Source organism: Danio rerio, chromosome 5 (assembly GCF_052040795.2).
Source record: "Danio rerio strain M-AB ecotype USA chromosome 5, GRCz13ab, whole genome shotgun sequence".
Classification (NCBI taxonomy): domain Eukaryota; kingdom Metazoa; phylum Chordata; class Actinopteri; order Cypriniformes; family Danionidae; genus Danio; species Danio rerio.
Genome location: NC_141025.1, coordinates 58417393 through 58489481, shown reverse-complemented (window position 1 = coordinate 58489481; position 72089 = coordinate 58417393).

Here is a 72089-nt window from a genome sequence, read left to right as displayed (position 1 = left end):
CTGAGTAAAGCTCATTTTCAACGTCCAATGCAGAATGTAATAAAACCAGATCCAGCTACTAAAATGCTTCATTCTTTTTGTTTTAGACAACATTTCATGCACTGTTAAACATGTTAAAGCAAGTTGCAAGTGAAAATCTATGTCTCTGACTGAGTTTGCATTACTGCTTATTTTGACCTCTGCTGGCTGAGAACAGCTCATTTTCAACGTTCAATTCAGAATGTGATAAAACCAGATCCAGTCACAAAAATGCATCATTCTTTTTTTTTAGACAACATTTCATGCACTGTTAAACATGTTAAAGCAAGTTGCAAGTGAAAATCTATGTCTCTGACGGAGTTTGCATTACTGCTTATTTTGACCTCTGCTGGCTCAAAAAAAAGCTAATTTTCAACGTCCAATTCAGAATGTGATAAAACCAGATCCAGCCACTAAAAAGCATTTTCTTTTTGTTTTAGACAACATTTCATGCACTGTTAAACATGTTAAAGCAAGTTGCAAGTGAAAATCTATGTCTCTGACTGAGTTTGCATTACTGCTTATTTTGACCTCTGCTGGCTGAGTAAAGCTCATTTTCAACGTCCAATGCAGAATGTGATAAAACCAGATCCAGCTACTAAAATGCATCATTCTTTTTGTTTTAGACAACATTTCATGCACTGTTAAACATGTTAAAGCAAGTTGCAAGTGAAAATCTATGTCTCTGACTGAGTTTGCATTACTGCTTATTTTGACCTCTGCTGGCTGAGAACAGCTCATTTTCAACGTTCAATTCAGAATGTGATAAAACCAGATCCAGCCACTAAAATGCATCATTCTTTTTGTTTTAGACAACATTTCATGCACTGTTAAACTTGTTAAAGCAAGTTGCAAGTGAAAATCTATGTCTATGACTGAGTTTGCATTACTGCTTATTTTGACCTCTGCTGGCTCTGAAAAGCTCATTTTCAACGTTCAATTCAGAATGTGATAAAACCAGATCCAGCCACTAAAAAGCATTTTCTTTTTGCTTTAGACAACATTTCATGCACTGTTAAACATGTTAAAGCAAGTTGCAAGTGAAAATCTATGTCTCTGACTGAGTTTGCATTACTGCTTATTTTGACCTCTGCTGGCTGAGAACAGCTCATTTTCAACGTTCAATTCAGAATGTGATAAAACCAGATCCAGCTACTAAAAAGCATTTTCTTTTTGTTTTAGACAACATTTCATGCACTGTTAAACATGTTAAAGCAAGTTGCAAGTGAAAATCTATGTCTCTGACTGAGTTTGCATTACTGCTTATTTTGACCTCTGCTGGCTGAGTAAAGCTCATTTTCAACGTCCAATGCAGAATGTGATAAAACCAGATCCAGCTACTAAAATGCATCATTCTTTTTGTTTTAGACAACATTTCATGCACTGTTAAACATGTTAAAGCAAGTTGCAAGTGAAAATCTATGTCTCTGACTGAGTTTGCATTACTGCTTATTTTGACCTCTGCTGGCTGAGAACAGCTCATTTTCAACGTTCAATTCAGAATGTGATAAAACCAGATCCAGCCACTAAAATGCATCATTCTTTTTGTTTTAGACAACATTTCATGCACTGTTAAACTTGTTAAAGCAAGTTGCAAGTGAAAATCTATGTCTATGACTGAGTTTGCATTACTGCTTATTTTGACCTCTGCTGGCTCTGAAAAGCTCATTTTCAACGTTCAATTCAGAATGTGATAAAACCAGATCCAGCCACTAAAAAGCATTTTCTTTTTGCTTTAGACAACATTTCATGCACTGTTAAACATGTTAAAGCAAGTTGCAAGTGAAAATCTATGTCTCTGACTGAGTTTGCATTACTGCTTATTTTGACCTCTGCTGGCTGAGAACAGCTCATTTTCAACGTTCAATTCAGAATGTGATAAAACCAGATCCAGCCACAAAAATGCATCATTCTTTTTGTTTTAGACAACATTTCATGCACTGTTAAATATGTTTAAGAAAGGTGCAAGTGAAAATCTATGTCTCTGACTGAGTTTGCATTACTGCTTATTTTGACCTCTGCTGGCTGAGTAAAGCTCATTTTCAACGTCCAATGCAGAATGTGATAAAACCAGATCCTGCTACTAAAATGCATCATTCTTTTTGTTTTAGACAACATTTCATGCACTGTTAAACATGTTAAAGCAAGTTGCAAGTGAAAATCTATGTCTCTGACTGAGTTTGCATTACTGCTTATTTTGACCTCTGCTGGCTGAGAACAGCTCATTTTCAACGTTCAATTCAGAATGTGATAAAACCAGATCCAGCCCCAAAAATGCATCATTCTTTTTGTTTTAGACAACATTTCATGCACTGTTAAACATGTTAAAGCAAGTTGGAAGTAAAAATCCATGTCTCTGACTGAGTTTGCAGTACTGTTTATTTTGACCTCTGCTGGCTGAGTAAAGCTCATTTTCAACGTCCAATGCAGAATGTGATAAAACCAAATCCAGCTACTAAAATGCATCATTCTTTTTGTTTTAGACAACATTTCATGCACTGTTAAACATGTTAAAGCAAGTTGCAAGTGAAAATCTATGTCTCTGACTGAGTTTGCATTACTGCTTATTTTGACATTTGCTGGCTGAGAACAGCTCATTTTCAACGTTCAATTCAGAATGTGATAAAACCAGATCCAGCCACAAAAATGCATCATTCTTTTTGTTTTAGACAACATTTCATGCACTGTTAAACATGTTAAAGCAAGTTGCAAGTGAAAATCTATGTCTCTGACTGAGTTTGCATTACTGCTTATTTTGACCTCTGCTAGCTCTGAAAAGCTCATTTTCAACGTTCAATTCAGAATGTGATAAAACCAGATCCAGCCACTAAAAAGCATTTTCTTTTTGTTTTAGACAACATTTCATTCACTGTTAAATATGTTTAAGAAAGTTGCAAGTGAAAATCTATGTCTCTGACGGAGTTTGCATTACTGCTTATTTTGACCTCTGCTGGCTGAGAACAGCTCATTTTCAACGTTCAATTCAGAATGTGATAAAACCAGATCCAGCCACAAAAATGCATCATTCTTTTTGTTTTAGACAACATTTCATGCACTGTTAAACATGTTAAAGCAAGTTGCAAGTGAAAATCTATGTCTCTGACTGAGTTTGCATTACTGCTTATTTTGACCTCTGCTGGCTGAGAAAAGCTCATTTTCAACGTTCAATTCAGAATGTGATAAAACCAGATCCAGCCACAAAAATGCATCATTCTTTTTGTTTTAGACAACATTTCATGCACTGTTAAACATGTTAAAGCAAGTTGCAAGTGAAAATCTATGTCTCTGACTGAGTTTGCATTACTGCTTATTTTGACCTCTGCTGGCTGAGAACAGCTCATTTTCAACGTTCAATTCAGAATGTGATAAAACCAGATCCAGTCACAAAAATGCATCATTCTTTTTTTTTAGACAACATTTCATGCACTGTTAAACATGTTAAAGCAAGTTGCAAGTGAAAATCTATGTCTCTGACGGAGTTTGCATTACTGCTTATTTTGACCTCTGCTGGCTCAAAAAAAAGCTAATTTTCAACGTCCAATTCAGAATGTGATAAAACCAGATCCAGCCACTAAAAAGCATTTTCTTTTTGTTTTAGACAACATTTCATGCACTGTTAAACATGTTAAAGCAAGTTGCAAGTGAAAATCTATGTCTCTGACTGAGTTTGCATTACTGCTTATTTTGACCTCTGCTGGCTGAGTAAAGCTCATTTTCAACGTCCAATGCAGAATGTGATAAAACCAGATCCAGCTACTAAAATGCATCATTCTTTTTGTTTTAGACAACATTTCATGCACTGTTAAACATGTTAAAGCAAGTTGCAAGTGAAAATCTATGTCTCTGACTGAGTTTGCATTACTGCTTATTTTGACCTCTGCTGGCTGAGAACAGCTCATTTTCAACGTTCAATTCAGAATGTGATAAAACCAGATCCAGCCCCTAAAATGCATCATTCTTTTTGTTTTAGACAACATTTCATGCACTGTTAAACTTGTTAAAGCAAGTTGCAAGTGAAAATCTATGTCTATGACTGAGTTTGCATTACTGCTTATTTTGACCTCTGCTGGCTCTGAAAAGCTCATTTTCAACGTTCAATTCAGAATGTGATAAAACCAGATCCAGCCACTAAAAAGCATTTTCTTTTTGCTTTGGACAACATTTCATGCACTGTTAAACATGTTAAAGCAAGTTGCAAGTGAAAATCTATGTCTCTGACTGAGTTTGCATTACTGCTTATTTTGACCTCTGCTGGCTGAGAACAGCTCATTTTCAACGTTCAATTCAGAATGTGATAAAACCAGATCCAGCCACTAAAAAGCATTTTCTTTTTGTTTTAGACAACATTTCATGCACTGTTAAACATGTTAAAGCAAGTTGCAAGTGAAAATCTATGTCTCTGACTGAGTTTGCATTACTGCTTATTTTGACCTCTGCTGGCTGAGTAAAGCTCATTTTCAACGTCCAATGCAGAATGTGATAAAACCAGATCCAGCTACTAAAATGCATCATTCTTTTTGTTTTAGACAACATTTCATGCACTGTTAAACATGTTAAAGCAAGTTGCAAGTGAAAATCTATGTCTCTGACTGAGTTTGCATTACTGCTTATTTTGACCTCTGCTGGCTGAGAACAGCTCATTTTCAACGTTCAATTCAGAATGTTATAAAACCAGATCCAGCCACTAAAATGCATCATTCTTTTTGTTTTAGACAACATTTCATGCACTGTTAAACTTGTTAAAGCAAGTTGCAAGTGAAAATCTATGTCTATGACTGAGTTTGCATTACTGCTTATTTTGACCTCTGCTGGCTCTGAAAAGCTCATTTTCAACGTTCAATTCAGAATGTGATAAAACCAGATCCAGCCACTAAAAAGCATTTTCTTTTTGCTTTAGACAACATTTCATGCACTGTTAAACATGTTAAAGCAAGTTGCAAGTGAAAATCTATGTCTCTGACTGAGTTTGCATTACTGCTTATTTTGACCTCTGCTGGCTGAGAACAGCTCATTTTCAACGTTCAATTCAGAATGTGATAAAACCAGATCCAGCCACAAAAATGCATCATTCTTTTTGTTTTAGACAACATTTCATGCACTGTTAAATATGTTTAAGAAAGGTGCAAGTGAAAATCTATGTCTCTGACTGAGTTTGCATTACTGCTTATTTTGACCTCTGCTGGCTGAGTAAAGCTCATTTTCAACGTCCAATGCAGAATGTGATAAAACCAGATCCAGCTACTAAAATGCATCATTCTTTTTGTTTTAGACAACATTTCATGCACTGTTAAACATGTTAAAGCAAGTTGCAAGTGAAAATCTATGTCTCTGACTGAGTTTGCATTACTGCTTATTTTGACCTCTGCTAGCTCTGAAAAGCTCATTTTCAACGTTCAATTCAGAATGTGATAAAACCAGATCCAGCCACTAAAAAGCATTTTCTTTTTGTTTTAGACAACATTTCATGCACTGTTAAATATGTTTAAGAAAGTTGCAAGTGAAAATCTATGTCTCTGACTGAGTTTGCATTACTGCTTATTTTGACTTCTGCTGGCTCTGAAAAACTCATTTTCAACGTCCAATGCAGAATGTGATAAAACCAGATCCAGCTACTAAAATGCATCATTCTTTTTGTTTTAGACAACATTTCATGCACTGTTAAACATGTTAAAGCAAGTTGCAAGTGAAAATCCATGTCTCTGACTGAGTTTGCATTACTGCTTATTTTGACCTCTACTGGCTGAGAACATCTCATTTTCAACGTTCAAATTCAGAATGTGATAAAACCAGATCCAGCCACTAAAAAGCATTTTCTTTTTGCTTTAGACAACATTTCATGCACTGTTAAATTTGTTTAAGAAAGTTGCAAGTGAAAATCTATGTCTCTGACTGAGTTTGCATTACTGCTTATTTTGACCTCTGCTGGCTCTGAAAAGCTCATTTTCAACGTTCAATTCAGAATGTGATAAAACCAGATCCAGCCACTAAAAAGCATTTTCTTTTTGTTTTAGACAACATTTCATGCACTGTTAAATATGTTTAAGAAAGGTGCAAGTGAAAATCTATGTCTCTGACTGAGTTTGCATTACAGCTTATTTTGACCTCTGCTGGCTGAGTAAAGCTCATTTTCAACGTCCAATGCAGAATGTGATAAAACCAGATCCAGCTACTAAAATGCATCATTCTTTTTGTTTTAGACAACATTTCATGCACTGTTAAACATGTTAAAGCAAGTTGCAAGTGAAAATCCATGTCTCTGACTAAGTTTTCATTACTGCTTATTTTGACCTCTACTGGCTGAGAACAGCTCATTTTCAACGTTCAATTCAGAATGTGATAAAACCAGATCCAGCCACAAAAATGTATCATACTTTTTGTTTTAGACAACATTTCATGCACTGTTAAATATGTTTAAGAAAGGTGCAAGTGAAAATCTATGTCTCTGACTGAGTTTGCATTACTGCTTATTTTGACCTCTGCCTGCTGAGTAAAGCTCATTTTCAACGTCCAATGCAGAATGTGATAAAACCAGATCCAGCTACTAAAATGCATCATTCTTTTTGTTTTAGACAACATTTCATGCACTGTTAAACATGTTAAAGCAAGTTGCAAGTGAAAATCTATGTCTCTGACTGAGTTTGCATTACTGCTTATTTTGACCTCTGCTGGCTGAGAACAGCTCATTTTCAACGTTCAATTCAGAATGTGATAAAACCAGATCCAGCCACAAAAATGCATCATTCTTTTTGTTTAAGACAACATTTCATGCACTGTTAAATATGTTTAAGAAAGGTGCAAGTGAAAATCTATGTCTCTGACTGAGTTTGCATTACTGCTTATTTTGACCTCTGCTGGCTGAGAACAGCTCATTTTCAACGTTCAATTCAGAATGTGATAAAACCAGATCCAGTCACAAAAATGCATCATTCTTTTTTTTTTAGACAACATTTCATGCACTGTTAAACATGTTAAAGCAAGTTGCAAGTGAAAATCTATGTCTCTGATGGAGTTTGCATTACTGCTTATTTTGACCTCTGCTGGCTCAAAAAAAAGCTAATTTTCAACGTCCAATTCAGAATGTGATAAAACCAGATCCAGCCACTAAAAAGCATTTTCTTTTTGTTTTAGACAACATTTCATGCACTGTTAAACATGTTAAAGCAAGTTGCAAGTGAAAATCTATGTCTCTGACTGAGTTTGCATTACTGCTTATTTTGACCTCTACTGGCTGAGAACAGCTCATTTTCAACGTTCAATTCAGAATGTGATAAAACCAGATCCAGCCACAAAAATGCATCATACTTTTTGTTTTAGACAACATTTCATGCACTGTTAAACATGTTAAAGCAAGTTGCAATTGAAAATCTATGTCCCTGACTGAGTTTGCATTACTGCTTATTTTGACCTCTGCTGGCTCTGAAAAGCTCATTTTCAACGTTTAATTCAGAATGTGATAAAACCAGATCCAGCCACTAAAAAGCATTTACTTTTTGTTTTAGACAACATTTCATGCACTGTTAAATTTGTTTAAGAAAGGTGCAAGTGAAAATCTATGTCTCTGACTGAGTTTGCAATACTGCTTATTTTGGCCTCTGCTGGCTGAGTAAAGCTCATTTTCAACGTCCAATGCAGAATGTAATAAAACCAGATCCAGCTACTAAAATGCTTCATTCTTTTTGTTTTAGACAACATTTCATGCACTGTTAAACATGTTAAAGCAAGTTGCAAGTGAAAATCTATGTCTCTGACTGAGTTTGCATTACTGCTTATTTTGACCTCTGCTGGCTGAGAACAGCTCATTTTCAACGTTCAATTCAGAATGTGATAAAACCAGATCCAGTCACAAAAATGCATCATTCTTTTTTTTTAGACAACATTTCATGCACTGTAAAACATGTTAAAGCAAGTTGCAAGTGAAAATCTATGTCTCTGACGGAGTTTGCATTACTGCTTATTTTGACCTCTGCTGGCTCAAAAAAAAGCTAATTTTCAACGTCCAATTCAGAATGTGATAAAACCAGATCCAGCCACTAAAAAGCATTTTCTTTTTGTTTTAGACAACATTTCATGCACTGTTAAACATGTTAAAGCAAGTTGCAAGTGAAAATCTATGTCTCTGACTGAGTTTGCATTACTGCTTATTTTGACCTCTGCTGGCTCTGAAAAGCTCATTTTCAACGTTCAATTCAGAATGTGATAAAACCAGATCCAGCCACTAAAAAGCATTTTCTTTTTGTTTTAGACAACATTTCATTCACTGTTAAATATGTTTAAGAAAGTTGCAAGTGAAAATCTATGTCTCTGACGGAGTTTGCATTACTGCTTATTTTGACCTCTGCTGGCTGAGAACAGCTCATTTTCAACGTTCAATTCAGAATGTGATAAAACCAGATCCAGCCACAAAAATGCATCATTCTTTTTGTTTTAGACAACATTTCATGCACTGTTAAACATGTTAAAGCAAGTTGCAAGTGAAAATCTATGTCTCTGACTGAGTTTGCATTACTGCTTATTTTGACCTCTGCTGGCTGAGAAAAGCTCATTTTCAACGTTCAATTCAGAATGTGATAAAACCAGATCCAGCCACAAAAATGCATCATTCTTTTTGTTTTAGACAACATTTCATGCACTGTTAAACATGTTAAAGCAAGTTGCAAGTGAAAATCTATGTCTCTGACTGAGTTTGCATTACTGCTTATTTTGACCTCTGCTGGCTGAGAACAGCTCATTTTCAACGTTCAATTCAGAATGTGATAAAACCAGATCCAGTCACAAAAATGCATCATTCTTTTTTTTTAGACAACATTTCATGCACTGTTAAACATGTTAAAGCAAGTTGCAAGTGAAAATCTATGTCTCTGACGGAGTTTGCATTACTGCTTATTTTGACCTCTGCTGGCTCAAAAAAAAGCTAATTTTCAACGTCCAATTCAGAATGTGATAAAACCAGATCCAGCCACTAAAAAGCATTTTCTTTTTGTTTTAGACAACATTTCATGCACTGTTAAACATGTTAAAGCAAGTTGCAAGTGAAAATCTATGTCTCTGACTGAGTTTGCATTACTGCTTATTTTGACCTCTGCTGGCTGAGTAAAGCTCATTTTCAACGTCCAATGCAGAATGTGATAAAACCAGATCCAGCTACTAAAATGCATCATTCTTTTTGTTTTAGACAACATTTCATGCACTGTTAAACATGTTAAAGCAAGTTGCAAGTGAAAATCTATGTCTCTGACTGAGTTTGCATTACTGCTTATTTTGACCTCTGCTGGCTGAGAACAGCTCATTTTCAACGTTCAATTCAGAATGTGATAAAACCAGATCCAGCCCCTAAAATGCATCATTCTTTTTGTTTTAGACAACATTTCATGCACTGTTAAACTTGTTAAAGCAAGTTGCAAGTGAAAATCTATGTCTATGACTGAGTTTGCATTACTGCTTATTTTGACCTCTGCTGGCTCTGAAAAGCTCATTTTCAACGTTCAATTCAGAATGTGATAAAACCAGATCCAGCCACTAAAAAGCATTTTCTTTTTGCTTTGGACAACATTTCATGCACTGTTAAACATGTTAAAGCAAGTTGCAAGTGAAAATCTATGTCTCTGACTGAGTTTGCATTACTGCTTATTTTGACCTCTGCTGGCTGAGAACAGCTCATTTTCAACGTTCAATTCAGAATGTGATAAAACCAGATCCAGCCACTAAAAAGCATTTTCTTTTTGTTTTAGACAACATTTCATGCACTGTTAAACATGTTAAAGCAAGTTGCAAGTGAAAATCTATGTCTCTGACTGAGTTTGCATTACTGCTTATTTTGACCTCTGCTGGCTGAGTAAAGCTCATTTTCAACGTCCAATGCAGAATGTGATAAAACCAGATCCAGCTACTAAAATGCATCATTCTTTTTGTTTTAGACAACATTTCATGCACTGTTAAACATGTTAAAGCAAGTTGCAAGTGAAAATCTATGTCTCTGACTGAGTTTGCATTACTGCTTATTTTGACCTCTGCTGGCTGAGAACAGCTCATTTTCAACGTTCAATTCAGAATGTTATAAAACCAGATCCAGCCACTAAAATGCATCATTCTTTTTGTTTTAGACAACATTTCATGCACTGTTAAACTTGTTAAAGCAAGTTGCAAGTGAAAATCTATGTCTATGACTGAGTTTGCATTACTGCTTATTTTGACCTCTGCTGGCTCTGAAAAGCTCATTTTCAACGTTCAATTCAGAATGTGATAAAACCAGATCCAGCCACTAAAAAGCATTTTCTTTTTGCTTTAGACAACATTTCATGCACTGTTAAACATGTTAAAGCAAGTTGCAAGTGAAAATCTATGTCTCTGACTGAGTTTGCATTACTGCTTATTTTGACCTCTGCTGGCTGAGAACAGCTCATTTTCAACGTTCAATTCAGAATGTGATAAAACCAGATCCAGCCACAAAAATGCATCATTCTTTTTGTTTTAGACAACATTTCATGCACTGTTAAATATGTTTAAGAAAGGTGCAAGTGAAAATCTATGTCTCTGACTGAGTTTGCATTACTGCTTATTTTGACCTCTGCTGGCTGAGTAAAGCTCATTTTCAACGTCCAATGCAGAATGTGATAAAACCAGATCCAGCTACTAAAATGCATCATTCTTTTTGTTTTAGACAACATTTCATGCACTGTTAAACATGTTAAAGCAAGTTGCAAGTGAAAATCTATGTCTCTGACTGAGTTTGCATTACTGCTTATTTTGACCTCTGCTAGCTCTGAAAAGCTCATTTTCAACGTTCAATTCAGAATGTGATAAAACCAGATCCAGCCACTAAAAAGCATTTTCTTTTTGTTTTAGACAACATTTCATGCACTGTTAAATATGTTTAAGAAAGTTGCAAGTGAAAATCTATGTCTCTGACTGAGTTTGCATTACTGCTTATTTTGACTTCTGCTGGCTCTGAAAAACTCATTTTCAACGTCCAATGCAGAATGTGATAAAACCAGATCCAGCTACTAAAATGCATCATTCTTTTTGTTTTAGACAACATTTCATGCACTGTTAAACATGTTAAAGCAAGTTGCAAGTGAAAATCCATGTCTCTGACTGAGTTTGCATTACTGCTTATTTTGACCTCTACTGGCTGAGAACATCTCATTTTCAACGTTCAAATTCAGAATGTGATAAAACCAGATCCAGCCACTAAAAAGCATTTTCTTTTTGCTTTAGACAACATTTCATGCACTGTTAAATTTGTTTAAGAAAGTTGCAAGTGAAAATCTATGTCTCTGACTGAGTTTGCATTACTGCTTATTTTGACCTCTGCTGGCTCTGAAAAGCTCATTTTCAACGTTCAATTCAGAATGTGATAAAACCAGATCCAGCCACTAAAAAGCATTTTCTTTTTGTTTTAGACAACATTTCATGCACTGTTAAATATGTTTAAGAAAGGTGCAAGTGAAAATCTATGTCTCTGACTGAGTTTGCATTACAGCTTATTTTGACCTCTGCTGGCTGAGTAAAGCTCATTTTCAACGTCCAATGCAGAATGTGATAAAACCAGATCCAGCTACTAAAATGCATCATTCTTTTTGTTTTAGACAACATTTCATGCACTGTTAAACATGTTAAAGCAAGTTGCAAGTGAAAATCCATGTCTCTGACTAAGTTTTCATTACTGCTTATTTTGACCTCTACTGGCTGAGAACAGCTCATTTTCAACGTTCAATTCAGAATGTGATAAAACCAGATCCAGCCACAAAAATGTATCATACTTTTTGTTTTAGACAACATTTCATGCACTGTTAAATATGTTTAAGAAAGGTGCAAGTGAAAATCTATGTCTCTGACTGAGTTTGCATTACTGCTTATTTTGACCTCTGCCTGCTGAGTAAAGCTCATTTTCAACGTCCAATGCAGAATGTGATAAAACCAGATCCAGCTACTAAAATGCATCATTCTTTTTGTTTTAGACAACATTTCATGCACTGTTAAACATGTTAAAGCAAGTTGCAAGTGAAAATCTATGTCTCTGACTGAGTTTGCATTACTGCTTATTTTGACCTCTGCTGGCTGAGAACAGCTCATTTTCAACGTTCAATTCAGAATGTGATAAAACCAGATCCAGCCACAAAAATGCATCATTCTTTTTGTTTAAGACAACATTTCATGCACTGTTAAATATGTTTAAGAAAGGTGCAAGTGAAAATCTATGTCTCTGACTGAGTTTGCATTACTGCTTATTTTGACCTCTGCTGGCTGAGAACAGCTCATTTTCAACGTTCAATTCAGAATGTGATAAAACCAGATCCAGTCACAAAAATGCATCATTCTTTTTTTTTTAGACAACATTTCATGCACTGTTAAACATGTTAAAGCAAGTTGCAAGTGAAAATCTATGTCTCTGATGGAGTTTGCATTACTGCTTATTTTGACCTCTGCTGGCTCAAAAAAAAGCTAATTTTCAACGTCCAATTCAGAATGTGATAAAACCAGATCCAGCCACTAAAAAGCATTTTCTTTTTGTTTTAGACAACATTTCATGCACTGTTAAACATGTTAAAGCAAGTTGCAAGTGAAAATCTATGTCTCTGACTGAGTTTGCATTACTGCTTATTTTGACCTCTACTGGCTGAGAACAGCTCATTTTCAACGTTCAATTCAGAATGTGATAAAACCAGATCCAGCCACAAAAATGCATCATACTTTTTGTTTTAGACAACATTTCATGCACTGTTAAACATGTTAAAGCAAGTTGCAATTGAAAATCTATGTCCCTGACTGAGTTTGCATTACTGCTTATTTTGACCTCTGCTGGCTCTGAAAAGCTCATTTTCAACGTTTAATTCAGAATGTGATAAAACCAGATCCAGCCACTAAAAAGCATTTACTTTTTGTTTTAGACAACATTTCATGCACTGTTAAATTTGTTTAAGAAAGGTGCAAGTGAAAATCTATGTCTCTGACTGAGTTTGCAATACTGCTTATTTTGGCCTCTGCTGGCTGAGTAAAGCTCATTTTCAACGTCCAATGCAGAATGTAATAAAACCAGATCCAGCTACTAAAATGCTTCATTCTTTTTGTTTTAGACAACATTTCATGCACTGTTAAACATGTTAAAGCAAGTTGCAAGTGAAAATCTATGTCTCTGACTGAGTTTGCATTACTGCTTATTTTGACCTCTGCTGGCTGAGAACAGCTCATTTTCAACGTTCAATTCAGAATGTGATAAAACCAGATCCAGTCACAAAAATGCATCATTCTTTTTTTTTAGACAACATTTCATGCACTGTAAAACATGTTAAAGCAAGTTGCAAGTGAAAATCTATGTCTCTGACGGAGTTTGCATTACTGCTTATTTTGACCTCTGCTGGCTCAAAAAAAAGCTAATTTTCAACGTCCAATTCAGAATGTGATAAAACCAGATCCAGCCACTAAAAAGCATTTTCTTTTTGTTTTAGACAACATTTCATGCACTGTTAAACATGTTAAAGCAAGTTGCAAGTGAAAATCTATGTCTCTGACTGAGTTTGCATTACTGCTTATTTTGACCTCTGCTGGCTCTGAAAAGCTCATTTTCAACGTTCAATTCAGAATGTGATAAAACCAGATCCAGCCACTAAAAAGCATTTTCTTTTTGTTTTAGACAACATTTCATTCACTGTTAAATATGTTTAAGAAAGTTGCAAGTGAAAATCTATGTCTCTGACGGAGTTTGCATTACTGCTTATTTTGACCTCTGCTGGCTGAGAACAGCTCATTTTCAACGTTCAATTCAGAATGTGATAAAACCAGATCCAGCCACAAAAATGCATCATTCTTTTTGTTTTAGACAACATTTCATGCACTGTTAAACATGTTAAAGCAAGTTGCAAGTGAAAATCTATGTCTCTGACTGAGTTTGCATTACTGCTTATTTTGACCTCTGCTGGCTGAGAAAAGCTCATTTTCAACGTTCAATTCAGAATGTGATAAAACCAGATCCAGCCACAAAAATGCATCATTCTTTTTGTTTTAGACAACATTTCATGCACTGTTAAACATGTTAAAGCAAGTTGCAAGTGAAAATCTATGTCTCTGACTGAGTTTGCATTACTGCTTATTTTGACCTCTGCTGGCTGAGAACAGCTCATTTTCAACGTTCAATTCAGAATGTGATAAAACCAGATCCAGCCACAAAAATGCATCATTCTTTTTGTTTTAGACAACATTTCATGCACTGTTAAATATGTTTAAGAAAGTTGCAAGTGAAAATCTATGTCTCTGACTGAATTTGCATTACTGCTTGTTTAGACCTCTGCTGGCTGAGTAAAGCTCATTTTCAAAGTCCAATTCAGAATGTGATAAAACCAGATCCAGCTACTAAAATGCATCATTCTTTTTGTTTTAGACAACATTTCATGCACTGTTAAACATGTTAAAGCAAGTTGCAAGGGAAAATCTATGTCTCTGACTGAGTTTGCATTACTGCTTATTTTGACCTCTGCTGGCTGAGAACAGCTCATTTTCAACGTTCAATTCAGAATGTGATAAAACCAGATCCAGCCACAAAAATGCATCATTCTTTTTGTTTTAGACAACATTTCATGCACTGTTAAACATGTTAAAGCAAGTTGCAAGTGAAAATCTATGTCTCTGACTGAGTTTGCATTACTGCTTATTTTGACCTCTGCTGGCTGAGAACAGCTCATTTTCAACGTTCAATTCAAAATGTGATAAAACCAGATCCAGCCACAAAAATGCATCATTCTTTTTGTTTTAGACAACATTTCATGCACTGTTAAACATGTTAAAGCAAGTTGCAAGTGAAAATCTATGTCTCTGACTGAGTTTGCATTACTGCTTATTTTGACCTCTGCTGGCTCAAAAAAAAGCTAATTTTCAACGTCCAATTCAGAATGTGATAAAACCAGATCCAGCCACTAAAAAGCATTTTCTTTTTGTTTTAGACAACATTTCATGCACTGTTAAACATGTTAAAGCAAGTTGCAAGTGAAAATCTATGTCTCTGACTGAGTTTGCATTACTGCTTATTTTGACCTCTGCTGGCTGAGTAAAGCTCATTTTCAACGTCCAATGCAGAATGTGATAAAACCAGATCCAGCTACTAAAATGCATCATTCTTTTTGTTTTAGACAACATTTCATGCACTGTTAAACATGTTAAAGCAAGTTGCAAGTGAAAATCTATGTCTCTGACTGAGTTTGCATTACTGCTTATTTTGACCTCTGCTGGCTGAGAACAGCTCATTTTCAACGTTCAATTCAGAATGTGATAAAACCAGATCCAGCCCCTAAAATGCATCATTCTTTTTGTTTTAGACAACATTTCATGCACTGTTAAACTTGTTAAAGCAAGTTGCAAGTGAAAATCTATGTCTATGACTGAGTTTGCATTACTGCTTATTTTGACCTCTGCTGGCTCTGAAAAGCTCATTTTCAACGTTCAATTCAGAATGTGATAAAACCAGATCCAGCCACTAAAAAGCATTTTCTTTTTGCTTTGGACAACATTTCATGCACTGTTAAACATGTTAAAGCAAGTTGCAAGTGAAAATCTATGTCTCTGACTGAGTTTGCATTACTGCTTATTTTGACCTCTGCTGGCTGAGAACAGCTCATTTTCAACGTTCAATTCAGAATGTGATAAAACCAGATCCAGCCACTAAAAAGCATTTTCTTTTTGTTTTAGACAACATTTCATGCACTGTTAAACATGTTAAAGCAAGTTGCAAGTGAAAATCTATGTCTCTGACTGAGTTTGCATTACTGCTTATTTTGACCTCTGCTGGCTGAGTAAAGCTCATTTTCAACGTCCAATGCAGAATGTGATAAAACCAAATCCAGCTACTAAAATGCATCATTCTTTTTGTTTTAGACAACATTTCATGCACTGTTAAACATGTTAAAGCAAGTTGCAAGTGAAAATCTATGTCTCTGACTGAGTTTGCATTACTGCTTATTTTGACCTCTGCTGGCTGAGAACAGCTCATTTTCAACGTTCAATTCAGAATGTGATAAAACCAGATCCAGCCACTAAAATGCATCATTCTTTTTGTTTTAGACAACATTTCATGCACTGTTAAACTTGTTAAAGCAAGTTGCAAGTGAAAATCTATGTCTATGACTGAGTTTGCATTACTGCTTATTTTGACCTCTGCTGGCTCTGAAAAGCTCATTTTCAACGTTCAATTCAGAATGTGATAAAACCAGATCCAGCCACTAAAAAGCATTTTCTTTTTGCTTTAGACAACATTTCATGCACTGTTAAACATGTTAAAGCAAGTTGCAAGTGAAAATCTATGTCTCTGACTGAGTTTGCATTACTGCTTATTTTGACCTCTGCTGGCTGAGAACAGCTCATTTTCAACGTTCAATTCAGAATGTGATAAAACCAGATCCAGCCACAAAAATGCATCATTCTTTTTGTTTTAGACAACATTTCATGCACTGTTAAATATGTTTAAGAAAGGTGCAAGTGAAAATCTATGTCTCTGACTGAGTTTGCATTACTGCTTATTTTGACCTCTGCTGGCTGAGTAAAGCTCATTTTCAACGTCCAATGCAGAATGTGATAAAACCAGATCCTGCTACTAAAATGCATCATTCTTTTTGTTTTAGACAACATTTCATGCACTGTTAAACATGTTAAAGCAAGTTGCAAGTGAAAATCTATGTCTCTGACTGAGTTTGCATTACTGCTTATTTTGACCTTTGCTGGCTGAGAACAGCTCATTTTCAACGTTCAATTCAGAATGTGATAAAACCAGATCCAGCCACAAAAATGCATCATTCTTTTTGTTTTAGACAACATTTCATGCACTGTTAAACATGTTAAAGCAAGTTGCAAGTGAAAATCTATGTCTCTGACTGAGTTTGCATTACTGCTTATTTTGACCTCTGCTAGCTCTGAAAAGCTCATTTTCAACGTTCAATTCAGAATGTGATAAAACCAGATCCAGCCACTAAAAAGCATTTTCTTTTTGTTTTAGACAACATTTCATGCACTGTTAAATATGTTTAAGAAAGTTGCAAGTGAAAATCTATGTCTCTGACTGAGTTTGCATTACTGCTTATTTTGACTTCTGCTGGCTCTGAAAAACTCATTTTCAACGTCCAATGCAGAATGTGATAAAACCAGATCCAGCTACTAAAATGCATCATTCTTTTTGTTTTAGACAACATTTCATGCACTGTTAAACATGTTAAAGCAAGTTGCAAGTGAAAATCCATGTCTCTGACTGAGTTTGCATTACTGCTTATTTTGACCTCTACTGGCTGAGAACATCTCATTTTCAACGTTCAAATTCAGAATGTGATAAAACCAGATCCAGCCACTAAAAAGCATTTTCTTTTTGCTTTAGACAACATTTCATGCACTGTTAAATTTGTTTAAGAAAGTTGCAAGTGAAAATCTATGTCTCTGACTGAGTTTGCATTACTGCTTATTTTGACCTCTGCTGGCTCTGAAAAGCTCATTTTCAACGTTCAATTCAGAATGTGATAAAACCAGATCCAGCCACTAAAAAGCATTTTCTTTTTGTTTTAGACAACATTTCATGCACTGTTAAATATGTTTAAGAAAGGTGCAAGTGAAAATCTATGTCTCTGACTGAGTTTGCATTACAGCTTATTTTGACCTCTGCTGGCTGAGTAAAGCTCATTTTCAACGTCCAATGCAGAATGTGATAAAACCAGATCCAGCTACTAAAATGCATCATTCTTTTTGTTTTAGACAACATTTCATGCACTGTTAAACATGTTAAAGCAAGTTGCAAGTGAAAATCCATGTCTCTGACTAAGTTTTCATTACTGCTTATTTTGACCTCTACTGGCTGAGAACAGCTCATTTTCAACGTTCAATTCAGAATGTGATAAAACCAGATCCAGCCACAAAAATGTATCATACTTTTTGTTTTAGACAACATTTCATGCACTGTTAAATATGTTTAAGAAAGGTGCAAGTGAAAATCTATGTCTCTGACTGAGTTTGCATTACTGCTTATTTTGACCTCTGCCTGCTGAGTAAAGCTCATTTTCAACGTCCAATGCAGAATGTGATAAAACCAGATCCAGCTACTAAAATGCATCATTCTTTTTGTTTTAGACAACATTTCATGCACTGTTAAACATGTTAAAGCAAGTTGCAAGTGAAAATCTATGTCTCTGACTGAGTTTGCATTACTGCTTATTTTGACCTCTGCTGGCTGAGAACAGCTCATTTTCAACGTTCAATTCAGAATGTGATAAAACCAGATCCAGCCACAAAAATGCATCATTCTTTTTGTTTAAGACAACATTTCATGCACTGTTAAATATGTTTAAGAAAGGTGCAAGTGAAAATCTATGTCTCTGACTGAGTTTGCATTACTGCTTATTTTGACCTCTGCTGGCTGAGAACAGCTCATTTTCAACGTTCAATTCAGAATGTGATAAAACCAGATCCAGTCACAAAAATGCATCATTCTTTTTTTTTAGACAACATTTCATGCACTGTTAAACATGTTAAAGCAAGTTGCAAGTGAAAATCTATGTCTCTGATGGAGTTTGCATTACTGCTTATTTTGACCTCTGCTGGCTCAAAAAAAAGCTAATTTTCAACGTCCAATTCAGAATGTGATAAAACCAGATCCAGCCACTAAAAAGCATTTTCTTTTTGTTTTAGACAACATTTCATGCACTGTTAAACATGTTAAAGCAAGTTGCAAGTGAAAATCTATGTCTCTGACTGAGTTTGCATTACTGCTTATTTTGACCTCTACTGGCTGAGAACAGCTCATTTTCAACGTTCAATTCAGAATGTGATAAAACCAGATCCAGCCACAAAAATGCATCATACTTTTTGTTTTAGACAACATTTCATGCACTGTTAAACATGTTAAAGCAAGTTGCAATTGAAAATCTATGTCCCTGACTGAGTTTGCATTACTGCTTATTTTGACCTCTGCTGGCTCTGAAAAGCTCATTTTCAACGTTTAATTCAGAATGTGATAAAACCAGATCCAGCCACTAAAAAGCATTTACTTTTTGTTTTAGACAACATTTCATGCACTGTTAAATTTGTTTAAGAAAGGTGCAAGTGAAAATCTATGTCTCTGACTGAGTTTGCAATACTGCTTATTTTGGCCTCTGCTGGCTGAGTAAAGCTCATTTTCAACGTCCAATGCAGAATGTAATAAAACCAGATCCAGCTACTAAAATGCTTCATTCTTTTTGTTTTAGACAACATTTCATGCACTGTTAAACATGTTAAAGCAAGTTGCAAGTGAAAATCTATGTCTCTGACTGAGTTTGCATTACTGCTTATTTTGACCTCTGCTGGCTGAGAACAGCTCATTTTCAACGTTCAATTCAGAATGTGATAAAACCAGATCCAGTCACAAAAATGCATCATTCTTTTTTTTTAGACAACATTTCATGCACTGTTAAACATGTTAAAGCAAGTTGCAAGTGAAAATCTATGTCTCTGACGGAGTTTGCATTACTGCTTATTTTGACCTCTGCTGGCTCAAAAAAAAGCTAATTTTCAACGTCCAATTCAGAATGTGATAAAACCAGATCCAGCCACTAAAAAGCATTTTCTTTTTGTTTTAGACAACATTTCATGCACTGTTAAACATGTTAAAGCAAGTTGCAAGTGAAAATCTATGTCTCTGACTGAGTTTGCATTACTGCTTATTTTGACCTCTGCTGGCTGAGTAAAGCTCATTTTCAACGTCCAATGCAGAATGTGATAAAACCAGATCCAGCTACTAAAATGCATCATTCTTTTTGTTTTAGACAACATTTCATGCACTGTTAAACATGTTAAAGCAAGTTGCAAGTGAAAATCTATGTCTCTGACTGAGTTTGCATTACTGCTTATTTTGACCTCTGCTGGCTGAGAACAGCTCATTTTCAACGTTCAATTCAGAATGTGATAAAACCAGATCCAGCCACTAAAATGCATCATTCTTTTTGTTTTAGACAACATTTCATGCACTGTTAAACTTGTTAAAGCAAGTTGCAAGTGAAAATCTATGTCTATGACTGAGTTTGCATTACTGCTTATTTTGACCTCTGCTGGCTCTGAAAAGCTCATTTTCAACGTTCAATTCAGAATGTGATAAAACCAGATCCAGCCACTAAAAAGCATTTTCTTTTTGCTTTAGACAACATTTCATGCACTGTTAAACATGTTAAAGCAAGTTGCAAGTGAAAATCTATGTCTCTGACTGAGTTTGCATTACTGCTTATTTTGACCTCTGCTGGCTAAGTAAAGCTCATTTTCAACGTCCAATGCAGAATGTGATAAAACCAGATCCTGCTACTAAAATGCATCATTCTTTTTGTTTTAGACAACATTTCATGCACTGTTAAACATGTTAAAGCAAGTTGCAAGTGAAAATCTATGTCTCTGACTGAGTTTGCATTACTGCTTATTTTGACCTCTGCTGGCTGAGAACAGCTCATTTTCAACGTTCAATTCAGAATGTGATAAAACCAGATCCAGCCACAAAAATGCATCATTCTTTTTGTTTTAGACAACATTTCATGCACTGTTAAACATGTTAAAGCAAGTTGCAAGTAAAAATCCATGTCTCTGACTGAGTTTGCATTACTGTTTATTTTGACCTCTGCTGGCTGAGTAAAGCTCATTTTCAACGTCCAATGCAGAATGTGATAAAACCAAATCCAGCTACTAAAATGCATCATTCTTTTTGTTTTAGACAACATTTCATGCACTGTTAAACATGTTAAAGCAAGTTGCAAGTGAAAATCTATGTCTCTGACTGAGTTTGCATTACTGCTTATTTTGACCTTTGCTGGCTGAGAACAGCTCATTTTCAACGTTCAATTCAGAATGTGATAAAACCAGATCCAGCCACAAAAATGCATCATTCTTTTTGTTTTAGACAACATTTCATGCACTGTTAAACATGTTAAAGCAAGTTGCAAGTGAAAATCTATGTCTCTGACTGAGTTTGCATTACTGCTTATTTTGACCTCTGCTAGCTCTGAAAAGCTCATTTTCAACGTTCAATTCAGAATGTGATAAAACCAGATCCAGCCACTAAAAAGCATTTTCTTTTTGTTTTAGACAACATTTCATGCACTGTTAAATATGTTTAAGAAAGTTGCAAGTGAAAATCTATGTCTCTGACTGAGTTTGCATTACTGCTTATTTTGACCTCTGCTGGCTCTGAAAAGCTCATTTTCAACGTCCAATGCAGAATGTGATAAAACCAGATCCAGCTACTAAAATGCATCATTCTTTTTGTTTTAGACAACATTTCATGCACTGTTAAACATGTTAAAGCAAGTTGCAAGTGAAAATCCATGTCTCTGACTGAGTTTGCATTACTGCTTATTTTGACCTCTACTGGCTGAGAACATCTCATTTTCAACGTTCAATTCAGAATGTGATAAAACCAGATCCAGCCACTAAAAAGCATTTTCTTTTTGTTTTAGACAACATTTCATGCACTCATAAATATGTTTAAGAAAGGTGCAAGTGAAAATCTATGTCTCTGACTGAGTTTGCATTACTGCTTATTTTGACCTCTGCTGGCTGAGTAAAGCTCATTTTCAACGTCCAATGCAGAATGTGATAAAACCAGATCCAGCTACTAAAATGCATCATTCTTTTTGTTTTAGACAACATTTCATGCACTGTTAAACATGTTAAAGCAAGTTGCAAGTGAAAATCTATGTCTCTGACTGAGTTTGCATTACTGCTTATTTTGACCTCTGCTGGCTGAGAACAGCTCATTTTCAACGTTCAATTCAGAATGTGATAAAACCAGATCCAGCCACAAAAATGCATCATTCTTTTTGTTTTAGACAACATTTCTTGCACTGTTAAACTTGTTAAAGCAAGTTGCAAGTGAAAATCTATGTCTCTGACTGAGTTTGCATTACTGCTTATTTTGACCTCTGCTGGCTGAGTAAAGCTCATTTTCAACGTAAAATGCAGAATGTGATAAAACCAGATCCAGCTACTAAAATGCATCATTCTTTTTGTTTTAGACAACATTTCATGCACTGTTAAACATGTTAAAGCAAGTTGCAAGTGAAAATCTATGTCTCTGACTGAGTTTGCATTACTGCTTATTTTGACCTCTGCTGGCTGAGAACAGCTCATTTTCAACGTTCAATTCAGAATGTGATAAAACCAGATCCAGCCACAAAAATGCATCATTCTTTTTGTTTTAGACAACATTTCATGCACTGTTAAATATGTTTAAGAAAGGTGCAAGTGAAAATCTATGTCTCTGATTGAGTTTGCATTACTGCTAATTTTGACCTCTGCTGGCTGAGAACAGCTCATTTTCAACGTTCAATTCAGAATGTGATAAAACCAGATCCAGCCACAAAAATGCATCATTCTTTTTGTTTTAGACAACATTTCATGCACTGTTAAATATGTTTAAGAAAGGTGCAAGTGAAAATCTATGTCTCTGACTGAGTTTGCAATACTGCTTATTTTTGGCCTCTGCTGGCTGAGTAAAGCTCATTTTCAACGTCCAATGCAGAATGTAATAAAACCAGATCCAGCTACTAAAATGCTTCATTCTTTTTGTTTTAGACAACATTTCATGCACTGTTAAACATGTTAAAGCAAGTTGCAAGTGAAAATCTATGTCTCTTACTGAGTTTGCATTACTGCTTATTTTGACCTCTGCTGGCTCTGAAAAGCTCATTTTCAACGTTCAATTCAGAATGTGATAAAACCAGATCCAGCCACAAAAATGCATCATTCTTTTTGTTTAAGACAACATTTCATGCACTGTTAAATATGTTTAAGAAAGGTGCAAGTGAAAATCTATGTCTCTGACTGAGTTTGCATTACTGCTTATTTTGACCTCTGCTGGCTGAGAACAGCTCATTTTCAACGTTCAATTCAGAATGTGATAAAACCAGATCCAGCCACTAAAAAGCATTTTCTTTTTGTTTTAGACAACATTTCATGCACTGTTAAACATGTTAAAGCAAGTTGCAAGTGAAAATCTATGTCTCTGACTGAGTTTGCATTACTGCTTATTTTGACCTCTACTGGCTGAGAACAGCTCATTTTCAACGTTCAATTCAGAATGTGATAAAACCAGATCCAGCCACAAAAATGCATCATACTTTTTGTTTTAGACAACATTTCATGCACTGTTAAACATGTTAAAGCAAGTTGCAATTGAAAATCTATGTCCCTGACTGAGTTTGCATTACTGCTTATTTTGACCTCTGCTGGCTCTGAAAAGCTCATTTTCAACGTCCAATGCAGAATGTGATAAAACCAGATCCAGCTACTAAAATGCATCATTCTTTTTGTTTTAGACAACATTTCATGCACTGTTAAACATGTTAAAGCAAGTTGCAAGTGAAAATCTATGTCTCTGACTGAGTTTGCATTACTGCTTATTTTGACCTCTGCTGGCTGAGAACAGCTCATTTTCAACGTTCAATTCAGAATGTGATAAAACCAGATCCAGTCACAAAAATGCATCATTCTTTTTTTTAGACAACATTTCATGCACTGTTAAACATGTTAAAGCAAGTTGCAAGTGAAAATCTATGTCTCTGACGGAGTTTGCATTACTGCTTATTTTGACCTCTGCTGGCTCAAAAAAAAGCTAATTTTCAACGTCCAATTCAGAATGTGATAAAACCAGATCCAGCCACTAAAAAGCATTTTCTTTTTGTTTTAGACAACATTTCATGCACTGTTAAACATGTTAAAGCAAGTTGCAAGTGAAAATCTATGTCTCTGACTGAGTTTGCATTACTGCTTATTTTGACCTCTGCTGGCTGAGTAAAGCTCATTTTCAACGTCCAATGCAGAATGTGATAAAACCAGATCCAGCTACTAAAATGCATCATTCTTTTTGTTTTAGACAACATTTCATGCACTGTTAAACATGTTAAAGCAAGTTGCAAGTGAAAATCTATGTCTCTGACTGAGTTTGCATTACTGCTTATTTTGACCTCTGCTGGCTGAGAACAGCTCATTTTCAACGTTCAATTCAGAATGTGATAAAACCAGATCCAGCCACTAAAATGCATCATTCTTTTTGTTTTAGACAACATTTCATGCACTGTTAAACATGTTAAAGCAAGTTGCAAGTGAAAATCTATGTCTATGACTGAGTTTGCATTACTGCTTATTTTGACCTCTGCTGGCTCTGAAAAGCTCATTTTCAACGTTCAATTCAGAATGTGATAAAACCAGATCCAGCCACTAAAAAGCATTTTCTTTTTGTTTTAGACAACATTTCATGCACTGTTAAACATGTTAAAGCAAGTTGCAAGTGAAAATCTATGTCTCTGACTGAGTTTGCATTACTGCTTATTTTGACCTCTGCTGGCTGAGAACAGCTCATTTTCAACGTTCAATTCAGAATGTGATAAAACCAGATCCAGCCACAAAAATGCATCATTCTTTTTGTTTTAGACAACATTTCATGCACTGTTAAACATGTAAAGCAAGTTGCAAGTAAAAATCCATGTCTCTGACTGAGTTTGCATTACTGTTTATTTTGACCTCTGCTGGCTGAGTAAAGCTCATTTTCAACGTCCAATGCAGAATGTGATAAAACCAAATCCAGCTACTAAAATGCATCATTCTTTTTGTTTTAGACAACATTTCATGCACTGTTAAACATGTTAAAGCAAGTTGCAAGTGAAAATCTATGTCTCTGACTGAGTTTGCATTACTGCTTATTTTGACCTTTGCTGGCTGAGAACAGCTCATTTTCAACGTTCAATTCAGAATGTGATAAAACCAGATCCAGCCACAAAAATGCATCATTCTTTTTGTTTTAGACAACATTTCATGCACTGTTAAACATGTTAAAGCAAGTTGCAAGTGAAAATCTATGTCTCTGACTGAGTTTGCATTACTGCTTATTTTGACCTCTGCTGGCTGAGTAAAGCTCATTTTCAACGTCCAATGCAGAATGTGATAAAACCAGATCCTGCTACTAAAATGCATCATTCTTTTTGTTTTAGACAACATTTCATGCACTGTTAAACATGTTAAAGCACGTTGCAAGTGAAAATCTATGTCTCTGACTGAGTTTGCATTACTGCTTATTTTGACCTCTGCTGGCTGAGAACAGCTCATTTTCAACGTTCAATTCAGAATGTGATAAAACCAGATCCAGCCACAAAAATGCATCATTCTTTTTGTTTTAGACAACATTTCATGCACTGTTAAACATGTTAAAGCAAGTTGCAAGTAAAAATCCATGTCTCTGACTGAGTTTGCATTACTGTTTATTTTGACCTCTGCTGGCTCTGAAAAGCTCATTTTCAACGTCCAATGCAGAATGTGATAAAACCAAATCCAGCTACTAAAATGCATCATTCTTTTTGTTTTAGACAACATTTCATGCACTGTTAAACATGTTAAAGCAAGTTGCAAGTGAAAATCTATGTCTCTGACTGAGTTTGCATTACTGCTTATTTTGACCTTTGCTGGCTGAGAACAGCTCATTTTCAACGGTCAATTCAGAATGTGATAAAACCAGATCCAGCCACAAAAATGCATCATTCTTTTTGTTTTAGACAACATTTCATGCACTGTTAAACATGTTAAAGCAAGTTGCAAGTGAAAATCTATGTCTCTGACTGAGTTTGCATTACTGCTTATTTTGACCTCTGCTAGCTCTGAAAAGCTCATTTTCAACGTTCAATTCAGAATGTGATAAAACCAGATCCAGCCACTAAAAAGCATTTTCTTTTTGTTTTAGACAACATTTCATGCACTGTTAAATATGTTTAAGAAAGTTGCAAGTGAAAATCTATGTCTCTGACTGAGTTTGCATTACTGCTTATTTTGACCTCTGCTGGCTCTGAAAAGCTCATTTTCAACGTCCAATGCAGAATGTGATAAAACCAGATCCAGCTACTAAAATGCATCATTCTTTTTGTTTTAGACAACATTTCATGCACTGTTAAACATGTTAAAGCAAGTTGCAAGTGAAAATCCATGTCTCTGACTGAGTTTGCATTACTGCTTATTTTGACCTCTACTGGCTGAGAACAGCTCATTTTCAACGTTCAATTCAGAATGTGATAAAACCAGATCCAGCCACAAAAATGCATTATACTTTTTTTTAGACAACATTTCATGCACTGTTAAATATGTTTAAGAAAGGTGCAAGTGAAAATCTATGTCTCTGACTGAGTTTGCATTACTGCTTATTTTGACCTCTGCTGGCTGAGTAAAGCTCATTTTCAACGTCCAATGCAGAATGTGATAAAACCAGATCCAGCTACTAAAATGCATCATTCTTTTTGTTTTAGACAACATTTCATGCACTGTTAAACATGTTAAAGCAAGTCGCAAGTGAAAATCTATGTCTCTGACTGAGTTTGCATTACTGCTTATTTTGACCTCTGCTGGCTGAGAACAGCTCATTTTCAACGTTCAATTCAGAATGTGATAAAACCAGATCCAGCCACAAAAATGCATCATTCTTTTTGTTTTAGACAACATTTCTTGCACTGTTAAACATGTTAAAGCAAGTTGCAAGTGAAAATCTATGTCTCTGACTGAGTTTGCATTACTGCTTATTTTGACCTCTGCTGGCTCTGAAAAGCTCATTTTCAACGTTCAATTCAGAATTTGATAAAACCAGATCCAGCCACTAAAAAGCATTTTCTTTTTGTTTTAGACAACATTTCATGCACTGTTAAATATGTTTAAGAAAGTTGCAAGTGAAAATCTATGTCTCTGACTGAGTTTGCATTACTGCTTATTTTGACCTCTGCTGGCTCTGAAAAGCTCATTTTCAACGTCCAATGCAGAATGTGATAAAACCAGATCCAGCTACTAAAATGCAACATTCTTTTTGTTTTAGACAACATTTCATGCACTGTTAAACATGTTAAAGCAAGTTGCAAGTGAAAATCCATGTCTCTGACTGAGTTTGCATTACTGCTTATTTTGACCTCTACTGGCTGAGAACAGCTCATTTTCAACGTTCAATTCAGAATGTGATAAAACCAGATCCAGCCACAAAAATGCATTATACTTTTTTTTAGACAACATTTCATGCACTGTTAAATATGTTTAAGAAAGGTGCAAGTGAAAATCTATGTCTCTGACTGAGTTTGCATTACTGCTTATTTTGACCTCTGCTGGCTGAGTAAAGCTCATTTTCAACGTCCAATGCAGAATGTGATAAAACCAGATCCAGCTACTAAAATGCATCATTCTTTTTGTTTTAGACAACATTTCATGCACTGTTAAACATGTTAAAGCAAGTCGCAAGTGAAAATCTATGTCTCTGACTGAGTTTGCATTACTGCTTATTTTGACCTCTGCTGGCTGAGAACAGCTCATTTTCAACGTTCAATTCAGAATGTGATAAAACCAGATCCAGCCACAAAAATGCATCATTCTTTTTGTTTTAGACAACATTTCTTGCACTGTTAAACATGTTAAAGCAAGTTGCAAGTGAAAATCTATGTCTCTGACTGAGTTTGCATTACTGCTTATTTTGACCTCTGCTGGCTCTGAAAAGCTCATTTTCAACGTTCAATTCAGAATGTGATAAAACCAGATCCAGCCACTAAAAAGCATTTTCTTTTTGTTTTAGACAACATTTCATGCACTGTTAAATATGTTTAAGAAAGGTGCAAGTGAAAATCTATGTCTCTGACTGAGTTTGCATTACTGCTTATTTTGACCTCTGCTGGCTGAGTAAAGCTCATTTTCAACGTCCAATGCAGAATGTGATAAAACCAGATCCAGCTACTAAAATGCATCATTCTTTTTGTTTTAGACAACATTTCATGCACTGTTAAACATGTTAAAGCAAGTCGCAAGTGAAAATCTATGTCTCTGACTGAGTTTGCATTACTGCTTATTTTGATCTCTGCTGGCTGAGAACAGCTCATTTTCAACGTTCAATTCAGAATGTGATAAAACCAGATCCAGCCACAAAAATGCATCATTCTTTTTGTTTTAGACAACATTTCATGCACTGTTAAACATGTTAAAGCAAGTTGCAAGTGAAAATCCATGTCTCTGACTGAGTTTGCATTACTGCTTATTTTGACCTCTACTGGCTGAGAACAGCTCATTTTCAACGTTCAATTCAGAATGTGATAAAACCAGATCCAGCCACAAAAATGCATTATACTTTTTTTTAGACAACATTTCATGCACTGTTAAATATGTTTAAGAAAGGTGCAAGTGAAAATCTATGTCTCTGACTGAGTTTGCATTACTGCTTATTTTGACCTCTGCTGGCTGAGTAAAGCTCATTTTCAACGTCCAATGCAGAATGTGATAAAACCAGATCCAGCTACTAAAATGCATCATTCTTTTTGTTTTAGACAACATTTCATGCACTGTTAAACATGTTAAAGCTAGTCGCAAGTGAAAATCTATGTCTCTGACTGAGTTTGCATTACTGCTTATTTTGACCTCTGCTGGCTGAGAACAGCTCATTTTCAACGTTCAATTCAGAATGTGATAAAACCAGATCCAGCCACAAAAATGCATCATTCTTTTTGTTTTAGACAACATTTCTTGCACTGTTAAACATGTTAAAGCAAGTTGCAAGTGAAAATCTATGTCTCTGACTGAGTTTGCATTACTGCTTATTTTGACCTCTGCTGGCTCTGAAAAGCTCATTTTCAACGTTCAATTCAGAATTTGATAAAACCAGATCCAGCCACTAAAAAGCATTTTCTTTTTGTTTTAGACAACATTTCATGCACTGTTAAATATGTTTAAGAAAGTTGCAAGTGAAAATCTATGTCTCTGACTGAGTTTGCATTACTGCTTATTTTGACCTCTGCTGGCTCTGAAAAGCTCATTTTCAACGTCCAATGCAGAATGTGATAAAACCAGATCCAGCTACTAAAATGCAACATTCTTTTTGTTTTAGACAACATTTCATGCACTGTTAAACATGTTAAAGCAAGTTGCAAGTGAAAATCCATGTCTCTGACTGAGTTTGCATTACTGCTTATTTTGACCTCTACTGGCTGAGAACAGCTCATTTTCAACGTCCAATGCAGAATGTGATAAAACCAGATCCAGCTACTAAAATGCATCATTCTTTTTGTTTTAGACAACATTTCATGCACTGTTAAACATGTTAAAGCAAGTCGCAAGTGAAAATCTATGTCTCTGACTGAGTTTGCATTACTGCTTATTTTGACCTCTGCTGGCTGAGAACAGCTCATTTTCAACGTTCAATTCAGAATGTGATAAAACCAGATCCAGCCACAAAAATGCATCATTCTTTTTGTTTTAGACAACATTTCTTGCACTGTTAAACATGTTAAAGCAAGTTGCAAGTGAAAATCTATGTCTCTGACTGAGTTTGCATTACTGCTTATTTTGACCTCTGCTGGCTCTGAAAAGCTCATTTTCAACGTTCAATTCAGAATTTGATAAAACCAGATCCAGCCACTAAAAAGCATTTTCTTTTTGTTTTAGACAACATTTCATGCACTGTTAAATATGTTTAAGAAAGTTGCAAGTGAAAATCTATGTCTCTGACTGAGTTTGCATTACTGCTTATTTTGACCTCTGCTGGCTCTGAAAAGCTCATTTTCAACGTCCAATGCAGAATGTGATAAAACCAGATCCAGCTACTAAAATGCAACATTCTTTTTGTTTTAGACAACATTTCATGCACTGTTAAACATGTTAAAGCAAGTTGCAAGTGAAAATCCATGTCTCTGACTGAGTTTGCATTACTGCTTATTTTGACCTCTACTGGCTGAGAACAGCTCATTTTCAACGTTCAATTCAGAATGTGATAAAACCAGATCCAGCCACAAAAATGCATTATACTTTTTTTTAGACAACATTTCATGCACTGTTAAATATGTTTAAGAAAGGTGCAAGTGAAAATCTATGTCTCTGACTGAGTTTGCATTACTGCTTATTTTGACCTCTACTGGCTGAGTAAAGCTCATTTTCAACGTAAAATGCAGAATGTGATAAAACCAGATCCAGCTACTAAAATGCATCATTCTTTTTGTTTTAGACAACATTTCATGCACTGTTAAACATGTTAAAGCAAGTTGCAAGTGAAAATCTATGTCTCTGACTGAGTTTGCATTACTGCTTATTTTGACCTCTGCTGGCTGAGAACAGCTCATTTTCAACGTTCAATTCAGAATGTGATAAAACCAGATCCAGCCACAAAAATGCATCATTCTTTTTGTTTTAGACAACATTTCATGCACTGTTAAATATGTTTAAGAAAGGTGCAAGTGAAAATCTATGTCTCTGACTGAGTTTGCATTACTGCTTATTTTGACCTCTGCTGGCTGAGTAAAGCTCATTTTCAACGTCCAATGCAGAATGTGATAAAACCAGATCCTGCTACTAAAATGCATCATTCTTTTTGTTTTAGACAACATTTCATGCACTGTTAAACATGTTAAAGCAAGTTGCAAGTGAAAATCTATGTCTCTGACTGAGTTTGCATTACTGCTTATTTTGACCTCTGCTGGCTGAGAACAGCTCATTTTCAACGTTCAATTCAGAATGTGATAAAACCAGATCCAGCCACAAAAATGCATCATTCTTTTTGTTTTAGACAACATTTCATGCACTGTTAAACATGTTAAAGCAAGTTGCAAGTGAAAATCCATGTCTCTGACTGAGTTTGCATTACTGCTTATTTTGACCTCTACTGGCTGAGAACAGCTCATTTTCAACGTTCAATTCAGAATGTGATAAAACCAGATCCAGCCACAAAAATGCATCATACTTTTTGTTTTAGACAACATTTCATGCACTGTTAAACATGTTAAAGCAAGTTGCAATTGAAAATCTATGTCCCTGATTGAGTTTGCATTACTGCTTATTTTGACCTCTGCTGGCTGAGTAAAGCTCATTTTCAATGTCCAATGCAGAATGTGATAAAACCAGATCCAGCTACTAAAATGCATCATTCTTTTTGTTTTGGACAACATTTCATGCACTGTTAAACATGTTAAAGCAAGTTGCAAGTGAAAATCCATGTCTCTGACTGAGTTTGCATTACTGCTTATTTTGACCTCTACTGGCTGAGAACAGCTCATTTTCAACGTTCAATTCAGAATGTGATAAAACCAGATCCAGCCACTAAAAAGCATTTTCTTTTTGTTTTAGACAACATTTCATGCACTGTTAAATATGTTTAAGAAAGGTGCAAGTGAAAATCTATGTCTCTGACTGAGTTTGCATTACTGCTTATTTTGACCTCTGCTGGCTGAGTAAAGCTCATTTTCAACGTCCAATGCAGAATGTGATAAAACCAGATCCAGCTACTAAAATGCATCATTCTTTTTGTTTTAGACAACATTTCATGCACTGTTAAACATGTTAAAGCAAGTCGCAAGTGAAAATCTATGTCTCTGACTGAGTTTGCATTACTGCTTATTTTGACCTCTGCTGGCTGAGAACAGCTCATTTTCAACGTCCAATGCAGAATGTGATAAAACCAGATCCAGCTACTAAAATGCAACATTCTTTTTGTTTTAGACAACATTTCATGCACTGTTAAACATGTTAAAGCAAGTTGCAAGTGAAAATCCATGTCTCTGACTGAGTTTGCATTACTGCTTATTTTGACCTCTACTGGCTGAGAACAGCTCATTTTCAACGTTCAATTCAGAATGTGATAAAACCAGATCCAGCCACAAAAATGCATTATACTTTTTTTTAGACAACATTTCATGCACTGTTAATTATGTTTAAGAAAGGTGCAAGTGAAAATCTATGTCTCTGACTGAGTTTGCATTACTGCTTATTTTGACCTCTGCTGGCTGAGTAAAGCTCATTTTCAACGTAAAATGCAGAATGTGATAAAACCAGATCCAGCTACTAAAATGCATCATTCTTTTTGTTTTAGACAACATTTCATGCACTGTTAAACATGTTAAAGCAAGTTGCAAGTGAAAATCTATGTCTCTGACTGAGTTTGCATTACTGCTTATTTTGACCTCTGCTGGCTGAGAACAGCTCATTTTCAACGTTCAATTCAGAATGTGATAAAACCAGATCCAGCCACAAAAATGCATCATTCTTTTTGTTTTAGACAACATTTCATGCACTGTTAAACATGTTAAAGCAAGTTGCAAGTGAAAATCCATGTCTCTGACTGAGTTTGCATTACTGCTTATTTTGACCTCTACTGGCTGAGAACAGCTCATTTTCAACGTTCAATTCAGAATGTGATAAAACCAGATCCAGCCACAAAAATGCATCATACTTTTTGTTTTAGACAACATTTCATGCACTGTTAAACATGTTAAAGCAAGTTGCAATTGAAAATCTATGTCCCTGACTGAGTTTGCATTACTGCTTATTTTGACCTCTGCTGGCTGAGTAAAGCTCATTTTCAATGTCCAATGCAGAATGTGATAAAACCAGATCCAGCTACTAAAATGCATCATTCTTTTTGTTTTAGACAACATTTCATGCACTGTTAAACATGTTAAAGCAAGTTGCAAGTGAAAATCTATGTCTCTGACTGAGTTTGCATTACTGCTTATTTTGACCTCTGCTGGCTGAGAACAGCTCATTTTCAACGTTCAATTCAGAATGTGATAAAACCAGATCCAGCTACTAAAAAGCATTTTCTTTTTGTTTTAGACAACATTTCATGCACTGTTAAAAATGTTTAAGAAAGTTGCAAGTGAAAATCTATGTCTCTGACTGAGTTTGCATTACTGCTTATTTTGACCTCTGCTGGCTCTGAAAAGCTCATTTTCAACGTCCAATGCAGAATGAGATAAAACCAGATCCAGCTACTAAAATGCATCATTCTTTTTGTTTTAGACAACATTTCATGCACTGTTAAACATGTTAAAGCAAGTTGCAAGTGAAAATCTATGTCTCTGACTGAGTTTGCATTACTGCTTATTTTGACCTCTGCTGGCTGAGAACAGCTCATTTTCAACGTTCAATTCAGAATGTGATAAAACCAGATCCAGCCACAAAAATGCATCATTCTTTTTGTTTTAGACAACATTTCATGCACTGTTAAATATGTTTAAGAAAGGTGCAAGTGAAAATCTATGTCTCTGACTGAGTTTGCATTACTGCTTATTTTGACCTCTGCTGGCTGAGTAAAGCTCATTTTCAACATTCAATGCAGAATGTGATAAAACCAGATCCAGCCACTAAAAAGCATTTTCTTTTTGTTTTAGACAACATTTCATGCACTGTTAAATATGTTTAAGAAAGTTGCAAGTGAAAATCTATGTCTCTGACTGAGTTTGCATTACTGCTTATTTTGACCTCTGCTGGCTCTGAAAAGCTCATTTTCAACGTTCAATTCAGAATGTGATAAAACCAGATCCAGCCACTAAAATGCATCATTCTTTTTGTTTTAAACAACATTTCATGCACTGTTAAACTTGTTAAAGCAAGTTGCAAGTGAAAATCTATGTCTATGACTGAGTTTGCATTACTGCTTATTTTGACCTCTGCTGGCTCTGAAAAGCTCATTTTCAATGTTCAATTCAGAATGTGATAAAACCAGATCCAGCCACTAAAACCATTTTGTTTTTGCTTTAGACAACATTTCATGCACTGTTAAATATGTTTAAGAAAGTTGCAAGTGAAAATCTATGTCTCTGACTGAGTTTGCATTACTGCTTATTTTGACCTCTGCTGGCTCTGAAAAGCTCATTTTCAACGTTCAATTCAGAATGTGATAAAACCAGATCCAGCCACTAAAAAGCATTTTCTTTTTGTTTTAGACAACATTTCATGCACTGTTAAATATGTTTAAGAAAGTTGCAAGTGAAAATCTATGTCTCTGTCTGAGTTTGCAATACTGCTTATTTTGACCTCTGCTGGCTGAGTAAAGCTTATTTTCAACGTCCAATGCAGAATGTGATAAAACCAGATCCAGCCACTAAAATGCATCATTCTTTTTGTTGTAGACAACATTTCATGCACTGTTAAATATGTTAAAGCAAGTTGCAATTGAAAATCTATGTCTCTGACTGAGTTTGCATTATTGCTTATTTTGACCTCTGCTGGCTCTGAAAAGCTCATTTTCAACGTTCAATTCAGAATGTGATAAAACCAGATCCAGCTACTAAAATGCATCATTCTTTTTGTTTTAGACAACATTTCATGCACTGTTAAACATGTTAAAGCAAGTTGCAAGTGAAAATCCTTGTCTCTGACTGAGTTTGCATTACTGCTTATTTTGACCTCTACTGGCTGAGAACAGCTCATTTTCAACGTTCAATTCAGAATGTGATAAAACCAGATCCAGCCACAAAAATGCATCATACTTTTTGTTTTAGACAACATTTAATGCACTGTTAAACATGTTAAAGCAAGTTGCAATTGAAAATCTATGTCCCTGACTGAGTTTGCATTACTGCTTATTTTGACCTCTGCTGGCTCTGAAAAGCTCATTTTCAATGTTCAATTCAGAATGTGATAAAACCAGATCCAGCCACTAAAAAGCATTTTCTTTTTGCTTTAGACAACATTTCATGCACTGTTAAATATGTTTAAGAAAGTTGCAAGTGAAAATCTATGTCTCTGACTGAGTTTGCATTACTGCTTATTTTGACCTCTGCTGGCTGAGTAAAGCTCATTTTCAACGTCCAATGCAGAATGTGATAAAACCAGATCCAGCTACTAAAATGCATCATTCTTTTTGTTTTAGACAACATTTCATGCACTGTTAAACATGTTAAAGCAAGTTGCAAGTGAAAATCTATGTCTCTGACTGAGTTTGCATTACTGCTTATTTTGACCTCTGCTGGCTGAAAAAAAAGCTAATTTTCAACGTCCAATTCAGAATGTGATAAAACCAGATCCAGCCACTAAAAAGCATTTTCTTTTTGTTTTAGACAACATTTCATGCACTGTTAAATATGTTTAAGAAAGGTGCAAGTGAAAATCTATGTCTCTGACTGAGTTTGCATTACTGCTTATTTTGACCTCTGCTGGCTGAGAACAGCTCATTTTCAACGTCCAATGCAGAATGTGATAAAAACCAGATCCAGCTACTAAAATGCATCATTCTTTTTGTTTTAGACAACATTTCATGTACTGTTAAACATGTTAAAGCAAGTTGCAAGTGAAAATCCTTGTCTCTGACTGAGTTTGCATTACTGCTTATTTTGACCTCTACTTGCTGAGAACAGCTCATTTTCAACGTTCAATTCAGAATGTGATAAAACCAGATCAAGCCACAAAAATGCATCATACTTTTTGTTTTAGACAACATTTAATGCACTGTTAAACATGTTAAAGCAAGTTGCAATTGAAAATCTATGTCCCTGACTGAGTTTGCATTACTGCTTATTTTGACCTCTGCTGGCTCTGAAAAGCTCATTTTCAATGTTCAATTCAGAATGTGATAAAACCAGATCCAGCCACTAAAATGCATCATTCTTTTTGTTTTAGAAAACATTTCATGCACTGTTAAACTTGTTAAAGCAAGTTGCAAGTGAAAATCTATGTCTCTGACTGAGTTTGCATTACTGCTTATTTTGACCTCTGCTGGCTGAGAACAGCTCATTTTCAACGTCCAATGCAGAATGTGATAAAACCAGATCCAGCCACTAAAATGCATCATTCTTTTTGTTTTAGACAACATTTCAAGCACTGTTAAACATGTTAAAGCAAGTTGCAAGTGAAAATCTATTTCTCTGACTGAGTTTGCATTACTGCTTATTTTGACCTCTGCTGGCTCTGAAAAGCTCATTTTCAACGTTCAATTCAGAATGTGATAAAACCAGATCCAGCCACTAAAAAGCATTTTCTTTTTGTTTTAGACAACATTTCATGCACTGTTAAACATGTTAAAGCAAGTTGCAAGTGAAAATCTATGTCTCTGACTGAGTTTGCATTACTGCTTATTTTGACCTCTGCTGGCTCAAAAAAAAAGCTAATTTTCAACGTCCAATTCAGAATGTGATAAAACCAGATCCAGCCACAAAAATGCATCATTCTTTTTGTTTTAGACAACATTTCATGCACTGTTAAACATGTTAAAGCAAGTTGCAAGTGAAAATCTATGTCTCTGACTGAGTTTGCATTACTGCTTATTTGACCTCTGCTGGCTCTGAAAAGCTCATTTTCAACGTTCAATTCAGAATGTGATAAAACCAGATCCAGCCACTAAAAAGCATTTTCTTTTTGTTTTAGACAACATTTCATGCACTGTTAAATATGTTTAAGAAAGTTGCAAGTGAAAATCTATGTCTCTGACTGAGTTTGCATTACTGCTTATTTTGACCTCTGCTGGCTCTGAAAAGCTCATTTTCAACGTCCAATGCAGAATGTGATAAAACCAGATCCAGCTACTAAAATGCATAATTCTTTTTGTTTTAGACAACATTTCATGCACTGTTAAACATGTTAAAGCAAGTTGCAAGTGAAAATCCTTGTCTCTGACTGAGTTTGCATTACTGCTTATTTTGACCTCTACTGGCTGAGAACAGCTCATTTTCAACGTTCAATTCAGAATGTGATAAAACCAGATCCAGCCACTAAAATGCATCATTCTTTTTGTTTTAGAAAACATTTCATGCACTGTTAAACTTGTTAAAGCAAGTTGCAAGTGAAAATCTATGTCTCTGACTGAGTTTGCATTACTGCTTATTTTGACCTCTGCTGGCTGAGAACAGCTCATTTTCAACGTCCAATGCAGAATGTGATAAAACCAGATCCAGCCACTAAAATGCATCATTCTTTTTGTTTTAGACAACATTTCAAGCACTGTTAAACATGTTAAAGCAAGTTGCAAGTGAAAATCTATTTCTCTGACTGAGTTTGCATTACTGCTTATTTTGACCTCTGCTGGCTCTGAAAAGCTCATTTTCAACGTTCAATTCAGAATGTGATAAAACCAGATCCAGCCACTAAAAAGCATTTTCTTTTTGTTTTAGACAACATTTCTTGCACTGTTAAACATGTTAAAGCAAGTTGCAAGTGAAAATCTATGTCTCTGACTGAGTTTGCATTACTGCTTATTTTGACCTCTGCTGGCTCAAAAAAAAAGCTAATTTTCAACGTCCAATTCAGAATGTGATAAAACCAGATCCAGCCACAAAAATGCATCATTCTTTTTGTTTTAGACAACATTTCATGCACTGTTAAACATGTTAAAGCAAGTTGCAAGTGAAAATCTATGTCTCTGACTGAGTTTGCATTACTGCTTATTTGACCTCTGCTGGCTCTGAAAAGCTCATTTTCAACGTTCAATTCAGAATGTGATAAAACCAGATCCAGCCACTAAAAAGCATTTTCTTTTTGTTTTAGACAACATTTCATGCACTGTTAAATATGTTTAAGAAAGTTGCAAGTGAAAATCTATGTCTCTGACTGAGTTTGCATTACTGCTTATTTTGACCTCTGCTGGCTCTGAAAAGCTCATTTTCAACGTCCAATGCAGAATGTGATAAAACCAGATCCAGCTACTAAAATGCATAATTCTTTTTGTTTTAGACAACATTTCATGCACTGTTAAACATGTTAAAGCAAGTTGCAAGTGAAAATCCTTGTCTCTGACTGAGTTTGCATTACTGCTTATTTTGACCTCTACTGGCTGAGAACAGCTCATTTTCAACGTTCAATTCAGAATGTGATAAAACCAGATCCAGCCACAAAAATGCATCATACTTTGTTTTAGACAACATTTAATGCACTGTTAAACATGTTAAAGCAAGTTGCAATTGAAAATCTATGTCCCTGACTGAGTTTGCATTACTGCTTATTTTGACCTCTGCTGGCTCTGAAAAGCTCATTTTCAACGTTCAATTCAAAATGTGATAAAACCAGATCCAGCCACTAAAAAGCATTTTCTTTTTGTTTTAGACAACATTTAATGCACTGTTAAATATGTTTAAGAAAGTTGCAAGTGAAAATCTATGTCTCTGACTGAGTTTGCATTACTGCTTATTTTGACCTCTGCTGGCTGAGTAAAGATTATTTTTTAACGTTCAATTCAGATTGTGATAAAACCAGATCCAGCCACTAAAATGCATCATTCTTTTTGTTGTAGACAACATTTCATGCACTGTTAAATGTAGCGAGGCAGAGGGAAAACACAAACACAACGGCGTGGGGTTACAAACAATTCCCCGGAGGGTGCTTTATTTACACGGTGAATAAGGGTGAACAGTGTAAATACGGTGCTCTTCTTGGGATAGGTGCTCAGGTGCTCCGGGGAAGTGGTGTGGTAGAAGGAGAGTTTGGGTGCTGGATCAATCACTAGCTGGAGGTCGCTGTGGGTAAGAGACAGAGAGACACAAGCGTTAGCGCAGGGAGTCATGAAAGAATGAAGCTCGTCCTCCTCTTGTGTGGGGCTGGCTTATATGGGTCTCCTCTTGATTAGCTCCAGCTGAGATCGATCCAGTGTGGATTAGGTGCCAGCTGGGGTGAATCCTTGACCCGGGCGACGTGGTACCGGTATATTCGCTACATTCCCCCCCCCCTTAGCGTCGTCCTGGTCCTGGGATTTCTGCAGAAAAGAGTAAGGGTATTGAGAGGGGGGGTTATCACGTACATACCGGTGTGGGTGAAGGGCACATTCATGATGGGTGATGGTATTAGAGGGCTGGGGGTTGATCGTTGGGGAGACGTTCTTTGGCATGTGTTGCATGCCTGACAATATCTTTTCACCTCTCCGTCCAGACCGGGCCAGTGGAATCGATCACGGACCCTTTTCATCGTATTTCCAGCTCCTAAATGTCCTATCCTCGGGTGAGTATGTGCCCAATCCAGAACAGTCTCCCTCTTGGTCCTCGGAACGACCAGTAATGCCTTTTTCTTCCCCCGCCTCTCTGCGACACAGTACAGCAGACCATTTTTTTCGACAAAATGTGGGAGGGGGTGAGGGCTGGGAAGCCGTTTTTTCCCATCTATTCTTCTCACTTGTGACCAGCAGTGTTTGAGCGTCTTATCTTCTCGTTGCGCTCTCCCGAAATCACCTCCTGCAGTTATCTGTTGAAACAGATCAAAATATAACTTGGATGATGTTGATGACTCACCCCCTCTGTCGCTCTCGGTGGTCATCAATACTGGTTTGCGGGCCCGATGAGCCCGTGTCTTGCTCTTCTTTTTAGGACGAGCCGATAGAGCATGATGGTGAGTGAGGAGTTCATCGAACCCCGGCCAGTCCCTGCCGAGGAGGAGGGGCACAGGAAGATCTGGTACCACACCGACTTCGATGCGCCAGCTGCCTGGTTTTGCCGCGATGGTTACTCTTTGAGCGGTTACGTGGCGGGTATCACCGTGCACACATGTGATTGGAATTCGACCTTTACCTTCATGCTGATATTTTAAGGTCTTTGGGTGAACCAGAGTGATGGCGCTTCCTGTGTCTAACGTGGCCGTTTGTGTTTTTCCCCTGATACGTACTTTACGGGTGGGAGCTTCGGGTGGGATGTTGCGGTGAACCACGCAACCTGCTGTCAAGGCCGGGGTCGAGTACATCGTCGGCTCTGTGGGCATCGGCTCGTCCATCGGGCTGGGGACCGCTGGTCTGCTGTCTGGCCGCGATGTGCCCTCCACCGGTCGCCAAGGTGTATTCACCCTCCGGGTTGGCAGAGCCGCTCTCTCCCCCATATCCCTGGCGACGTGAGCTTCAGCCAGCTCCACCGCTTCCACCAGGGTGGCCAATGATCCAGGATTTCTCATGCTGGTGAGCGTGCGCAAATGTCGGGGTAACGCTCGCATCATCTTCTCCACCATCACTTTCTCAGCGACCTGGACCGCCGAAGGATCTCCTCCCAATAACCATAGTCTTCCCAGACGAGAAAGTTGAGCTGCTTGAGTCCGCACTGGCTGTTTCTCGTCATAAGACCACTGGGAAAACTGTTGTGCTGCGCTGATTGTGGAAAGCCCCATTCTGGCTAATATCTCCTTTTTTAACGCTTTGTAATCTTCATTTTGGGGTGTCTCAAGTGCGAAATATGCCCTTTGTGCTTCTCCTGTGAGAAAAGGAGCCAACATTCTCGCCCAGTTTTCCTTCGGCCAGCATTCTCTCTCGGCAATCACTTCAAACGTATGTAAGTATGCGTCAATATCATCCAGGTCGCTGAGTTTTGTGATATGGTGATGCGCACTCACTTCAGGGAGCGGTATGCGTCCGGCCACCTGGTGGAGCTGTTGTTCCAGCCGATCTTGCCGGGCTGTGAGCTGCTCAGTGAGAGCCTGTTGCTTGCTGGAAATCTCCACTAGGTGGAGTATCACCTCTTCCAAGGACATGGCTCACGGGGATGATGACAGCAGAGTAAGAGAGAGTGAGTGGGAGAGAGAGAGCGGATGCCTTGTCTGTAACACAAAGAAAATTCAGCGGTTATTTTTTTCTTACCGGTACGTGTTTTTTCTGAATTTTCCCTCTATTCTGCCCGCATTCTCCACCAATTGTAGCGAGGCAGAGGGAAAACACAAACACAACGGCGTGGGGTTACAAACAATTCCCCGGAGGGTGCTTTATTTACACGGTGAATAAGGGTGAACAGTGTAAATACGGTGCTCTTCTTGGGATAGGTGCTCAGGTGCTCCGGGGAAGTGGTGTGGTAGAAGGAGAGTTTGGGTGCTGGATCAATCACTAGCTGGAGGTCGCTGTGGGTAAGAGACAGAGAGACACAAGCGTTAGCGCAGGGAGTCATGAAAGAATGAAGCTCGTCCTCCTCTTGTGTGGGGCTGGCTTATATGGGTCTCCTCTTGATTAGCTCCAGCTGAGATCGATCCAGTGTGGATTAGGTGCCAGCTGGGGTGAATCCTTGACCCGGGCGACGTGGTACCGGTATATTCGCTACATAAACATGTTAAAGCAAGTTGCAATTGAAAATCTATGTCTCTGACTGAGTTTGCATTATTGCTTATTTTGACCTCTGCTGGCTCTGAAAAGCTAATTTTCAACGTTCAATTCAGAATGTGATAAAACCAGATCCAGCTACTAAAATGCATCATTCTTTTTGTTTTAGACAACATTTCATGCACTGTTAAACATGTTAAAGCAAGTTGCAAGTGAAAATCCTTGTCTCTGACTGAGTTTGCATTACTGCTTATTTTGACCTCTACTTGCTGAGAACAGCTCATTTTCAACGTTCAATTCAGAATGTGATAAAACCAGATCCAGCCACAAAAATGCATCATACTTTTTGTTTTAGACAACATTTAATGCACTGTTAAACATGTTAAAGCAAGTTGCAATTGAAAATCTATGTCCCTGACTGAGTTTGCATTACTGCTTATTTTGACCTCTGCTGGCTCTGAAAAGCTCATTTTCAATGTTCAATTCAGAATGTGATAAAACCAGATCCAGCCACTAAAATGCATCATTCTTTTTGTTTTAGAAAACATTTCATGCACTGTTAAACTTGTTAAAGCAAGTTGCAAGTGAAAATCTATGTCTCTGACTGAGTTTGCATTACTGCTTATTTTGACCTCTGCTGGCTGAGAACAGCTCATTTTCAACGTCCAATGCAGAATGTGATAAAACCAGATCCAGCCACTAAAATGCATCATTCTTTTTGTTTTAGACAACATTTCATGCACTGGTAAACATGTTAAAGCAAGTTGCAAGTGAAAATCTATGTCTCTGACTGAGTTTGCATTACTGCTTATTTTGACCTCTGCTGGCTCTGAAAAGCTAATTTTCAACGTTCAATTCAGAATGTGATAAAACCAGATCCAGCCACTAAAAAGCATTTTCTTTTTGTTTTAGACAACATTTCATGCACTGTTAAATATGTTTAAGAAAGGTGCAAGTGAAAATCTATGTCTCTGACTGAGTTTGCATTACTGCTTATTTTGACCTCTGCTGGCTGAGTAAAGCTCATTTTCAACATCCAATGCAGAATGTGATAAAACCAGATCCAGCTACTAAAATGCATCATTCTTTTTGTTTTAGACAACATTTCATGCACTGTTAAACATGTTAAAGCAAGTTGCAAGTGAAAATCTATGTCTCTGACTGAGTTTGCATTACTGCTTATTTTGACCTCTGCTGGCTCTGAAAAGCTCATTTTCAACGTTCAATTCAGAATGTGATAAAACCAGATCCAGCCACAAAAATGCATCATACTTTTTTGTTTTAGACAACATTTAATGCACTGTTAAACATGTTAAAGCAAGTTGCAATTGAAAATCTATGTCCCTGACTGAGTTTGCATTACTGCTTATTTTGACCTCTGCTGGCTCTGAAAAGCTCATTTTCAACGTTCAATTCAGAATGTGATAAAACCAGATCCAGCCACTAAAAAGCATTTTCTTTTTGTTTTAGACAACATTTCATTCACTGTTAAATATGTTTAAGAAAGTTGCAAGTGAAAATCTATGTCTCTGACGGAGTTTGCATTACTGCTTATTTTGACCTCTGCTGGCTGAGTAAAGCTCATTTTCAACGTCCAATGCAGAATGTGATAAAACCAGATCCAGCTACTAAAATGCATCATTCTTTTTGTTTTAGACAACAATTCATGCACTGTTAAACATGTTAAAGCAAGTTGCAAGTGAAAATCTATGTCTCTGACTGAGTTTGCATTACTGCTTATTTTGACCTCTGCTGGCTCAAAAAAAAAGCTAATTTTCAACGTCCAATTCAGAATGTGATAAAACCAGATCCAGCCACAAAAATGCATCATTCTTTTTGTTTTAGACAACATTTCTAGCACTGTTAAACATGTTAAAGCAAGTTGCAAGTGAAAATCTATGTCTCTGACTGAGTTTGCATTACTGCTTATTTTGACCTCTGCTGGCTCTGAAAAGCTCATTTTCAACGTTCAATTCTGAATGTGATAAAACCAGATCCAGCCACTAAAAAGCATTTTCTTTTTGTTTTAGACAACATTTCATGCACTGTTAAATATGTTTAAGAAAGTTGCAATTGAAAATCTATGTCTCTGACTGAGTTTGCATTACTGCTTATTTTGACCTCTGCTGGCTCTGAAAAGCTCATTTTCAACGTCCAATGCAGAATGTGATAAAACCAGATCCAGCTACTAAAATGCATCATTCTTTTTGTTTTAGACAACATTTTATGCACTGTTAAACATTTTAAAGCAAGTTGCAAGTGAAAATCTATGTCTCTGACTGAGTTTGCATTACTGCTTATTTTGACCTCTGCTGGCTGAGAACAGCTCATTTTTAACATCCAATGAAGAATGTGATAAAACCAGATCCAGCCACTAAAATGCATCATTCTTTTTGTTTTAGACAACATTTCATGCACTGTTAAACATGTTAAAGCAAGTTGCAAGTGAAAATCTATGTCTCTGACTGAGTTTGCATTACTGCTTATTTTGACCTCTGCTGGCTCTGAAAAGCTCATTTTCAACGTTCAATTCAGAATGTGATAAAACCAGATCCAGCCACTAAAAAGCATTTTCTTTTTGTTTTAGACAACATTTCATGCACTGTTAAATATGTTTAAGAAAGGTGCAAGTGAAAATCTATGTCTCTGACTGAGTTTGCATTACTGCTTATTTTGACCTCTGCTGGCTGAGTAAAGCTCATTTTCAACGTCCAATGCAGAATGTGATAAAACCAGATCCAGCTACTAAAATGCATCATTCTTTTTGTTTTAGACAACATTTCATGCACTGTTAAACATGTTAAAGCAAGTTGCAATTGAAAATCTATGTCTATGACTGAGTTTGCATTACTGCTTATTTTGACCTCTGCTGGCTCTGAAAAGCTCATTTTCAACGTTCAATTCAGAATGTGATAAAACCAGATCCAGCCACAAAAATGCATCATACTTTTTGTTTTATACAACATTTAATGCACTGTTAAACATGTTAAAGCAAGTTGCAATTGAAAATCTATGTCCCTGACTGAGTTTGCATTACTGCTTATTTTGACCTCTGCTGGCTGAGAACAGCTCATTTTCAACGTTCAATTCAGAATGTGATAAAACCAGATCCAGCCACAAAAATGCATCATTCTTTTTGTTTTAGACTACATTTCATGCACTGTTAAACATGTTAAAGCAAGTTGCAAGTGAAAATCTATGTCTCTGACTGAGTTTGCATTACTACTTATTTTGACCTCTGCTGGCTGAGAACAGCTCATTTTCAACGTTCAATTCAGAATGTGATAAAACCAGATCCAGCCACAAAACTGCATCATTCTTTTTGTTTTAGACAACATTTTATGCACTGTTAAACATGTTAAAGCAAGTTGCAAGTGAAAATCTATGTCTCTGACTGAGTTTGCATTACTGCTTATTTTGACCTCTGCTGGCTGAGTAAAGCTCATTTTCAACGTCCAATGCAGAATGTGATAAAACCAGATCCAGCTACTAAAATGCATCATTCTTTTTGTTTTAGACAACATTTCATGCACTGTTAAACATGTTAAAGCAAGTTGCAATTGAAAATCTATGTCTATGACTGAGTTTGCATTACTGCTTATTTTGACCTCTGCTGGCTCAAAAAAAAAGCTAATTTTCAACGTCCAATTCAGAATGTGATAAAACCAGATCCAGCCACAAAAATGCATCATTCTTTTTGTTTTAGACAACATTTCATGCACTGTTAAACATGTTAAAGCAAGTTGCAAGTGAAAATCTATGTCTCTGACTGAGTTTGCATTACTGTGATTTGACCTCTGCTGGCTCTGAAAAGCTCATTTTCAATGTTCAATTCAGAGTGTGATAAAACCAGATCCAGCCACTAAAAAGCATTTTCTTTTTGTTTTAGACAACATTTCATGCACTGTTAAATATGTTTAAGCAAGTTGCAAGTGAAAATCTATGTCTCTGACTGAGTTTGCATTACTGCTTATTTTGACCTCTGCTGGCTCTGAAAAGCTAATTTTCAACGTCCAATGCAGAATGTGATAAAACCAGATCCAGCTACTAAAATGCATCATTCTTTTTGTTTTAGACAACATTTCATGCACTGTTAAATATGTTTAAGAAAGTTGCAAGTGAAAATCTATGTCTCTGTCTGAGTTTGCAATACTGCTTATTTTGACCTCTGCTGGCTGAGTAAAGCTTATTTTCAACGTCCAATGCAGAATGTGATAAAACCAGATCCAGCCACTAAAATGCATCATTCTTTTTGTTGTAGACAACATTTCATGCACTGTTAAACATGTTAAAGCAAGTTGCAATTGAAAATCTATGTCTCTGACTGAGTTTGCATTATTGCTTATTTTGACCTCTGCTGGCTCTGAAAAGCTCATTTTCAACGTTCAATTCAGAATGTGATAAAACCAGATCCAGCTACTAAAATGCATCTATCTTTTTGTTTTAGACAACATTTCATGCACTGTTAAACATGTTAAAGCAAGTTGCAAGGGAAAATCCTTGTCTCTGACTGAGTTTGCATTACTGCTTATTTTGACCTCTACTGGCTGAGAACAGCTCATTTTCAACGTCCAATGCAGAATGTGATAAAACCAGATCCAGCTACTAAAATGCATCATTCTTTTTGTTTTAGACAACATTTCATGCACTGTTAAACATGTTAAAGCAAGTTGCAAGTGAAAATCTATGTCTCTGACTGAGTTTGCATTACTGCTTATTTTGACCTCTGCTGGCTCAAAAAAAAAGCTAATTTTCAACGTCCAATTCAGAATGTGATAAAACCAGATCCAGCCACTAAAAAGCATTTTCTTTTTGTTTTAGACAACATTTCATGCACTGTTAAATATGTTTAAGAAAGGTGCAAGTGAAAATCTATGTCTCTGACTGAGTTTGCATTACTGCTTATTTTGACCTCTGCTGGCTGAGAACAGCTCATTTTCAACGTTCAATGCAGAATGTGATAAAAACCAGATCCAGCTACTAAAATGCATCATTCTTTTTGTTTTAGACAACATTTTATGCACTGTTAAACATGTTAAAGCAAGTTGAAAGTGAAAATCTATGTCTCTGACTGAGTTTGCATTACTGCTTATTTTGACCTCTGCTGGATGAGAACAGCTCATTTTCAACGTTCAATTCAGAATGTGATAAAACCAGATCCAGCCACAAAAATGCATCATTCTTTTTGTTTTAGACAACATTTCAAGCACTGTTAAACATGTTAAAGCAAGTTGCAAGTGAAAATCTATGTCTCTGACTGAGTTTGCATTACTGCTTATTTTGACCTCTGCTGGCTCTGAAAAGCTCATTTTCAACGTTCAATTCAGAATGTGATAAAACCAGATCCAGCCACTAAAAAGCATTTTCTTTTTGTTTTAGACAACATTTCATGCACTGTTAAACATGTTAAAGCAAGTTGCAAGTGAAAATCTATGTCTCTGACTGAGTTTGCATTACTGCTTATTTTGACCTCTGCTGGCTCAAAAAAAAAAAGCTAATTTTCAACGTCCAATTCAGAATGTGATAAAACCAGATCCAGCCACAAAAATGCATCATTCTTTTTGTTTTAGACAACATTTCATGCACTGTTAAACATGTTAAAGCAAGTTGCAAGTGAAAATCTATGTCTCTGACTGAGTTTGCATTACTGCTTATTTTGACCTCTGCTGGCTCTGAAAAGCTCATTTTCAACGTTCAATTCAGAATGTGATAAAACCAGATCCAGCCACTAAAAAGCATTTTCTTTTTGTTTTAGACAACATTTCATGCACTGTTAAATATGTTTAAGAAAGTTGCAAGTGAAAATCTATGTCTCTGACTGAGTTTGCATTACTGCTTATTTTGACCTCTGCTGGCTCTGAAAAGCTCATTTTCAACGTCCAATGTAGAATGTGATAAAACCAGATCCAGCTACTAAAATGCATAATTCTTTTTGTTTTAGACAACATTTCATGCACTGTTAAACATGTTAAAGCAAGTTGCAAGTGAAAATCCTTTTCTCTGACTGAGTTTGCATTACTGCTTATTTTGACCTCTACTGGCTGAGAACAGCTCATTTTCAACAATCAATTCAGAATGTGATAAAACCAGATCCAGCCACAAAAATGCATCATACTTTTTGTTTTAGACAACATTTAATGCACTGTTAAACATGTTAAAGCAAGTTGCAATTGAAAATCTATGTCCCTGACTGAGTTTGCATTACTGCTTATTTTGACCTCTGCTGGCTCTGAAAAGCTCATTTTCAACGTTCAATTCAAAATGTGATAAAACCAGATCCAGCCACTAAAAAGCATTTTCTTTTTGTTTTAGACAACATTTAATGCACTGTTAAATATGTTTAAGAAAGTTGCAAGTGAAAATCTATGTCTCTGACTGAGTTTGCATTACTGCTTATTTTGACCTCTGCTGGCTGAGTAAAGCTTATTTTCAACGTTCAATTCAGATTGTGATAAAACCAGATCCAGCCACTAAAATGCATCATTCTTTTTGTTGTAGACAACATTTCATGCACTGTTAAACATGTTAAAGCAAGTTGCAATTGAAAATCTATGTCTCTGACTGAGTTTGCATTATTGATTATTTTGACCTCTGCTGGCTCTGAAAAGCTCATTTTCAACGTTCAATTCAGAATGTGATAAAACCAGATCCAGCTACTAAAATGCATCATTCTTTTTGTTTTAGACAACATTTCATGCACTGTTAAACATGTTAAAGCAAGTTGCAAGTGAAAATCCTTGTCTCTGACTGAGTTTGCATTACTGCTTATTTTGACCTCTACTTGCTGAGAACAGCTCATTTTCAACGTTCAATTCAGAATGTGATAAAACCAGATCCAGCCACAAAAATGCATCATACTTTTTGTTTTAGACAACATTTAATGCACTGTTAAACATGTTAAAGCAAGTTGCAATTGAAAATCTATGTCCCTGACTGAGTTTGCATTACTGCTTATTTTGACCTCTGCTGGCTCTGAAAAGCTCATTTTCAATGTTCAATTCAGAATGTGATAAAACCAGATCCAGCCACTAAAATGCATCATTCTTTTTGTTTTAGAAAACATTTCATGCACTGTTAAACTTGTTAAAGCAAGTTGCAAGTGAAAATCTATGTCTCTGACTGAGTTTGCATTACTGCTTATTTTGACCTCTGCTGGCTGAGAACAGCTCATTTTCAACGTCCAATGCAGAATGTGATAAAACCAGATCCAGCCACTAAAATGCATCATTCTTTTTGTTTTAGACAACATTTCATGCACTGGTAAACATGTTAAAGCAAGTTGCAAGTGAAAATCTATGTCTCTGACTGAGTTTGCATTACTGCTTATTTTGACCTCTGCTGGCTCTGAAAAGCTCATTTTCAACGTTCAATTCAGAATGTGATAAAACCAGATCCAGCCACAAAAATGCATCATACTTTTTTGTTTTAGACAACATTTAATGCACTGTTAAACATGTTAAAGCAAGTTGCAATTGAAAATCTATGTCCCTGACTGAGTTTGCATTACTGCTTATTTTGACCTCTGCTGGCTCTGAAAAGCTCATTTTCAACGTTCAATTCAGAATGTGATAAAACCAGATCCAGCCACTAAAAAGCATTTTCTTTTTGTTTTAGACAACATTTCATTCACTGTTAAATATGTTTAAGAAAGTTGCAAGTGAAAATCTATGTCTCTGACGGAGTTTGCATTACTGCTTATTTTGACCTCTGCTGGCTGAGAACAGCTCATTTTCAACGTTCAATTCAGAATGTGATAAAACCAGATCCAGCCACAAAAATGCATCATTATTTTTGTTTTAGACAACATTTCATGCACTGTTAAACATGTTAAAGCAAGTTGCAAGTGAAAATCTATGTCTCTGACTGAGTTTGCATTACTACTTATTTTGACCTCTGCTGGCTGAGAACAGCTCATTTTCAACGTTCAATTCAGAATGTGATAAAACCAGATCCAGCCACAAAACTGCATCATTCTTTTTGTTTTAGACAACATTTCATGCACTGTTAAACATGTTAAAGCAAGTTGCAAGTGAAAATCTATGTCTCTGACTGAGTTTGCATTACTGCTTATTTTGACCTCTGCTGGCTGAGTAAAGCTCATTTTCAACGTCCAATGCAGAATGTGATAAAACCAGATCCAGCTACTAAAATGCATCATTCTTTTTGTTTTAGACAACATTTCATGCACTGTTAAACATGTTAAAGCAAGTTGCAAGTGAAAATCTATGTCTCTGACTGAGTTTGCATTACTGCTTATTTTGACCTCTGCTGGCTCAAAAAAAAAAGCTAATTTTCAACGTCCAATTCAGAATGTGATAAAACCAGATCCAGCCACAAAAATGCATCATTCTTTTTGTTTTAGACAACATTTCATGCACTGTTAAACATGTTAAAGCAAGTTGCAAGTGAAAATCTATGTCTCTGACTGAGTTTGCATTACTGCTTATTTTGACCTCTGCTGGCTGAGTAAAGCTTATTTTCAACGTTCAATTCAGAATGTGATAAAACCAGATCCAGCCACTAAAATGCATCATTCTTTTTGTTGTAGACAACATTTCATGCACTGTTAAACATGTTAAAGCAAGTTGCAATTGAAAATCTATGTCTCTGACTGAGTTTGCATTATTGCTTATTTTGACCTCTGCTGGCTCTGAAAAGCTCATTTTCAACGTTCAATTCAGAATGTGATAAAACCAGATCCAGCTACTAAAATGCATCATTCTTTTTGTTTTAGACAACATTTCATGCACTGTTAAACATGTTAAAGCAAGTTGCAAGTGAAAATCCTTGTCTCTGACTGAGTTTGCATTACTGCTTATTTTGACCTCTACTTGCTGAGAACAGCTCATTTTCAACGTTCAATTCAGAATGTGATAAAACCAGATCCAGCCACAAAAATGCATCATACTTTTTGTTTTAGACAACATTTAATGCACTGTTAAACATGTTAAAGCAAGTTGCAATTGAAAATCTATGTCTCTGACTGAGTTTGCATTACTGCTTATTTTGACCTCTGCTGGCTCTGAAAAGCTCATTTTCAATGTTCAATTCAGAATGTGATAAAACCAGATCCAGCCACTAAAATGCATCATTCTTTTTGTTTTAGAAAACATTTCATGCACTGTTAAACTTGTTAAAGCAAGTTGCAAGTGAAAATCTATGTCTCTGACTGAGTTTGCATTACTGCTTATTTTGACCTCTGCTGGCTGAGAACAGCTCATTTTCAACGTCCAATGCAGAATGTGATAAAACCAGATCCAGCCACTAAAATGCATCATTCTTTTTGTTTTAGACAACATTTCATGCACTGGTAAACATGTTAAAGCAAGTTGCAAGTGAAAATCTATGTCTCTGACTGAGTTTGCATTACTGCTTATTTTGACCTCTGCTGGCTCTGAAAAGCTAATTTTCAACGTTCAATTCAGAATGTGATAAAATCAGATCCAGCCACTAAAAAGCATTTTCTTTTTGTTTTAGACAACATTTCATGCACTGTTAAATATGTTTAAGAAAGGTGCAAGTGAAAATCTATGTCTCTGACTGAGTTTGCATTACTGCTTATTTTGACCTCTGCTGGCTGAGTAAAGCTCATTTTCAACATCCAATGCAGGATGTGATAAAACCAGATCCAGCTACTAAAATGCATCATTCTTTTTGTTTTAGACAACATTTCATGCACTGTTAAACATGTTAAAGCAAGTTGCAAGTGAAAATCTATGTCTCTGACTGAGTTTGCATTACTGCTTATTTTGACCTCTGCTGGCTGAGTAAAGCTCATTTTCAACATCCAATGCAGGATGTGATAAAACCAGATCCAGCTACTAAAATGCATCATTCTTTTTGTTTTAGACAACATTTCATGCACTGTTAAACATGTTAAAGCAAGTTGCAAGTGAAAATCTATGTCTCTGACTGAGTTTGCATTACTGCTTATTTTGACCTCTGCTGGCTCTGAAAAGCTCATTTTCAACGTTCAATTCAGAATGTGATAAAACCAGATCCAGCCACAAAAATGCATCATACTTTTTTGTTTTAGACAACATTTAATGCACTGTTAAACATGTTAAAGCAAGTTGCAATTGAAAATCTATGTCCCTGACTGAGTTTGCATTACTGCTTATTTTGACCTCTGCTGGCTCTGAAAAGCTCATTTTCAACGTTCAATTCAGAATGTGATAAAACCAGATCCAGCCACTAAAAAGCATTTTCTTTTTGTTTTAGACAACATTTCATGCACTGTTAAAAATGTTTAAGAAAGTTGCAAGTGAAAATCTATGTCTCTGACGGAGTTTGCATTACTGCTTATTTTGACCTCTGCTGGCTGAGAACAGCTCATTTTCAACGTTCAATTCAGAATGTGATAAAACCAGATCCAGCCACAAAAATGCATCATTCTTTTTGTTTTAGACAACATTTCATGCACTGTTAAACATGTTAAAGCAAGTTGCAAGTGAAAATCTATGTCTCTGACTGAGTTTGCATTACTACTTATTTTGACCTCTGCTGGCTGAGAACAGCTCATTTTCAACGTTCAATTCAGAATGTGATAAAACCAGATCCAGCCACAAAAATGCATCATACTTTTTGTTTTAGACAACATTTAATGCACTGTTAAACATGTTAAAGCAAGTTGCAATTGAAAATCTATGTCCCTGACTGAGTTTGAATTACTGCTTATTTTGACCTCTGCTGGCTCTGAAAAGCTCATTTTCAATGTTCAATTCAGAATGTGATAAAACCAGATCCAGCCACTAAAATGCATCATTCTTTTTTTTTAGAAAACATTTCATGCACTGTTAAACTTGTTAAAGCAAGTTGCAAGTGAAAATCTATGTCTCTGACTGAGTTTGCATTACTGCTTATTTTGACCTCTGCTGGCTGAGAACAGCTCATTTTCAACGTCCAATGCAGAATGTGATAAAACCAGATCCAGCCACTAAAATGCATCATTCTTTTTGTTTTAGACAACATTTCATGCACTGGTAAACATGTTAAAGCAAGTTGCAAGTAAAAATCTATGTCTCTGACTGAGTTTGCATTACTGCTTATTTTGACCTCTGCTGGCTCTGAAAAGCTCATTTTCAACGTTCAATTCAGAATGTGATAAAACCAGATCCAGCCACTAAAAAGCATTTTCTTTTTGTTTTAGACAACATTTCATTCACTGTTAAATATGTTTAAGAAAGTTGCAAGTGAAAATCTATGTCTCTGACGGAGTTTGCATTACTGCTTATTTTGACCTCTGCTGGCTGAGAACAGCTCATTTTCAACGTTCAATTCAGAATGTGATAAAACCAGATCCAGCCACAAAAATGCATCATTCTTTTTGTTTTAGACAACATTTCATGCACTGTTAAACATGTTAAAGCAAGTTGCAAGTGAAAATCTATGTCTCTGACTGAGTTTGCATTACTACTTATTTTGACCTCTGCTGGCTGAGAACAGCTCATTTTCAACGTCCAATGCAGAATGTGATAAAACCAGATCCAGCTACTAAAATGCATCATTCTTTTTGTTTTAGACAACATTTCATGCACTGTTAAACATGTTAAAGCAAGTTGCAAGTGAAAATCTATGTCTCTGACTGAGTTTGCATTACTGCTTATTTTGACCTCTGCTGGCTCTGAAAAGCTCATTTTCAACGTTCAATTCAGAATGTGATAAAACCAGATCCAGCCACAAAAATGCATCATACTTTTTTGTTTTAGACAACATTTAAAGCACTGTTAAACATGTTAAAGCAAGTTGCAATTGAAAATCTATGTCCCTGACTGAGTTTGCATTACTGCTTATTTTGACCTCTGCTGGCTCTGAAAAGCTCATTTTCAACGTTCAATTCAGAATGTGATAAAACCAGATCCAGCCACTAAAAAGCATTTTCTTTTTGTTTTAGACAACATTTCATTCACTGTTAAATATGTTTAAGAAAGTTGCAAGTGAAAATCTATGTCTCTGACGGAGTTTGCATTACTGCTTATTTTGACCTCTGCTGGCTGAGAACAGCTCATTTTCAACGTTCAATTCAGAATGTGATAAAACCAGATCCAGCCACAAAAATGCATCATTCTTTTTGTTTTAGACAACATTTCATGCACTGTTAAACATGTTAAAGCAAGTTGCAAGTGAAAATCTATGTCTCTGACTGAGTTTGCATTACTACTTATTTTGACCTCTGCTGGCTGAGAACAGCTCATTTTCAACGTCCAATGCAGAATGTGATAAAACCAGATCCAGCTACTAAAATGCATCATTCTTTTTGTTTTAGACAACATTTCATGCACTGTTAAACATGTTAAAGCAAGTTGCAAGTGAAAATCTATGTCTCTGACTGAGTTTGCATTACTGCTTATTTTGACCTCTGCTGGCTCTGAAAAGCTCATTTTCAACGTTCAATTCAGAATGTGATAAAACCAGATCCAGCCACAAAAATGCATCATACTTTTTTGTTTTAGACAACATTTAATGCACTGTTAAACATGTTAAAGCAAGTTGCAATTGAAAATCTATGTCCCTGACTGAGTTTGCATTACTGCTTATTTTGACCTCTGCTGGCTCTGAAAAGCTCATTTTCAACGTTCAATTCAGAATGTGATAAAACCAGATCCAGCCACTAAAAAGCATTTTCTTTTTGTTTTAGACAACATTTCATTCACTGTTAAATATGTTTAAGAAAGTTGCAAGTGAAAATCTATGTCTCTGACGGAGTTTGCATTACTGCTTATTTTGACCTCTGCTGGCTGAGAACAGCTCATTTTCAACGTTCAATTCAGAATGTGATAAAACCAGATCCAGCCACAAAAATGCATCATTCTTTTTGTTTTAGACAACATTTCATGCACTGTTAAACATGTTAAAGCAAGTTGCAAGTGAAAATCTATGTCTCTGACTGAGTTTGCATTACTACTTATTTTGACCTCTGCTGGCTGAGAACAGCTCATTTTCAACGTCCAATGCAGAATGTGATAAAACCAGATCCAGCTACTAAAATGCATCATTCTTTTTGTTTTAGACAACATTTCATGCACTGTTAAACATGTTAAAGCAAGTTGCAAGTGAAAATCTATGTCTCTGACTGAGTTTGCATTACTGCTTATTTTGACCTCTGCTGGCTCAAAAAAAAAAGCTAATTTTCAACGTCCAATTCAGAATGTGATAAAACCAGATCCAGCCACTAAAAAGCATTTTCTTTTTGTTTTAGACAACATTTCATGCACTGTTAAATATGTTTAAGAAAGTTGCAATTGAAAATCTATGTCTCTGACTGAGTTTGCATTACTGCTTATTTTGACCTCTGCTGGCTCTGAAAAGCTCATTTTCAACGTCCAATGCAGAATGTGATAAAACCAGATCCAGCTACTAAAATGCATCATTCTTTTTGTTTTAGACAACATTTTATGCACTGTTAAACATGTTAAAGCAAGTTGCAAGTGAAAATCTATGTCTCTGACTGAGTTTGCATTACTGCTTATTTTGACCTCTGCTGGCTGAGAACAGCTCATTTTCAACGTTCAATTCAGAATGTGATAAAACCAGATCCAGCCACTAAAAAGCATTTTCTTTTTGTTTTAGACAACATTTCATGCACTGTTAAATATGTTTAAGAAAGGTGCAAGTGAAAATCTATGTCTCTGACTGAGTTTGCATTACTGCTTATTTTGACCTCTGCTGGCTGAGTAAAGCTCATTTTCAACGTCCAATGCAGAATGTGATAAAACCAGATCCAGCTACTAAAATGCATCATTCTTTTTGTTTTAGACAACATTTAATGCACTGTTAAACATGTTAAAGCAAGTTGCAAGTGAAAATCTATGTCTCTGACTGAGTTTGCATTACTGCTTATTTTGACCTCTGCTGGCTCTGAAAAGCTCATTTTCAACGTTCAATTCAGAATGTGATAAAACCAGAGCCAGCCACAAAACTGCATCATACTTTTTGTTTTATACAACATTTAATGCACTGTTAAACATGTTAAAGCAAGTTGCAATTGAAAATCTATGTCCCTGACTGAGTTTGCATTACTGCTTATTTTGACCTCTGCTGGCTCTGAAAAGCTCATTTTCAACGTTCAATTCAAAATGTGATAAAACCAGATCCAGCCACTAAAAAGCATTTTCTTTTTGTTTTAGAAAACATTTCATGCACTGTTAAATATGTTTAAGAAAGTTGCAAGTGAAAATCTATGTCTCTGACGGAGTTTGCATTACTGCTTATTTTGACCTCTGCTGGCTGAGAACAGCTCATTTTCAACGTTCAATTCAGAATGTGATAAAACCAGATCCAGCCACAAAAATGCATCATTCTTTTTGTTTTAGACAACATTTCATGCACTGTTAAACATGTTAAAGCAAGTTGCAAGTGAAAATCTATGTCTCTGACTGAGTTTGCATTACTACTTATTTTGACCTCTGCTGGCTGAGAACAGCTCATTTTCAACGTTCAATTCAGAATGTGATAAAACCAGATCCAGCCACAAAACTGCATCATTCTTTTTGTTTTAGACAACATTTCATGCACTGTTAAACATGTTAAAGCAAGTTGCAAGTGAAAATCTATGTCTCTGACTGAGTTTGCATTACTGCTTATTTTGACCTCTGCTGGCTGAGTAAAGCTCATTTTCAACGTCCAATGCAGAATGTGATAAAACCAGATCCAGCTACTAAAATGCATCATTCTTTTTGTTTTAGACAACATTTCATGCACTGTTAAACATGTTAAAGCAAGTTGCAAGTGAAAATCTATGTCTCTGACTGAGTTTGCATTACTGCTTATTTTGACCTCTACTGGCTGAGAACAGCTCATTTTCAACGTTCAATTCAGAATGTGATAAAACCAGATCCAGCCACAAAAGTGCATCATACTTTTTGTTTTAGACAACATTTCATGCACTTTTAAATATGTTTAAGAAAGTTGCAAGTGAAAATCTATGTCTCTGACTGAGTTTGCATTACTGCTTATTTTGACCTCTGCTGGCTCTGAAAAGCTCATTTTCAACGTTCAATTCAGAATGTGATAAAACCAGATCCAGCCACTAAAAAGCATTTTCTTTTTGTTTTAGACAATATTTCATGCACTGTTAAATATGTTTAAGAAAGTTGCAAGTGAAAATCTATGTCTCTGACTGAGTTTGCATTACTGCTTATTTTGACCTCTGCTGGCTGAGAACAGCTCATTTTCAACGTTCAATTCAGAATGTGATAAAACCAGATCCAGCCACAAAAATGCATCATTCTTTTTGTTTTAAACAACATTTTTTGCACTGTTGACCTTGTTAAAGCAAGTTGCAAGTGAAAATCTATGTCTATGACTGAGTTTGCATTACTGCTTATTTTGATCTCTGCTGGCTCTGAAAAGCTCATTTTCAATGTTCAATTCAGAATGTGATAAAACCAGATCCAGCCACTAAAAAGCATTTTCTTTTTGCTTTAGACAACATTTCATGCACTGTTAAATATGTTTAAGAAAGTTGCAAGTGAAAATCTATGTCTCTGACTGAGTTTGCATTACTGCTTATTTTGACCTCTGCTGGCTCTGAAAAGCTCATTTTCAACGTTCAATTCAGAATGTGATAAAACCAGATCCAGCCACTAAAAAGCATTTTCTTTTTGTTTTAGACAACAGTTAATGCACTGTTAAATATGTTTAAGAAAGTTGCAAGTGAAAATCTATGTCTCTGACTAAGTTTGCATTACTGCTTATTTTGACCTCTGCTGGCTGAGTAAAGCTCATTTTCAACGTCCAATGCAGAATGTGATAAAACCAGATCCAGCCACTAAAATGCATCATTCTTTTTGCTTTAGACAACATTTCATGCACTGTTAAATATGTTTAAGAAAGTTGCAAGTGAAAATCTATGTCTCTGACTGAGTTTGCATTACTGCTTATTTTGACCTCTGCTGGCTCTGAAAAGCTCATTTTCAACGTTCAATTCAGAATGTGATAAAACCAGATCCAGCCACTAAAATGCATCATTCTTTTTGTTTTAAACAACATTTCATGCACTGTTAAACTTGTTAAGGCAAGTTGCAAGTGAAAATCTATGTCTATGACTGAGTTTGCATTACTGCTTATTTTGACCTCTGCTGGCTCTGAAAAGCTCATTTTCAATGTTCAATTCAGAATGTGATAAAACCAGATCCAGCCACTAAAAAGCATTTTCTTTTTGTTTTAGACAACATTTCATGCACTGTTAAATATGTTTAAGAAAGTTGCAAGTGAAAATCTATGTCTCTGACTAAGTTTGCATTACTGCTTATTTTGACCTCTGCTGGCTCTGAAAAGCTCATTTTCATTGTTCAATTCAGAATGTGATAAAACCAGATCCAGCCACTAAAAAGCATTTTCTTTTTGTTTTAGACAACATTTCATGCACTGTTAAATATGTTTAAGAAAGTTGCAAGTGAAAATCTATGTCTCTGACTGAGTTTGCATTACTGCTTATTTTGACCTCTGCTGGCTGAGTAAAGCTCATTTTCAACGTCCAATGCAGAATGTGATAAAACCAGATCCAGCTACTAAAATGCATCATTCTTTTTGTTTTAGACAACATTTCATGCACTGTTAAACATGTTAAAGCAAGTTGCAAGTGAAAATCTATGTCTCTGACTGAGTTTGCATTACTGCTTATTTTGACCTCTGCTGGCTGAGAACAGCTCATTTTCAACGTTCAATTCAGAATGTGATAAAACCAGAGCCAGCCACAAAAATGCATCATACTTTTTGTTTTATACAACATTTAATGCACTGTTAAACATGTTAAAGCAAGTTGCAATTGAAAATCTATGTCCCTGACTGAGTTTGCATTACTGCTTATTTTGACCTCTGCTGGCTCTGAAAAGCTCATTTTCAACGTTCAATTCAAAATGTGATAAAACCAGATCCAGCCACTAAAAAGCATTTTCTTTTTGTTTTAGAAAACATTTCATGCACTGTTAAATATGTTTAAGAAAGTTGCAAGTGAAAATCTATGTCTCTGACGGAGTTTGCATTACTGCTTATTTTGACCTCTGCTGGCTGAGAACAGCTCATTTTCAACGTTCAATTCAGAATGTGATAAAACCAGATCCAGCCACAAAAATGCATCATTCTTTTTGTTTTAGACAACATTTCATGCACTGTTAAACATGTTAAAGCAAGTTGCAAGTGAAAATCTATGTCTCTGACTGAGTTTGCATTACTACTTATTTTGACCTCTGCTGGCTGAGAACAGCTCATTTTCAACGTTCAATTCAGAATGTGATAAAACCAGATCCAGCCACAAAACTGCATCATTCTTTTTGTTTTAGACAACATTTCATGCACTGTTAAACATGTTAAAGCAAGTTGCAAGTGAAAATCTATGTCTCTGACTGAGTTTGCATTACTGCTTATTTTGACCTCTGCTGGCTGAGTAAAGCTCATTTTCAACGTCCAATGCAGAATGTGATAAAACCAGATCCAGCTACTAAAATGCATCATTCTTTTTGTTTTAGACAACATTTCATGCACTGTTAAACATGTTAAAGCAAGTTGCAAGTGAAAATCTATGTCTCTGACTGAGTTTGCATTACTGCTTATTTTGACCTCTACTGGCTGAGAACAGCTCATTTTCAACGTTCAATTCAGAATGTGATAAAACCAGATCCAGCCACAAAAGTGCATCATACTTTTTGTTTTAGACAACATTTCATGCACTTTTAAATATGTTTAAGAAAGTTGCAAGTGAAAATCTATGTCTCTGACTGAGTTTGCATTACTGCTTATTTTGACCTCTGCTGGCTCTGAAAAGCTCATTTTCAACGTTCAATTCAGAATGTGATAAAACCAGATCCAGCCACTAAAAAGCATTTTCTTTTTGTTTTAGACAATATTTCATGCACTGTTAAATATGTTTAAGAAAGTTGCAAGTGAAAATCTATGTCTCTGACTGAGTTTGCATTACTGCTTATTTTGACCTCTGCTGGCTGAGAACAGCTCATTTTCAACGTTCAATTCAGAATGTGATAAAACCAGATCCAGCCACAAAAATGCATCATTCTTTTTGTTTTAAACAACATTTTTTGCACTGTTGACCTTGTTAAAGCAAGTTGCAAGTGAAAATCTATGTCTATGACTGAGTTTGCATTACTGCTTATTTTGATCTCTGCTGGCTCTGAAAAGCTCATTTTCAATGTTCAATTCAGAATGTGATAAAACCAGATCCAGCCACTAAAAAGCATTTTCTTTTTGCTTTAGACAACATTTCATGCACTGTTAAATATGTTTAAGAAAGTTGCAAGTGAAAATCTATGTCTCTGACTGAGTTTGCATTACTGCTTATTTTGACCTCTGCTGGCTCTGAAAAGCTCATTTTCAACGTTCAATTCAGAATGTGATAAAACCAGATCCAGCCACTAAAAAGCATTTTCTTTTTGTTTTAGACAACAGTTAATGCACTGTTAAATATGTTTAAGAAAGTTGCAAGTGAAAATCTATGTCTCTGACTAAGTTTGCATTACTGCTTATTTTGACCTCTGCTGGCTGAGTAAAGCTCATTTTCAACGTCCAATGCAGAATGTGATAAAACCAGATCCAGCCACTAAAATGCATCATTCTTTTTGCTTTAGACAACATTTCATGCACTGTTAAATATGTTTAAGAAAGTTGCAAGTGAAAATCTATGTCTCTGACTGAGTTTGCATTACTGCTTATTTTGACCTCTGCTGGCTCTGAAAAGCTCATTTTCAACGTTCAATTCAGAATGTGATAAAACCAGATCCAGCCACTAAAATGCATCATTCTTTTTGTTTTAAACAACATTTCATGCACTGTTAAACTTGTTAAGGCAAGTTGCAAGTGAAAATCTATGTCTATGACTGAGTTTGCATTACTGCTTATTTTGACCTCTGCTGGCTCTGAAAAGCTCATTTTCAATGTTCAATTCAGAATGTGATAAAACCAGATCCAGCCACTAAAAAGCATTTTCTTTTTGTTTTAGACAACATTTCATGCACTGTTAAATATGTTTAAGAAAGTTGCAAGTGAAAATCTATGTCTCTGACTAAGTTTGCATTACTGCTTATTTTGACCTCTGCTGGCTCTGAAAAGCTCATTTTCATTGTTCAATTCAGAATGTGATAAAACCAGATCCAGCCACTAAAAAGCATTTTCTTTTTGTTTTAGACAACATTTCATGCACTGTTAAATATGTTTAAGAAAGTTGCAAGTGAAAATCTATGTCTCTGACTGAGTTTGCATTACTGCTTATTTTGACCTCTGCTGGCTGAGTAAAGCTCATTTTCAACGTCCAATGCAGAATGTGATAAAACCAGATCCAGCTACTAAAATGCATCATTCTTTTTGTTTTAGACAACATTTCATGCACTGTTAAACATGTTAAAGCAAGTTGCAAGTGAAAATCTATGTCTCTGACTGAGTTTGCATTACTGCTTATTTTGACCTCTGCTGGCTGAGAACAGCTCATTTTCAACGTTCAATTCAGAATGTGATAAAACCAGATCCAGCCACAAAAATGCATCATTCTTTTTGTTTTAGACAACATTTCATGCACTGTTAAACATGTTAAAGCAAGTTGCAAGTGAAAATCTATGTCTCTGACTAAGTTTGCATTACTGCTTATTTTGACCTCTGCTGGCTCTGAAAAGCTCATTTTCAACGTTCAATTCAGAATGTGATAAAACAAGATCCAGCCACTAAAAAGCATTTTCTTTTTGTTTTAGACAACATTTCATGCACTGTTAAATATGTTTAAGAAAGGTGCAAGTGAAAATCTATGTCTCTGACTCAGTTTGCATTACTGCTTATTTTGACCTCTGCTGGCTGAGTAAAGCTCATTTTCAACGTCCAATGCAGAATGTGATAAAACCAGATCCAGCTACTAAATTACATCATTCTTTTTGTTTTAGACAACATTTCATGCACTGTTAAACATGTTAAAGCAAGTTGCAAGTGAAAATCTATGTATCTGACTGAGTTTGCATTACTGCTTATTTTAACTTCTGCTGGCTGAGAACAGCTCATTTTCAACGTTCAATTCAGAATGTGATAAAACCAGATCCAGCCACAAAATTGCATCATTCTTTTTGTTTTAGACAACATTTCATGCACTGTTAAACTTGTTAAAGCAAGTTGCAAGTGAAAATCTATGTCTATGACTGAGTTTGCATTACTGCTTATTTTGACCTCTGCTGGCTCTGAAAAGCTCATTTTCAACGTTCAATTCAGAATGTGATAAAACCAGATCCAGCCACTAAAAAGCATTTTCTTTTTGCTTTAGACAACATTTCATGCACTGTTAAACATGTTAAAGCAAGTTGCAAGTAAAAATCTATGTCTCTGACTGAGTTTGCATTACTGCTTATATTGACCTCTGCTGGCTCTGAAAAGCTCATTTTCAACGTCCAATGCAGAATGTGATAAAACCAGATCCAGCTACTAAAATGCATCATTCTTTTTGTTTTAGACAACATTTCATGCACTGTTAAACATGTTAAAGCAAGTTGCAAGTGAAAATCCTTGTCTCTGACTGAGTTTGCATTACTGCTTATTTTGACCTCTACTGGCTGAGAACAGCTCATTTTCAACGTTCAATTCAGAATGTGATAAAACCAGATCCAGCCACAAAAATGCATCATACTTTTTGTTTTAGACAATATTTCATGCACTGTTAAACATGTTAAAGCAAGTTGCAATTGAAAATCTATGTCCCTGACTGAGTTTGCATTACTGCTTATTTTGACCTCTGCTGGCTGAGAACAGCTCATTTTCAACGTTCAATTCAGAATGTGATAAAACCAGATCCAGCCACAAAAATGCATCATTCTTTTTGTTTTAGACAACATTTCATGCACTGTTAAACATGTTAAAGCAAGTTGCAAGTGAAAATCTATGTCTCTGACTGAGTTTGCATTACTGTGATTTGACCTCTCTGCTGGCTGAGAAAAGCTCATTTTCAACGTTCAATACAGAATGTGATAAAAACAGATCCAGTCACTAAAATGCATCATTCTTTTTGTTTTAGACAACATTTCATGCACTGTTAAACATGTTAAAGCAAGTAGCAAGTGAAAATCTATGTCTCTGACTGAGTTTGCATTACTGTGATTTGACCTCTCTGCTGGCTGAGAAAAGCTCATTTTCAACGTCCAATTCAGAAAGTGATAAAAACAGATCCAGCCATAAAATGCATCATTCTTTTTGTTTTAGACAACATTCCATGCACTGTTAAACATGTTAAAGCAAGTTGCAAGTGAAAATCTATGTCTCTGACTGAGTGTGATTTGACCTCTCTGCTGGCTGAGAAAAGCTCATTTTCAACGTCCAATTCAGAAAGTGATAAAAACAGATCCAGCCATAAAATGCATCATTCTTTTTTGTTTTAGACAACATTTCATGCACTGTTAAACATGTTAAAGCAAGTTGCAAGTAAAAATCTATGTCTCTGACTGAGTGTGATTTGACCTCTCTGCTGGCTGAGATAAGCTCATTTTTTAACGTCCAATTCAAAAAGTGATAAAAACAGATCCAGCCATAAAATGCATCATTCTTTTTTGTTTTAGACAACAATTCATGCACTGTTAAACATGTTAAAGCAAGTTGCAAGTGAAAATCTATGTCTCTGACTGAGTTTGCATTACTGTGATTTGACCTCTCTGCTGGCTGAGAAAAGCTCATTTTCAACGTCCAATTCAGAAAGTGATAAAAACAGATCCAGCCAAAAAATGCATCATTCTTTTTTGTTTTAGACAACATTTCATGCACTGTTAAACATGTTAAAGCAAGTTGCAAGTGAAAATCTATGTCTCTGACTGAGTTTGCATTACTGTGATTTGACCTCTCTGCTGGCTGACAAAAGCTCATTTTCAACGTCCAATTCAGAATGTGATAAAAACAGATCCAGTCACTAAAATGCATCATTCTTTTTTTTTAGACAACATTTCATGCACTGTTAAACATGTTAAAGCAAGTTGCAAGTGAAAATCTATGTCTCTGACTGAGTGTGATTTGACCTCTCTGCTGGCTGAGAAAAGCTCATTTTCAACGTCCAATTCAGAAAGTGATAAAAACAGATCCAGCCATAAAATGCATCATTCTTTTTTGTTTTAGACAACATTTCATGCACTGTTAAACATGTTAAAGCAAGTTGCAAGTGAAAATCTATGTCTCTGACTGAGTGTGATTTGACCTCTCTGCTGGCTGAGAAAAGCTCATTTTCAACGTCCAAATCAGAAAGTGATAAAAACAGATCCAGCCATAAAATGCATCATTCTTTTTTGTTTTAGACAATATTTCATGCACTGTTAAACATGTTAAAGCAAGTTGCAAGTAAAAATCTATGTCTCTGACTGAGTGTGATTTGACCTCTCTGCTGGCTGAGAAAAGCTCATTTTCAACGTCCAATTCAGAAAGTGATAAAAACAGATCCAGCCATAAAATGCATCATTCTTTTTTGTTTTAGACAACATTTCATGCACTGTTAAACATGTTAAAGCAAGTTGCAAGTGAAAATCTATGTCTCTGACTGAGTTTGCATTACTGTGATTTGACCTCTCTGCTGGCTGAGAAAAGCTCATTTTCAACGTCCAATTCAGAAAGTGATAAAAACAGATCCAGCCATAAAATGCATCATTCTTTTTTGTTTTAGACAACATTTCATGCACTGTTAAACATGTTAAAGCAAGTTGCAAGTGAAAATCTATGTCTCTGACTGAGTTTGCATTACTGTGATTTTACCTCTCTGCTGGCTGAGAAAAGCTCATTTTCAACGTCCAATTCAGAAAGTGATAAAAACAGATCCAGCCATAAAATGCATCATTCTTTTTTTGTTTTAGAAAACATTTCATGCACTGTTAAACATGTTAAAGCAAGTTGCAAGTGAAAATCTATGTCTCTGACTGAGTTTGCATTACTGTGATTTGACCTCTCTGCTGGCTGAGAAAAGCTCATTTTCAACGTCCAATACAGAATGTGATAAAAACAGATCCAGTCACTAAAATGCATCATTCTTTTTGTTTTAGACAACATTTTATGCACTGTTAAACATGTTAAAGCAAGTTGCAAGTTAAAATCTATGTCTCTGACTGAGTTTGCATTACTGTGATTTGACCTCTCTGCTGGCTGAGAAAAGCTCATTTTCAACGTCCAATTCAGAAAGTGATAAAAACAGATCCAGCCATAAAATGCATCATTCTTTTTTGTTTTAGACAACATTTCATGCACTGTTAAACATGTTAAAGCAAGTTGCAAGTGAAAATCTATGTCTCTGACTGAGTTTGCATTACTGTGATTTGACCTCTCTGCTGGCTGACAAAAGCTCATTTTCAATGTCCAATTCAGAATGTGATAAAAACAGATCCAGTCACTAAAATGCATCATTCTTTTTGTTTTAGACAACATTTCATGCACTGTTAAACATGTTTAAGCAAGTTGCAAGTGAAAATCTATGTCTCTGACTGAGTGTGATTTGACCTCTCTGCTGGCTGAGAAAAGCTCATTTTCAACGTCCAATTCAGAAAGTGATAAAAACAGATCCAGCCATAAAATGCATCATTCTTTTTTGTTTTAGACAACATTTCATGCACTGTTAAACATGTTAAAGCAAGTTGCAAGTGAAAATCTATGTCTCTGACTGAGTGTGATTTGACCTCTCTGCTGGCTGAGAAAAGCTCATTTTCAACGTCCAATTCAGAAAGTGATAAAAACAGATCCAGCCATAAAATGCATCATTCTTTTTTGTTTTAGACAACATTTCATGCACTGTTAAACATGTTAAAGCAAGTTGCAAGTAAAAATCTATGTCTCTGACTGAGTGTGATTTGACCTCTCTGCTGGCTGAGATAAGCTCATTTTCAACGTCCAATTCAAAAAGTGATAAAAACAGATCCAGCCATAAAATGCATCATTCTTTTTTGTTTTAGACAACAATTCATGCACTGTTAAACATGTTAAAGCAAGTTGCAAGTGAAAATCTATGTCTCTGACTGAGTTTGCATTACTGTGATTTGACCTCTCTGCTGGCTGAGAAAAGCTCATTTTCAACGTCCAATTCAGAAAGTGATAAAAACAGATCCAGCCATAAAATGCATCATTCTTTTTTGTTTTAGACAACATTTCATGCACTGTTAAACATGTTAAAGCAAGTTGCAAGTGAAAATCTATGTCTCTGACTGAGTTTGCATTACTGTGATTTGACCTCTCTGCTGGCTGACAAAAGCTCATTTTCAACGTCCAATTCAGAATGTGATAAAAACAGATCCAGTCACTAAAATGCATCATTCTTTTTGCTTTAGACAACATTTCATGCACTGTTAAACATGTTAAAGCAAGTTGCAAGTGAAAATCTATGTCTCTGACTGAGTGTGATTTGACCTCTCTGCTGGCTGAGAAAAGCTCATTTTCAACGTCCAATTCAGAAAAAGATAAAAAAAGATCCAGCCATAAAATGCATCATTCTTTTTTGTCTTAGACAACATTTCATGCACTGTTAAATATGTTTAAGAAAGGTGCAAGTGAAAATCTATGTCTCTGACTCAGTTTGCATTACTGCTTATTTTGACCTCTGCTGGCTGAGTAAAGCTCATTTTCAACGTCCAATGCAGAATGTGATAAAACCAGATCCAGCTACTAAATTACATCATTCTTTTTGTTTTAGACAACATTTCATGCACTGTTAAACATGTTAAAGCAAGTTGCAAGTGAAAATCTATGTATCTGACTGAGTTTGCATTACTGCTTATTTTAACTTCTGCTGGCTGAGAACAGCTCATTTTCAACGTTCAATTCAGAATGTGATAAAACCAGATCCAGCCACAAAATTGCATCATTCTTTTTGTTTTAGACAACATTTCATGCACTGTTAAACTTGTTAAAGCAAGTTGCAAGTGAAAATCTATGTCTATGACTGAGTTTGCATTACTGCTTATTTTGACCTCTGCTGGCTCTGAAAAGCTCATTTTCAACGTTCAATTCAGAATGTGATAAAACCAGATCCAGCCACTAAAAAGCATTTTCTTTTTGCTTTAGACAACATTTCATGCACTGTTAAACATGTTAAAGCAAGTTGCAAGTAAAAATCTATGTCTCTGACTGAGTTTGCATTACTGCTTATTTTGACCTCTGCAGGCTCTGAAAAGCTCATTTTCAACGTCCAATGCAGAATGTGATAAAACCAGATCCAGCTACTAAAATGCATCATTCTTTTTGTTTTAGACAACATTTCATGCACTGTTAAACATGTTAAAGCAAGTTGCAAGTGAAAATCCTTGTCTCTGACTGAGTTTGCATTACTGCTTATTTTGACCTCTACTGGCTGAGAACAGCTCATTTTCAACGTTCAATTCAGAATGTGATAAAACCAGATCCAGCCACAAAAATGCATCATACTTTTTGTTTTAGACAATATTTCATGCACTGTTAAACATGTTAAAGCAAGTTGCAATTGAAAATCTATGTCCCTGACTGAGTTTGCATTACTGCTTATTTTGACCTCTGCTGGCTGAGAACAGCTCATTTTCAACGTTCAATTCAGAATGTGATAAAACCAGATCCAGCCACAAAAATGCATCATTCTTTTTGTTTTAGACAACATTTCATGCACTGTTAAACATGTTAAAGCAAGTTGCAAGTGAAAATCTATGTCTCTGACTGAGTTTGCATTACTGTGATTTGACCTCTCTGCTGGCTGAGAAAAGCTCATTTTCAACGTCCAATACAGAATGTGATAAAAACAGATCCAGTCACTAAAATGCATCATTCTTTTTGTTTTAGACAACATTTCATGCACTGTTAAACATGTTAAAGCAAGTAGCAAGTGAAAATCTATGTCTCTGACTGAGTTTGCATTACTGTGATTTGACCTCTCTGCTGGCTGAGAAAAGCTCATTTTCAACGTCCAATTCAGAAAGTGATAAAAACAGATCCAGCCATAAAATGCATCATTCTTTTTGTTTTAGACAACATTCCATGCACTGTTAAACATGTTAAAGCAAGTTGCAAGTGAAAATCTATGTCTCTGACTGAGTGTGATTTGACCTCTCTGCTGGCTGAGAAAAGCTCATTTTCAACGTCCAATTCAGAAAGTGATAAAAACAGATCCAGCCATAAAATGCATCATTCTTTTTTGTTTTAGACAACATTTCATGCACTGTTAAACATGTTAAAGCAAGTTGCAAGTAAAAATCTATGTCTCTGACTGAGTGTGATTTGACCTCTCTGCTGGCTGAGATAAGCTCATTTTCAACGTCCAATTCAAAAAGTGATAAAAACAGATCCAGCCATAAAATGCATCATTCTTTTTTGTTTTAGACAACAATTCATGCACTGTTAAACATGTTAAAGCAAGTTGCAAGTGAAAATCTATGTCTCTGACTGAGTTTGCATTACTGTGATTTGACCTCTCTGCTGGCTGAGAAAAGCTCATTTTCAACGTCCAATTCAGAAAGTGATAAAAACAGATCCAGCCAAAAAATGCATCATTCTTTTTTGTTTTAGACAACATTTCATGCACTGTTAAACATGTTAAAGCAAGTTGCAAGTGAAAATCTATGTCTCTGACTGAGTTTGCATTACTGTGATTTGACCTCTCTGCTGGCTGACAAAAGCTCATTTTCAACGTCCAATTCAGAATGTGATAAAAACAGATCCAGTCACTAAAATGCATCATTCTTTTTTTTTTAGACAACATTTCATGCACTGTTAAACATGTTAAAGCAAGTTGCAAGTGAAAATCTATGTCTCTGACTGAGTGTGATTTGACCTCTCTGCTGGCTGAGAAAAGCTCATTTTCAACGTCCAATTCAGAAAGTGATAAAAACAGATCCAGCCATAAAATGCATCATTCTTTTTTTGTTTTAGACAACATTTCATGCACTTTTAAACATGTTAAAGCAAGTTGCAAGTGAAAATCTATGTCTCTGACTGAGTGTGATTTGACCTCTCTGCTGGCTGAAAAAAGCTCATTTTCAACGTCCAAATCAGAAAGTGATAAAAACAGATCCAGCCATAAAATGCATCATTCTTTTTTGTTTTAGACAACATTTCATGCACTGTTAAACATGTTAAAGCAAGTTGCAAGTAAAAATCTATGTCTCTGACTGAGTGTGATTTGACCTCTCTGCTGGCTGAGAAAAGCTCATTTTCAACGTCCAATTCAGAAAGTGATAAAAACAGATCCAGCCATAAAATGCATCATTCTTTTTTGTTTTAGACAACATTTCATGCACTGTTAAACATGTTAAAGCAAGTTGCAAGTGAAAATCTATGTCTCTGACTGAGTTTGCATTACTGTGATTTGACCTCTCTGCTGGCTGAGAAAAGCTCATTTTCAACGTCCAATTCAGAAAGTGATAAAAACAGATCCAGCCATAAAATGCATCATTCTTTTTTGTTTTAGACAACATTTCATGCACTGTTAAACATGTTAAAGCAAGTTGCAAGTGAAAATCTATGTCTCTGACTGAGTTTGCATTACTGTGATTTGACCTCTCTGCTGGCTGAGAAAAGCTCATTTTCAACGTCCAATTCAGAAAGTGATAAAAACAGATCCAGCCATAAAATGCATCATTCTTTTTTTGTTTTAGAAAACATTTCATGCACTGTTAAACATGTTAAAGCAAGTTGCAAGTGAAAATCTATGTCTCTGACTGAGTTTGCATTACTGTGATTTGACCTCTCTGCTGGCTGAGAAAAGCTCATTTTCAACGTCCAATACAGAATGTGATAAAAACAGATCCAGTCACTAAAATGCATCATTCTTTTTGTTTTAGACAACATTTTATGCACTGTTAAACATGTTAAAGCAAGTTGCAAGTTAAAATCTATGTCTCTGACTGAGTTTGCATTACTGTGATTTGACCTCTCTGCTGGCTGAGAAAAGCTCATTTTCAACGTCCAATTCAGAAAGTGATAAAAACAGATCCAGCCATAAAATGCATAATTCTTTTTTGTTTTAGACAACATTTCATGCACTGTTAAACATGTTAAAGCAAGTTGCAAGTGAAAATCTATGTCTCTGACTGAGTTTGCATTACTGTGATTTGACCTCTCTGCTGGCTGACAAAAGCTCATTTTCAACGTCCAATTCAGAATGTGATAAAAACAGATCCAGTCACTAAAATGCATCATTCTTTTTGTTTTAGACAACATTTCATGCACTGTTAAACATGTTTAAGCAAGTTGCAAGTGAAAATCTATGTCTCTGACTGAGTGTGATTTGACCTCTCTGCTGGCTGAGAAAAGCTCATTTTCAACGTCCAATTCAGAAAGTGATAAAAACAGATCCAGCCATAAAATGCATAATTCTTTTTTGTTTTAGACAACATTTCATGCACTGTTAAACATGTTAAAGCAAGTTGCAAGTGAAAATCTATGTCTCTGACTGAGTTTGCATTACTGTGATTTGACCTCTCTGCTGGCTGAGAAAAGCTCATTTTCAACGTCCAATTCAGAAAGTGATAAAAACAGATCCAGCCATAAAATGCATAATTCTTTTTTGTTTTAGACAACATTTCATGCACTGTTAAACATGTTAAAGCAAGTTGCAAGTGAAAATCTATGTCTCTGACTGAGTTTGCATTACTGTGATTTGACCTCTCTGCTGGCTGACAAAAGCTCATTTTCAACGTCCAATTCAGAATGTGATAAAAACAGATCCAGTCACTAAAATGCATCATTCTTTTTGTTTTAGACAACATTTCATGCACTGTTAAACATGTTTAAGCAAGTTGCAAGTGAAAATCTATGTCTCTGACTGAGTGTGATTTGACCTCTCTGCTGGCTGAGAAAAGCTCATTTTCAACGTCCAATTCAGAAAGTGATAAAAACAGATCCAGCCATAAAATGCATCATTCTTTTTTGTTTTAGACAACATTTCATGCACTGTTAAACATGTTAAAGCAAGTTGCAAGTGAAAATCTATGTCTCTGACTGAGTGTGATTTGACCTCTCTGCTGGCTGAGAAAAGCTCATTTTCAACGTCCAATTCAGAAAGTGATAAAAACAGATCCAGCCATAAAATGCATCATTCTTTTTTGTTTTAGACAACATTTCATGCACTGTTAAACATGTTAAAGCAAGTTGCAAGTAAAAATCTATGTCTCTGACTGAGTGTGATTTGACCTCTCTGCTGGCTGAGATAAGCTCATTTTCAACGTCCAATTCAAAAAGTGATAAAAACAGATCCAGCCATAAAATGCATCATTCTTTTTTGTTTTAGACAACAATTCATGCACTGTTAAACATGTTAAAGCAAGTTGCAAGTGAAAATCTATGTCTCTGACTGAGTTTGCATTACTGTGATTTGACCTCTCTGCTGGCTGAGAAAAGCTCATTTTCAACGTCCAATTCAGAAAGTGATAAAAACAGATCCAGCCATAAAATGCATCATTCTTTTTTGTTTTAGACAACATTTCATGCACTGTTAAACATGTTAAAGCAAGTTGCAAGTGAAAATCTATGTCTCTGACTGAGTGTGATTTGACCTCTCTGCTGGCTGAGAAAAGCTCATTTTCAACGTCCAAATCAGAAAGTGATAAAAACAGATCCAGCCATAAAATGCATCATTCTTTTTTGTTTTAGACAACATTTCATGCACTGTTAAACATGTTAAAGCAAGTTGCAAGTAAAAATCTATGTCTCTGACTGAGTGTGATTTGACCTCTCTGCTGGCTGAGAAAAGCTCATTTTCAACGTCCAATTCAGAAAGTGATAAAAACAGATCCAGCCATAAAATGCATCATTCTTTTTTGTTTTAGACAACATTTCATGCACTGTTAAACATGTTAAAGCAAGTTGCAAGTGAAAATCTATGTCTCTGACTGAGTTTGCATTACTGTGATTTGACCTCTCTGCTGGCTGAGAAAAGCTCATTTTCAACGTCCAATTCAGAAAGTGATAAAAACAGATCCAGCCATAAAATGCATCATTCTTTTTTTGTTTTAGAAAACATTTCATGCACTGTTAAACATGTTAAAGCAAGTTGCAAGTGAAAATCTATGTCTCTGACTGAGTTTGCATTACTGTGATTTGACCTCTCTGCTGGCTGAGAAAAGCTCATTTTCAACGTCCAATACAGAATGTGATAAAAACAGATCCAGTCACTAAAATGCATCATTCTTTTTGTTTTAGACAACATTTTATGCACTGTTAAACATGTTAAAGCAAGTTGCAAGTTAAAATCTATGTCTCTGACTGAGTTTGCATTACTGTGATTTGACCTCTCTGCTGGCTGAGAAAAGCTCATTTTCAACGTCCAATTCAGAAAGTGATAAAAACAGATCCAGCCATAAAATGCATCATTCTTTTTTGTTTTAGACAACATTTCATGCACTGTTAAACATGTTAAAGCAAGTTGCAAGTGAAAATCTATGTCTCTGACTGAGTTTGCATTACTGTGATTTGACCTCTCTGCTGGCTGACAAAAGCTCATTTTCAACGTCCAATTCAGAATGTGATAAAAACAGATCCAGTCACTAAAATGCATCATTCTTTTTGTTTTAGACAACATTTCATGCACTGTTAAACATGTTTAAGCAAGTTGCAAGTGAAAATCTATGTCTCTGACTGAGTGTGATTTGACCTCTCTGCTGGCTGAGAAAAGCTCATTTTCAACGTCCAATTCAGAAAGTGATAAAAACAGATCCAGCCATAAAATGCATCATTCTTTTTTGTTTTAGACAACATTTCATGCACTGTTAAACATGTTAAAGCAAGTTGCAAGTGAAAATCTATGTCTCTGACTGAGTGTGATTTGACCTCTCTGCTGGCTGAGAAAAGCTCATTTTCAACGTCCAATTCAGAAAGTGATAAAAACAGATCCAGCCATAAAATGCATCATTCTTTTTTGTTTTAGACAACATTTCATGCACTGTTAAACATGTTAAAGCAAGTTGCAAGTAAAAATCTATGTCTCTGACTGAGTGTGATTTGACCTCTCTGCTGGCTGAGATAAGCTCATTTTCAACGTCCAATTCAAAAAGTGATAAAAACAGATCCAGCCATAAAATGCATCATTCTTTTTTGTTTTAGACAACAATTCATGCACTGTTAAACATGTTAAAGCAAGTTGCAAGTGAAAATCTATGTCTCTGACTGAGTTTGCATTACTGTGATTTGACCTCTCTGCTGGCTGAGAAAAGCTCATTTTCAACGTCCAATTCAGAAAGTGATAAAAACAGATCCAGCCATAAAATGCATCATTCTTTTTTGTTTTAGACAACATTTCATGCACTGTTAAACATGTTAAAGCAAGTTGCAAGTGAAAATCTATGTCTCTGACTGAGTGTGATTTGACCTCTCTGCTGGCTGAGAAAAGCTCATTTTCAACGTCCAAATCAGAAAGTGATAAAAACAGATCCAGCCATAAAATGCATCATTC